Below are 72,089 nucleotides of genomic sequence, written 5' to 3'. Positions count from 1 at the left end.
GATAATACAAGAAATGAAATTTAATATCTAGAATAAGGAAGGGCATTTAGAAGAGTCCCAAATCTTAAGGCTGTGATTCTCTTTTTCCTGTGAAATAACATTGCTGAATTTTTCCTGACATTTTAAAAGCCCCAGGTTTACTTTAAGATTTGAGTGATGACTGGGTAAGACTCATATGTGATCTGTCATTTGCAGTCTTTTAATTACTGTGGAAGATAGCTTAGATACTTAGAAGAGAATTCTTACACAAACAGGGTGGATAACTGAAGATAAGCCAAATTTGGCATCAACTGAAAAACCATAGATGCCTAACATTATTTAAATCACTTTTTAGATGGAGTGCACTGAAAACATTTACATGAAACATTAAAAAAGCCAACATTTGAAAGCCAGAGAATTTGCTTTTGATCCCTTCACTGGAGTAGTTTTTGATACTTGAGATTATAAGGAGTTTATGAAAAATATTCTTTATCTACATTTGAATATTAATGAAGGCAGATGGTATTTTAGAAAAGAAAAAAATGCTACCCTGAGTGTTTCAAAGCATTGATTTTGTCTAGAAGTGTCTTTGCTTTATTTGTTTGTTTGTTTAAGGCCAAATACTCTTATATTTTGTGATTGCAATTTTAATCCAAAAATGCATGTTTAAGATTTCTGCAAAACTCAGTCATTTTTTTTGCAACTGAAGTATCAAATGCAATTCAAACAATTTTTTAAATTTCCACTGAAAATTAGAATCTCTGGAAGATTCTGTGGTTACAGAGATGGTTAAGACAGAATCCCTGGCTTCACCAATTTAATAACTGTCTTTGTAACTAGGAAGCTACTACAGCATCTTTTCAATTCTATCTTTTGTGGTCTAACTTATTGTTAGATATCTGATCAAGATATTGCTAAAAGCACATTCTTCTGAGTCACCCCCGAAACCTTCCCTTTCTTATCATAGATTTTTGAAGGCTGGATGAAAATTTATTGACTTTTAATAACAACAAAAAAGCAATGACAACAGTGTCGATCTATGGAACATAGGAAGTGTGCTGAGGAACTTAAGACACAGAAATCGTCTTATCCTAGCAATTATCCTATGCAGAGGTTCTCTATGTACGCCCATTTTACAGAGGAAGAAACTGAGGCACAATAGGTTAACTAACAAATAGCAAAGTAGGGGTTTTTGCCAAGAGCCATCTGATTCCAAAGACCTGATATATAGCATATCATTCAGTTTCTTGCCAAGGCTGGTCATACTTCATGGTTAAAAGGACAATTTTTGGATTTAATTATGATTAGTTCAAATTCCTAACTAATGCTTGATATCTGGGCGACTCTAACAAAGCATCCGAGCTCTCTAAGCCTTGTTTCCTCCTCTATAAAATGAGTACACTAGTATCTTGTTCAAGAATGCTATGAAAAGTAAAAGAAACGATTTGTGTATAAGATTTGGCACAGTAGTTTGCACAATTTTAAGCACTGCATATGTAGCAACAGTAATAACTATGATTTTAATCATGATGTTATAGACACCCAAAATGAATCACAGAAAAAGGAACTTACAGTTAGGTAGCCGAACTTGAACCTAGGTCTCTTGAAAGCCAGGTGAGATTCATCTCTCAAGGCAGTTATAATTTCCATGGGGTCCACAGCAAAAAATCCTATGTCTGTAAACACATATAAAACTATTTCTCTGTCAGGCAGTTTCAGATACTCATGTTCTCAACGCTGATATCTGACACCTGTATAAATGTCAACACATGACTATGGTGATAGTCGAGGAATCCATTTGCTCAGGTGAAGTCTATTCAATCAGCCAGGCCCCTATTCACATGTGATCACTCTGCCAGCACGAGACACCTATGACTCTCCTGTCCCAATTATGAGTCCATATTCCTGTCATATTTCAATACAAATCGTCTCCTGCCTGCCTTCATATTTTGAACAGTTCAGAGAAAAAACCTGTACCGTTCTGGTGAGGGCCATAGAGTTTATCATTATTATGGGAGGTGTCTAAGCCCCAGGTGAAACCAATGCTGAAACAGTGCTTGCTTTGGAAGCAAAGGTCTTAAAGACAAAGTGTGTCACATCATCATCATCATCATCATTAGAGTAACTAAATAGCTGTGACTGGCGTAACAGGAGATGGTGTTCAAAATGGTCAGATATCCATTCTCTCAACTGCTTGAACAAGGAGGAAACTACGGCTCAGACACTTTAAGCAACTTACCTGAGATCACACAGTAAGAGGGCTGAACCTCAAATACCTGACTGGGACTTTTTCTAATTTACTGTGTTTTCTTTCTAGTGAAGTCCTTCCTTCTTTAAATGCACAACTTATCAGAAAAGGCAAGAGCTCCTACCCACGAGCAAGGGTTATCTTGACAAGACATCGTTTTACCGCCCCAAAGAGAATCTGGTGCAACAACTGACAGAAACAAGATCTCCTGTTTTGAAGTTTGTGATAAAACATCTTCCGTGGCCTTTGCACAAAATTATTTAATGTGACATTTGTAGTGAATTGAAATCTTATTCAGAGATGTGGCTGTATAGAGTGTAACATCCTGTATTTCTGAAGTTCAATGTAATATCTATTTTGAGACTCCTTACCCCTTTTCTGTGATTATGGCTTAGGTGTCTGTGTTGCGTGAAGAAGCAGGGCATGAAGATGAGGGAGGGGTTGGTTTGGTTCTCAGTGTCATCAGACCAAGTGGGAAACCACTGAGACATTTCTGTCCTTGGTGATTTGGTCTCACTGGCAGCTCAAAGGCATCGCCATTTCCTGTTCTCATGGCCACTTTAGGCTCAGCTGCTCTCCCTCCCACATGTTTCTGGTCATTTCAGGTACAAGAAAATCATCAAATAATTTCCCTACTTAGGCGATGGTGAATTCTATAAGTATGTCTAAGGTCTGATCTACCAAATAGCCCCAAAACATATTTTCTCTGGTTCTGTTCCTCAGCCTTAGCTATGGCATACAGGCCTTTTTGTTCTCACACTCCACGCATGTTTTTGAATATTAACTGCCTCTTTGGAACCTGTGGAGGAGTTTAGGCTCCTTTCTCAGGGACCGACAATCACATCTTCTCTTGGCTCCCTGTCTGACAATCCCTTTCCACCATGACCTCCACCACTTACCTCAAGCCTGGAAAATGCTTTTCAAACAGAGAGTATGTAAGAAATGGACTGCTCTTCACATACTTTCCTAAGCAGTTTACTTAGGATGACCTTGCTTTACAACTCAGAGCTAAAAAGAACCTCCTTTTCCCTCTACCGTTGGTTGTCAAACCCTTTCGTCAAAGCAGTAAATGCAGAATGGCTTTCTACTCCCTCCTTGGGATTGCAGTCGGGGAGGCCAGGGGTGTTACTCAGTGTTCCCAAAGGGCTACTTTCTCCTGGATATGTACCGAGGGTGGAAAGCTGTATATGAGAGAGAAGGAGGTACCTCCAAATGAAAAGTGAAATGCAGGCCATCAATTAAAAAGGGGTGAGGGTGAGCATATTACTAAAAACCAATCTAATAAGAATTTTTAAAAAATGCAATGTACCTTTAATTTTTTCCCTTCATGAACTGGGAGTGGTGATGCTGTAGGTATCTTTTCTGTAGTTAGACAAATTTAGGTTAAATCCTAGTTTCACAATATACCAGCTGGATAACCCTGGGAAACCTTCCTATCTTCCAAAAACAGAGTTTCTGTAGTAAACAGACTATATAGATTGTGAATAGGGGACAATGTATATGAATAGCCTATTTTACTAAAGAAATAGTATCTTGTAGAAAATAGGTATGGATTTGTTTCTTATATATGTCCATATCTTACAAGCTTAGGTGACATAATATGGGAAATTACCTCGTAAATTATGAAACTCTGAGCATTTGGAGAGGCAGCAGACATCACAGAAATGTTAAGGAACCCGGTTCATCCGAATGCCGAGCAGAGAACCAAATGCCGAGATGCCCAGGTTCACAGCCGAGAGTTTGCCCATAAAGCAGCCAAGTCAGGACAGAGGAAAACAATTCTCAGGTCTGCCTCCAGCTGAGGGGATTAGGATATGCATACGCAGGGCAGTCTTAGGTGAGATGGTAAGACGACTGGAGGAAAAATGGCAAGGGAATCTACGTTCCGCGCAGGCGGAGCACCTCGGTTCCCTGCTTTTGCATATTCAAAATAGAGGCACTTAGCGTCATCTGGGGGTGGAGCTTTCTGGCCCTGAGACGTCATTGGGCTGTTTACCAAGCACCTGTGCAGGCCCAGTTTTAGAGGGCGTGGTTTCAACCAGCCTGCTGCAAGTTCACACTGGGTAGGAGCTGATGTCAAATTCCTGAAAGACAGTGGGCCCCTTGAAGCTGGCAAGGTATGCAATTACAGAGACAAAGAGGAGTTCCTATTGTGGCTCGGTGGAAACGAACCTGGCGAGTACCCATGAGGATGCAGGTTCAGTCCCTGGCTTTGCTCAGCGGATTAAGAATCCAGCCTTGCCACAAGCTTCTGCGTAGGCCAGATGTGGCTTGGATCCAGTATTGCTGTGACTGTGCCATAAGCCGGCAGCTGTAGCTCAGATTCGACTCCTGGCCTGGGAATTCCATATGGCCTTAAAAAAGAAAAAAAGAAAAAAAAAAAAAAAAAAAAAAAGAGAGAGAGAAGGAAGGAGGGAAGAAAAAGGAAACAAAGTGTTTAAATCAAGATTACAAGCAAAAGGGTTTTAACAAGCTGTTTCCTAACCTGTTGTGCTGTGAGACAAGTTCAAGGATTTCTATTAGTTATTAGCCTCTGTTAACTCTGTGTGGCACCATTTCAGAAATATTACTGGACTTGGAATCAGAGGAGCCTTGTTTGAATGCTATGTTCATCACATACTAGTTGGAAGTTCACCTACTAGTTGGGTGACCTTGACATAACCTCTTTCAATTTGTTTCATTATCTATCAAAGCTCATGGAAGGATATTTTTAAGAATGAAGAAAGTGATACATAGAAATGATTGTGTAGCCTTTCTGGAGGTAAACATCTAATACATTTAGGAAGTATAATTATTTTTAAAGTAAATTCCCTTTTGAGTTGTCTTTAAATTCCATGTCATCCATGTGCTTCTTTTTGTCTCTTTCTCCTAAATTAAAATTTCTCAGAAAAGAGAGACAGGAGCTTCCAGAACACATCCTCTAAAGTTGTAACCAGTGAGTCCTTAATTCATTCCATTCCGTAGAGATAGCTGGCAGTTGTAGAGAGACAGTAGTTGGGGAGCAGTTGCTTCAAGCCCTTGTTCTTGGCACTGAGTTGCCTAGTAAGGCTGCATAGCTGGGAGTTACATTAAGTGACAGGATCCTGGCCTACGTCCTTTCCCCTTGTCAGATTCATTCTTTTTTTTTTTTTTTCCAACAAAAAGTGCACTCAAACAAGCATTCCCAGTACTTGGCACACATGTGAACCCTTCAGAACAAGAATTTGCCTTCATCCCCTGAAATTTCCAAATCACTAAGGGCATTTCATTATTTCTTGTTAAAAATTTCTGGAGTTCCCGTCGTGGCGCAGTGGTTAACGAATCCAACTAGGAACCATGAGGTTGCGGGTTCGGCCCCTGGCCTTGCTCAGTGGGTTAAGGATCTGGCGTTGCCGTGAGCTGTGGTGTAGGTTGCAGACGCGGCTTGGATTCCGCGTTGCTGTGGCTCTGGCGTAGGCTGGTGGCTACAGCTCCGATTCGACCTCTAGCCTGGGAACCTCCATATGCCGTGGGAGCGGCTCAAGAAATAGCAAAAAGACAAAAAAAAAAAAAAAAAATTTCTCCCCTCTGCTGCAATACTGGACAGGGATTAAATTTGGTTTTGGAGTTCTGTTTTCAAATATAAATGAAAATGCCACTTGCTGTCAATTTTGATAAGTCATTTATATGTAAAATCTCCCTCTCTCTCTCTTTAAGGTATGGCAGCTGTTTGGAGACTTGATGAATCATTTAACAGGGAAAACCAAGTAGAATGAATACATATTCCTTTCTTTCCAATCTTCAAATATGTGTGTAATTATTTTCCTTAAACTGTTCATTTGTGTTGTCTTTCATCAGTAATTTCAGTTAATGTTTATTAATACCAACAAAATAAACATGATTAACATTTAGAAAAATATTTAGGATGTTTTTCACAAGGCAACCATTTTGCAGATGTGGAAATAGAATTTGTGGGTGTTTTCATTTATTATTTTTTGATTACCAAATAAATGTGGAAATGAATGAGAAGTTAAAGGGACTTCACTATAGAAATTTGTATTCTAACTCAGTATTTCTCAGAATTTGGCATGCCTCAGAATTACCTAAAAGGCTTAAAAAAAAAAAAAAAACCCTCATAGATTCCTGGGCCCCATGTCAATTTCTGATTCAGTAGGTTTGGGATGGGATCATAGAATTTACATTTCTGGAAAGTTCCCAGGTGATGCTGCTTTTGTTATTCAGGGGAATCAATCTCACACCGAAAACTGCTCTAAATCATTCTGATGAGAATATTAAAGTAATATGACCAAGGAAAAGGAAGGACGGCAATATATCAACATTTAGCTCTGAATGACTTTGTTTTCACAATAGTAGGAATTTTTGTTCCTGAAAAAAACTAAATATAGGACCATCATATGATCCAGCAATCCCACTCCTGGGTATCTATCCAGAGAAAACCATAATTCCAAAAGATACATGGACCCCAATGTTCATTACAGTGCTATCTACAATAGCTAAGACATGGAAGCAACCTAATTGTCCCTCAACAGAGGAATGGATAAAATGTGATACATATATACAGTGGAATATTATTCAGCTATAAAAAAGAATAAAATAATGCCATTTGCAGCAACATGGATAGAACTGGAGATTATCATACAGAATGAAGTTAAGTCAGACAAAGACAAATATATGATATTACATGTGGAATCATAAAAATAATACAAAATAATTCATTTATAAAACAGAAACTCACAGATTTCAAAAGCAATCTTAAGGTTACCATAGGTGAAACCACTGTGGGGAGGGAAGAATTGTGAGGATGGGAATAATATATACAATGACTGTATAAAACAAATGATTAATGAGAACCTACTGTATAGCACAGGAAAATCTATTCAATGAGAAAATAGACAAAAAAAATGTATTATATGGGAAAATAGCCAATTACCAAGGACGTAGTATATAGTACAGGAAAATCAACTCAATAATTTGTAATAACCCATATGAGAAACAAGAATGGAAATATTTATACATATGACTGATTTATTTTGCTGTACACCTGAAATTAATACAACATTGCTAAAGTCAACTATACTCCAGTAATTTCATATTTAAATTAAATTTAAAAAATAAAATTAGGAGTTCCCTTCATGGTTCAGTGGTTAATGATCCTGACTAGGATCCATGAGGATGAGGGTTTGATCCCTGGTCTCACTCAGTGAGTTAAGTATGTGGTGTTACCATGAGCTATGGTATGGGTCCCAGAAAGGGCTTGGATCCAGCATTGCTGTGGCAGTGGCATAGGCTGGCAGCTGCAGCTCCAATTGGACCCCTAGGCTGGGAACTTCTGTATGCCATGGGTGTGGCCCTAAAAAAGCAAAAATAAATAAATAAATAATTAATTAAAGGGAAAAGAAAGGTATTTTTGTCCAGTTTTGGAGGTATGAAAATCAAGGCTCAGATGTGTTAAGCTACCTAGGAAGGGCTGAAGCTGGAATTCTAAGGGAGGCCAATGGAATTCTAAAATTGATTTAGAAAGTTCAAACACTTTTTAGGGAAATGTATTTAATGTACTGGGAAGAAGTCGTTCTGATGATAAATGGCTACTGATCCTCAGCCCCAGGTCCAGGAAGACGATAGGAAGCAGAGGAGATTATGGTGACCTTTTGAGCAAATCTCTGGATCAGACAGTATAAACTGTTACCAGGAGGGTTATTATAGACTGAATTGTGCTCCCCCCTCAAATTTATATACTGAAGTCCTAACCCCTAGTCCCTCCAAATGTCACTGCATTTGGATACAGAGTCTTTAAGGAGGTCTTAAGATGAAATGATGTGAGCCTGATCCAATACAATGGGTGTCCTAATGAGAAGAGAGACTAGAACACATAGAGAGAGAGAGATGACCACGGGAGGACACAGTGAGAAGGTGGCCATCTGTCTCTAAGGAGAGAGGCCTGAGAGGAAACCAAACCTTTCCGCACCTTGATCTTAGACTTCTAGTCTAGACTGTGAGAAAATCAACTTCTGTGTTTTAAGCCGTCCAGTCTGTGGATTCTTGTTATGGTTGGTCTAGCGAACTAATGGAAGACAAGCTAACTACATCTTGAGATTGTTTCAGAGAAGCCAGAGATCTGGAATGTATGTAAAATCTTCAGATTTTTCAATCTTGGCAATGAAATCAAATCAATTTGAGACTCTACAAGACAAAACTCTGCAGGTATAATAAAACAGGGTGAATTTCCATTGTCTGTATGGAGGTTCTAGCACATTGTTTAACAAATGTTAGTACTCCTTTCCTCTCAGTCAACAGCAAAACTTTGTGGCATTGTTTTAAATACATACATACATATATATAATAAATATATACATACATATATATTATAAATATATACATATGTATTATAAATACACACATACATATATATATTATAAATACACACACATATATATTATAAATATATACATACATATATATCATAAATATATACATACATATATATCGTAAATACACGCATACACACATATCGTAAATACATGTAAATACACGCATACACACATATCGTAAATACATGTAAATACACGCATACACACATATCGTAAACACATGTAAATACACGCATACACACATACCGTAAATACATGCATACACACATATCGTAAATACATGTAAATACATGCATACACACATATCGTAAATACATGTAAATACACACATATCGTAAATATGTAAATATATACATACATATCGTAAATATATGTAAATACATATATACATACATACATATTGTAAATATATGTAAATACATACATACATACATACATATATACATATAAATATATGTAAATATATATATATATATACACACACATATATCAGAGGGCTCCCCCTGGAGGTTTGGGAATATAAACCACTTACACTTGCTTTGTTATCTTCGTTTTTGATCCTTTGAACTTGAAGCTGATAGTAGAATACACTCTTGAGAAAGTTGAGTTTGAGAAATGTGGAAAGAGAGCCAATTTCTGCAGACTTCTGAGAAACAAAGAAAAGCCAAAAGGAAAGTGAAATTTTTCACAGGTAGAGAAATTCTTTTTATTTCCCCAATACATTATTTTTTGCTCTAATGTGCACCATGGTGACCCGGTTACACATACAGGTATACATATATATTCTTTTTTTCCTCACATTATCATGCTCCATCACAAGTGACTAGACATAGTTCCCAGTGCTACACAGCAGGATCTCATTGCTAATCCATTCCAAATGCAATAAATAGTCTGCATCTATTAAGCCCAAGCTCCCCAACCACCCAACTCCCTCCCCCTCCCCCTTGGCAACTACAAGTCTATTCTCCAAGTCCATGATTTTCTTTTCTGTGAAAAGGTTCATTTGTGCCATATAATAGATTCCATATATAAGTGATAATCATATGGTATTTGTCTTTCTCTTTCAGACTTATTTCACTCAGTATGAAAGTTTCTAGTTCCATCCAGGTTGCTGCAAATGGCATTCTTTTGTTCTTTTTATGGATGAGTAGTATTCCATTATGTATATTATACCACTTCTTCCTAATCAAATCATCTGTCAATGGACATTTGGGTTGTTTCCATGTCTTGGCTATTGTGACTCTTGCTGCAATGAACATGTGTCCTTTTCAAGGAATATTTTGTCCAGATATATGCCCAAGAGTGGGATTGTTCAGTCATATGGTAGCTCTATGTATAGTTTTCTGAGATACCTCCATAATGTTCTCCGTAACGGTTGCACCACCTTACATTTGCACCAACAGTGTAGGAGGGTTCCCTTTTCTCCACACCCCCTCCAGCATTTGTTATTTGTGGACTTATTAACGACGACCATTCGGACCAGTATGAGGTGGTATCTCGTGGTAGTTTTGATTTATGTTTCTCTAATAATTGGGGATGTGGACCATTTTTTCATGTGCTTGTTGGCCATCTGTATATCTTCTTTGGAAAAATGTCTGCTCAGGTCTTTTGCCTATTTTTCCATTGGGTTATTGGCTTTTTTGCTGTTGAGTTATGTAAGTTGTCTGTATATTTTAGAGATTAAGCCCTTGTCAGTTGCATCATTTGAAACTATTTTCTCCCATCCTGTAAATTGTCTTTTTGTTTTTTGTTTCCTTTGCTGTGCAAAAGCTCATCAGTTTGATTAGGTCTCTCTGGTTTCTTTTTGCTTTTCTTTCTGTTGCTTTGGCAGGCTGACTTGAGAAAACACTTGTAAAGCTGATGTCAGAAAATGTTTTGCGTATGTTCTCTTCCAAGAGTTTGATGGTGTCTTGTCTTACATTTAAGTCTTTAAGCCATTTTGAGTTTATTTTGTGCATGGTATGAGGGTGTGTTCTGATTTCATTGATTTGCATGCAGCTGTCCAGGTTTCCCAGCAACACCTGCTGAAAAGACTGTCTTTTTCCCATTTTGCGTTCTTGCCTCCTTTGTCAAAGATAAATTGACCATAGGTGTTTGGGCTTATTTCTGGGTTCTCTATTCTGTTCCATTGGTCTGTCTGTCTGTTTTGGTACAAGTACCACACTGTCTTGGTGACTGTGTCTTTGTAATATTGCCTGTGGTCTGGGAGAGTGATGCCTCCTGCTTGGTTTTTGTTCCTCAGAATTGATTTGGCAATTCTGGGACTTTTGTGGCTCCATATGAATTTTTGGATTGTTTGTTCTAGTTCTGTGAAAAATGTCTTGGGTAAGTTGATAGAGATTGCATTAAATCTGCAGATTGATTTGGGTAGTATGGCCATTTTTCTAGTATTAATTTTTCCAACCCAGGACCATGGAGTATCTTTCCATTTCTTTACATCTTCTTTAACTTCCTTGATTAATGTTTTATAGTTTTCAGCATATAAGTCTTTTACCTCCTCGTCAGGTGTATTCCCAGGTATTTGATTTTTTGGGGTGCAGTTTTAAAAGGTATTGCATTTTTGTATTCCTTTTTTAATATTTAATTGTTCACATACAGAAATGTGACTGATTTCTGAATGTTAATCTTATATCCTGCTACTTTGCTGATCAGTTCTAGTAGTTTTTGGGTTGAGTCCTTGGGGTTTTCTATATCATGTCATCAGCATACAGTGAGAGTTTTACCTCTTCTCTTCCTATTTGGAGTCCTCATTTCTTTTTTTCCCTTTTTCTTTTTTCCTTTGTTTTTAGGGTCGCAGGTGCAGCATATGGAAGTTCCTGGGCTAGAATTCTCTTCCTATTTGGATGCCTTTTATTTCTTTGGTTTGTCTGATTGCTGTGGCTAAGACTTCCAATAACTATGTTCATTAATAGTGGTGAGACCAGGCATCCTTGTCATGTTTCAGATTTTAGTGCAAAGGCTTTCAACTTTTCCCCATTGAGTATTATATTTGCTGTGGGTTTGTCATAACTGACTTTTATTTTGTTAAGATATGTTCCCTCTAAACACTTTGGTAAGAGTTTTGATCATGAATGGATGTTGGATTTTGGCAAATGCTTTTTCTGAATCTATTGAGATGATCATGTGGTTTTTTACTTTTCTTTTGTTAACGTGATATATGCTGTTAATTGATTTGCATATGTGGAACCATCCTTGTGCACCTGGGATGAATCATGGTGTATGGTCATGGTGTATGATCTTTTTGATGTGTTGTTGGATTCCGTTGGCTAAAATTTTGTTGAGAATTATTGCATCTACATTTATCAAAGAAATTGGCCTATAGTTTTCTTTTTTGTTGGTATCTTTGTCTGTATTTGGAATCAGTATGGTGGTGGGGTCATAAAATATCTTTGGGAGTGTTCCTTCTTATTCAAACTTTTGGAAAAAGATTAAGGAGGATGGATATAAGTTCTTCTTTGTATGTTTGGTAGAATTTGCATGTGAAGCTATCTGGTCCTGGACTTTTATTTGTAGGGATTCTTTTTATGACATATTCAATTTTATTTCTAGTGATCAGTCTGTTGATCTATTTCTTCTTGATTCAGTTTTGGTAGGCTGTAAGTCTCTAGAAAGTTGTCCATTTCTTCTAGGTTGTCAAATTTGTTAGCATGCAATTGTTCATAGTATTCTCTCATGGTTTTTGTATTTCTGTAGTATCTGTTGTGACTTCTCCTTTTTCATTTCTTATTTTGTTTATTTGGGTTTTTTCTCTCCTCTTGGTGAATCTAGCCAGAGGTTTGTCAATTTTACCTTTTCAAAGAACCAGCTCTTGGTTTTATTGATTTTTTTATTGTTTTTTTTTAATCTCTATTTTATTGATTTCCTCTTTGATCTTTATGATTTCCTTCCTTATGCCAACTTTAGGTTTTGTTTGTTCTTCTCTTACTAATTCATTTAGGTGGTGCATTGTCAATTTGAGATTTTTCTTCTTTTTTGAGGAAGGCCTGTATTGCTATGAATTTACCTCTGAGCACTGCTTTTGTGGCATCCCACAGATTTTGATTGCTTATGTCTTCATTATCATTTATCTTGAGGTTTTTTTGATTTCCTTCGTGATTTCTTTTTTGACGCACTGGTTTTTTAGCAGCATGTTGCTTAGTCTCCATGCAGTCAGTTTTTTCTCATGTCTTTTCCTATGGTTGATTTCTAGTTTCATGCCATTGTGGTCAGATAAGATACTTGAAATAATTTCTATACTCTTAAATTTGTTTAGGCTAGCTTTGTGCCCCAGTATGTGATCAATTCTTGAGAATGTTCCATGTGCACTTGAGAAGAATGTATATTATGATTTTTTGGGATGTAATGTCCTTAAAATGTCGATGAAGTCTAACTTTTCTAGTGTGTCATTTAGTATCTCTATTGGCTTACTGATTTTCTGTCTTGAGGATCTGTCCATTGATGTGAGGGGGGTATTAAAGTCTCCTACTATGATTGTATTCCCATCAATTTCTCCTTTTATGTCTGTTAGTATTTGTTGGAGGTATCTGGCTGCTCCTATATTAGGGGCATTTATATTGATGATTGTAGTACCCTGTTCTTTAATGTATCCTTAAACGATTAAATAGTGTCCTTCTGTGTCTTTCTTTATGGTCTTTGTTTTAAGGTCTATTTTGATAGGAGGATTGCAACTCCTGCTTTCCTGTCTTGTCCATTGGCATGAAATATCTTTTCCCATCCCCTCACTTTCAATCTATATGCATCCCTTGCCCTAAGGTGACTTTCTTGCAGACAGCAGATTGAAGGTTTTTACTTTATTATCCAATCTGCCACTCTCTTTTTGTTGGAGGATCCCACAGCCTATCCATTCCAAATGCAATTCAGTCCATTGATATTTAAGGCTATTGTATCATGGTGCTGCAATGAACACTGGAGTACATGTGTCTTTTTGAGTCATGGTTTTCTCTGGATAGATGCCCAGGAGTGGGATTGCTCAATAAAATGTAGGGGTATGTTTTTAGATAATATAGTCATAGTAGGGTTTCCAAAGGAGGTGATTTTTTGAGAAAGGATGACTAAATCAAGGGAAAGAGGCATATGAAGATTGGCCTAGTAAGGAATTTTAAAGTAGTTGGAAGGACAATGCAAAATCTTGGAGGAAAGTTTGAGCCTGCTATGTTGAAAGAACAAGAAGGCCAAAGGTCTAAAGTAGCAGGAGATGAAATTAAAGACATACACAGGACCCGGAAGATATAGGAATTTTCAAACATATATATAATTTTTGGAACAGGATGGGAAGACTTTGCAGAGTTTTGAGAAGAGTGGCATGAACTATCATAAATTTTAAATGTTCACTCCTCTTGCTTTGAGGATAATTGACCATAGTGGGGAAACATAAAGACAGGAAGGCCAGTTCAGAAACTTTCATCCAAATATTAGTGATAATGGGAGACTTTAGTATAGTGGGAAAAATAGATTCAGGTTATATTTAGGTTAAAGCTGGCAGTATTTTCAGATTGATTACTGTATGAGTATAATTAAGAAATGAGAAAATTAAAAATATTATCAAGGTTTTGGCCTGCAGAGCTGAGTACATGGTAGTACCCTTTACTAAGATGAGAAAGATTGAGCGTAGAAAAAAATGGGCTGGCAATCCAGAGACCTGCTTTGGATATGATATATTTGGTAAATATACTACATTTGCAAGGGGCTGGAGAGTGTGCAGACTGAAGCTTGAGAGAGAGTACACAGCAGGAGCTAAATGTTCAGTGTTTGAATGATATTTAAAACCATGAAATTAGGGGAGTTCCCTTGTGGTTCAGTGGGTTAAAGATCTGGCATGATCACTGCTATTGCTCAAGTTGGATACCTAGCCCAGGAACTTATGCACGCCATGGGTACACCCAAAAAGGAAAAAAAAAAGAAATTAAAAACAAACAAACATGAAATTAATTAAGCTCACCTCAGGGAGTTTTGATGATGAAGGATAGATGAATTCTAAGATTCAATCCTGGAATAGCTAACATTTATCATTCATGAAAAGGAAGTAAATCTAGCTAAGGATAATGAGAAGAAATTGTGCATAAGGTAGAAAGAAACTCAGGAGAATTCTGTGTTCCAGAAGCCAGCTGAATAAAATGTTTCAGGAAGGACATTCATTGTGTAAAATTCTATTGAGAGGTCAACAAAGACTAAGAGTTATTATTTGACTTTGGCAAAATGGTGTTCTCTTCTGATAAAGGTAATTTCAGTGAAATTTTGGGGACGATAACCTGAAATGAGGGGGTTCAGAAGAAAAAATAAGGCAAAGAGAAGAAGGCAATTAGTATAGACTACACTTTCTAGAAATTTTGCTATAAAAGGAAGAAGAGAAATGATCAGACAATTACCAATACTCCTTGGAACAACACTACTAGGCATTTTGTTTTATTTTTGATGGAACTTATTATGGTAAGCTTGCATTCTGAAGGACACAATGCAGTGGAAAATCCTATGATGACATAAGAAAGTGGATATTAATTTCAGAAGCAAAATGTTTGCATAGGTGACAATGTATGATTCAGTAAAGAAGTGTAAATATCTTTGATAAGAATGTACAGTTCATTAATTGTAACAGGAAGGAAGACAATGGTCTTAGCACAAATGCAGAATCACTGATAGATTTGGTGGTGGGCGAATAAAATAGTTCACTTATTCTTGGTTCTATTTTCTCAGGGCAGTACAAGATATCAGGCAGCCATGAGAAGAAAAGGAGAAGGTGAATGGACTAGCAGGATTCCCGAGAAGTACTGATATCTCACTTGAAGCTTATGGCCATAAATTCCAAGTCTAGAGGGCATAGGTGTGTGTTGTTCTCCAATATTGTTTTGTAAGAGCAAAAGAATAGGTAGAAAGTTAAGATTTTGCCAGATGAAGAAAGAGAAGGGAAGGAAGAAAGGGACATGAAGTGTGTGTGTAAAGGAACAATTTTCACAATGGACCATAGAATATAAACTGTTGAATGAGAGAATTAAAGACCTGATGGAGTTCATGGAAAGTAAAATAAGTAGTAAAGTCAGTGAAAGAGAGAAAAAGATAGGATTGGGCATGAATTCTCCATCGGGTGCCCACGAGCCAGTGAGACTAGACTCAGCACAGAAGACAAGAAACAAACAGGAGAGGAAGAACAATTTATAGGTCACTAATTCAGAGCCACAATGGCATCCTGTGAAAGACCATCCCAACTTTATAATGTGTGGAAAGGACTACAAGGAAACATGGGAAATTGAACATAATTAACAGAGACAAGATTTCAGAGTAGGGCTCAAGATCACCTCCTCTCACATAAACACCAAAATCATAACTAATTGTTGAATAACCATGGACAAAATAGACCATAAGCTATCAAAAAAAGATATCCTATATCCAAAGACAAAGAAGAAGTCACATCAAGATGGTAGGAGGGGTGCTTTCATGATATAAGCAAACCCATAACTGCCTGGTGGGTGACCCAAAGACTGGAAAATAACTACAGTGCAGAGGTTTTCACACAGGAGTGAGAGTTTTGAGCTCCACATCAGGTTCCCATGCCTGGGGTCTGGCAATGGCAAGAGGAGGCCCTGGAGCATTTGGCATTGAAGGCCAATAAAGCTTAAGTGCAGGAGCTCCACAGGACTTGGGGAGACAGAGACTTCAATCTAGGTGGGCACACAGGGTTTCATGTGCACTGGATCACAGGACAAAACAGGGACTCTATAAGACTCTGGATCAAGCCCACCAGGAGGTCTTGGAGAGTCTCCTGGGATAGCGGGGGTGGCCACAGTTCACTGTGAGGGCAGAACATTGGAAGTGGTGGTCCTGGGAATAATCATCAGTTGACCTCCCCTGGGGCTGCCATTTTGGAAAAATTTGGCCCCACCCATCAGGGCTGAGAAGCCCCAGGCCAGATGACAAACAGGATGGGAACACAGCTCCACACATCAGCAAACAGCCTGCCCCCTAATCACACCCAGAGACAAAGCCCCACCCACCAGAGGGATAAGAATCAGCTCCACCTACCAGTGGGCAGGCACCAGTCCCTCCCATCAGGAAGCCTATAACAAGCCCCTGTATCAATCAACTTCACCCACAAAGAGGTAGACACCAGAAGAAAGTGAGGCTACAACACTCTATCCTGCAGAAAGGAGACCACACAAAAAGCTCTACAAAATGAAAAGTCAGAGAAACATGAGTCAGATGAAGGAAAAAGACAAAACCCCAGAAGAATAGCTAAGTGAAGTGGAGACAGGAAACCTGTCTGAAAAAGACTTTAGAATAATGCTAGTAAAGATGTTCCAAGATTTCGGAAAAAAAATAGAGGCAAAGATCAATGAATTAGAAGAAATGTTTAATAAAAGAATAGAAGATTTAAAGATTCAACATGCAGAGATGATCAACACAATAGCTGAAATAAAAAAAATTCACTAGAAGGAAACAATAGCATAATACAGGAGGCAGAAGAACAAAAAAGTGAGGTGGAAGACAGACTAGTTGGAAATCACTGATGTGGAATGGAATAAAGAAAAAAGAATGAAAAGGATTGAGGACAGTCTAAAAGAACTCTGGGACAACTTTAAATGCACCAACATTTGCATTATGGGGGTGCCAGAGGTGAAGAGAGAGATAAAGGGCCAGAGAAAATATTTGAAGAGACAATAGTTGAAAACTTCTCTAATATGGGAAAGGAATCACTCACTCAAATCCAGGATGCACAACAAATACCATATAGAATAAACCCAAGGAGGTACACACCAAGACACATATTAATCAAACTGACCAACATTAAAGTCAAAGAGCGAACACTGAAAGCAGCTATGGGAAAGCAACAAATAACATACAAGGGAACCCCAATAAGGTTATCAGCTGATTTTTCAGCAGGAACTCTGAAGGCCAGAAGGGAGTGGCACAATATACTTAATGTGATGAAAGAACCTGCAACCAAGAATACTCTATCCAGCAAGGCTTTCTTTCAGATTTGAAGAAGAAATCAAAACCTTCACAGACAAGCACAAGCTAAAAGAATTCAGCACCACCAATCCAGCTTTACAACAAATACTAAAGGAACTTCTCTAGGCAGAAAGAAAAGGACACAACTAGAAAGAAGAAAATTACAAATAAGGAGGCTCATCAGTAAAGGCAAACATTAGTAAAGGTAGGAAATAATCCATACACAAATATGCCACCAAAACCACAATTGTGAGAAGAGGAGGATACAAATACAGGACCCTGCAAATGCATTTGCAATTAAGAGACCAGCAACCTAAAGCAATCCCGTGTGTATATAGACTCCTGTATCAAAACCTCATGGTTACCACAAACCAAAAATCTACAATAGATGCAATTCAAACACAACACTAAAGATAGTCATCAAACCACAAGAGAAGAGAACAAAAGGGAAGAAAAGAGGCCAACAGAAAAAGGGCCAGAGAAAATCAACCAAAACAAATCCAAAACAATTAACAAAAGGGCAATAAGAACATACATATCAATAATTACCCCAAATATAAATGGACTAAATGCTCCAACCAAAAACATCGACTGGCTGAATGGATACAAAAAGAAAACCCATATGTATGCTGTATAAAGAAGACAGAATATTACTCAGCCATAAAAAGGAATAAAATCATGCCATTCACAGCAACATGGATGTGACCTAGAGATTATTACACTGAGTGAAATTAGACAGTGAAAAACAAACATTATATGATATCACTTATATGTGGAATCTAAAAAAAAAGATACAAATGAACTTATTGCAGAACAGAAACAGACTCATAGACTTTGTAAACAAACTTGTGGTTACCAAAGGAGACAGGTGGAGTGGGGGGAGGGGTGAACTGGGGATTTGAGATTGGCACCTGCTGTACAACACAGGGAACTCTACCCAATCAATATTCTGTGATAATCTATATGGGAAAAGAATCTGAAAAAGAATGGGTGTGTTTATATGTACAACTGAATCACTTCGTTGTATAGCAGAAGTTATCACAACTTGTAAATCAACTATACTTCAATAAAATTTTTTTAAAATGAGAAAAAAGAGAAAAAGATGGGATTGAATAATTACTAGAGTGTAGGCACCAGAATAAATTATTTGGGCATGTTATATTGTAGATTTTGAGGTTTGAAAACAAGAGTTTATATGTTGCACAGCTATAGATAATACATTTATTGAAAAAAGCAGCTAAGGTTATAGAGAGCTTGAATTGGGACAATCAAAAGCTAAGACAAAGGAGTTCCCATTGTGGCACAGTGGAAACAAATCCAACTAGTAACCATGAAGTTGCAGGTTTGATCCAGGGCCTTGCTCAGTGAGTTAGGGATCTGGGGTTGCCATAAACTGTGGTATAGGTTGCAGACATGGCTTGGATCTGGCATTGCTGTGACTGTGGCTATGGCCAGCAGCTGTAGCTTCAATTTGACCCCTAGCCTGAGAACCTCCATATGCTGCAGGAGCAGCCCTAAAAAGCAGAAAAAAGCCCCACAAAAACCTGAGACACAAAATTGCTGGATGGATCATCTCTATGGATGTTCACGTGAGAGTAACCAAGTATTGAAACCTTCAGTAATTAATGAATATTCAAGAGGTCTACAGATGACTTCATATAATAGGACTACTAGATGGTATAATCTGATGGTATATGATTGAGAAGAGCTATATTTACCCCAAGAAGAAGAAAGAAACACTTTCTTAATATAGAACTGTGAAACAAGGATATTTACCCCAAATCTATGTCTGGTGGTAAAAAGAGTTCAGTAGCATCATCATCAACATGGGTGGTAGTGAAAGAGTTGGTACTGATAATAATACACCCACATACACACTTCAGTTTCCCTAGTTGTTAAGTAAGGTTGTCCAAAGTCTCTTTCAGATCAAAATGTACTAGGCTTTCAAGAATCCATGATTCAATCTAAAGATGAAGCACATACACTTAGAACTGGACATTGAGATGGGTGCATGGATAACCAGGAAATAAAGAGCTTTCTCTATTTCCTATAAAGACTCTACCTAGGACAGCATGGGAACTCAGTAGTATATTTGGAAAGAATGCAGAATACAGAAAATCAGGAAGGAGGAAGCAAAGGTTGCATATTAGGCACTTATCCCTTCTCTTCATGTCACTGGTTCACCACAGCTCCAGGAATACCTGTCCCAGTTACACTGAGTTAGGATGGGTGAAGTCAGAGCAGGGAGCTCTCATATCAGGCAGTGAGACGGAGTCTCATACAGGGAGGGAAATGAAATCCCCTTGGTCTTAAAATGTCCACATGTCTATAGTGGCTGTGCTTATTTTCTGCTAATTCCTTAGGGAAATGGACAGTTGAAGGCAATTGTGTTCCTGGCTCAGAGTGACATTGAACTTTCTATTTAGCCATAGCCACTCTCAAAGTTTGCTGCAAAAAAAAAGTTATTTTAGACTATTTTCATAAAGCTTTGTCTCCCTGGAGTAAGCTGCTGCATTCTGGGGAAAACCACTGCTCCATTCCACTGTGCATTGTCCTGGAATATATTTATCAATCAACTTTCATCCCAGAGGAACCCACAGCCATGCTTCATGGGTATGGCACTTAGCATTTCCAAGGTACTTGTCACCTTGAAGGCACTCTGCAAACATCAACTAATTAGTCTTTAGAACAGCACTGTGGGAAAGTGTGTTTATCCACACTTTAAGAAGGGACAGTTGAAGTGAAAAAGCAATACCAATGCATCCACTTACATGGCTAGGAGGGCGTGGCAAGCAGGATCTGGAACTTGCAAGAGAATGCTCCCTGAATATTTGCTAAATGTGATTACAAATTAAGAGTGTCACCAGTTAAACAGTGGTGTCATTCCTTGAATCCCTTGGTGAAAATGACTGTATTTAAAGAAATAGCATATGAGTTCATATGAATAAGGAAAGAGGACTGATTTAATACTAACAGGTAAATAGCTCTATAGGTATAGCTATATAAGGGTGAGACACATTAATTTGTGCTAATGGTTTACCAAGTTTCAAACTCTCTTTCTTACATCGAACATGAAAAATAAAACAACATTCCTGGCCATACTATTTCATGTTATCCATGGCAGTAGCAGCAGCATGTAACATAAACATGGCCAGGGAAAATGGCTTTTGGATAATTGTTTTTAATGCATTTCCCTGCACCAGTAGTAATAAATACCTGACTATTAGAAATACACAAGGAGTCCCAGATACTGATACCTCCATAAATCAGTGGTGTTGCCATGGGAAGATTCAATTTCCCAGTACCATCCTTTGCAGTGAAGCAGATTGGGGCTGAATAACAGTTAACTGGAGCTCTGGTTTTTATTCTCTGCTACCCTGCACTGAGATTTTTTTGTTTGAATAAATTCCCTATTTTCTAGCTCTGAAATTCAAGTTGGTGTTTCCAAGAATCCCTATAGACCAAAGCTCAATCGCAGATATGGTGATCGGCCTATTCATGGTGGGATGCACACACAAAACAGGCATTTGGCACATTCACTAATAAGCATTTATCAAACAATTATTTAGTTTCTCCTTTAGCCAGGCTTGGTGCAAGACACAGAGACAGGCACATTCCCATATTCTAGAAAATTAGATAGATATTGATCCAAGAGTCACACGAGTACATCTAGAGCTCTGTAAGACATAGGACATAAAGAGAAATAATTTGAGGAGAACATACAAAAGGTGAACCTGATTCAGTCTGGGGGTGGGAGATGAAATTTTCTCCTAAGAAAATAACTTTTAGGCTGAAATGTAAAAGATGGTAGATTTTATCAATCTGAGAAGGGAAAAAGAACATTTCATACAGATATGATGCAGTAGTGAACATAATGTATTTTGTAGCTAGCAGTGGTTCCATGTGGGTTGAGACTAGGAGTGGGATATGGGGCTAAAGATGCAGCAAGGGGCCAAACTCAGAAAAGTTTGGGGGCTCTGTTCAGGTTTTAGATCAGAGTAATAGGAACCCATTCAGATATTTTAAACAGTAGAGGTGAATGTGTGTGGATGAGATGTGATAAACACTGTGGACAAAAAGAAAAATCTAGTTTTTGTTTTGATTTGGGGTTTGAAGAAGAAAAAATTTGTGGTTCATCAGGCAAGAGGTTGTGATGTTTAGTTCTATGTGTCAACTTGAGTGGACCATAGGATTCTCAGATAGCTGGTTAAACATTTTTTCTTGTTATATTTGTGAGATGTTTCTAGAACAGATTATCATTTGAACTGGTGGACTAAGTAAACCAGATGGCCCTCTGCAATGTGTATAGGCATCTTCCAATCTATTGAAGGCCTAAATACAGCAAAAAGGTAGAGGAAGGCTGAACTGGCTCTTTACATGACCACTTGCTTGAGCTGAGACATTGTCTTTCCCTGTCCTTAGAGCTTCTGGTTCTCAGACCTTCAGACCTGGACTGGAATATATCCCAGCTCTCTAGCTCTCAGGCCTTAAACTACACAGTTGGCTTTCCCAGGTTCCCAGCTGCCATCACCAAACCGGGAGATTTCTTAACCTCCATATTTATGTGAGCCAATACTTTATAATTTTGAGAGCCAATACTTATACTTTTTCTTTCTTTCCTTCTATTATCTATCTATTTATTTATCTATCTATCTATCTATCTATCTATCTATCTATCTATCATCAGTCAATTTATCTGCCTAGCAACATAACAATATCCATTTTTTTTTTAGTTTATCTGGAGAATCTAATACAGAGGGTATTGCAAAAATTCAAGGAAGAGATGACAGAAATCTGTCCTAAAGAGGTGGTGGAAGTGATGGAGAGAAGATAACACAGTCAAGAGTTATTGATGTGAGTGGGACCAGCTGTACTTTAGGAAAAGCTTAGGGAGAGTTAAGTGCCAAGAATGACTCCTAGGCTTCTGACTTGTCAAATTCATGTAAGTTGGAAACATTCACTGAAAAGATTTATATAGAGAACCGTGTAAGAAGATCAAGATTGGGGTGAGGGAAGCACTCATAATTTCTTTTTTTGACATGTGAAATGTAAGTTGTCTTTCAAATACCAAGCAGAGATGTTGAATACGCAGTAGAGTTTACTGATTTGGAGTTAAGAATACAGATCAGGATTATATGCATATACATAAATGTCATTAGCATATGCTTCTGGTAGTTGAAGCCTTAGGAAGAGAATACCTTACTTACTCAACAGAGAATACTGCTCAGCCTATAGATGGTTTTGCCATTTTTCTACCATACAGAACAGAGTAGGGGGTGTCACTTGAAAGACTTAGTTTGGCCAATCTGAGATTTATGTATCTGGGGACACCCATGTTGATCTAGCCAATAAGGTGGGCTAGAAAGGTGGGTTTGGCAATATATTAATTTCCTAGGGATGTCATAGCAAATCATCACAGATGAGGTGGCTTAACAAAACAGAAACTTATTCTCTCATAGTTTTGCAGGCTAGCAGTCTTAAATCAGGTTGTCAACAGGTACACTCCTTTTGGAGGCTCTGAGGGATGATTTGCTTCAAACCTCTTTCCTTGATTTTGGTGACTGCTGGCATCCCTTGTCATTCCTTGGTTTGTGGATATATCACTTCGGTCTCTGCCTACATCTTCACATTGCTTTCCCTGTGCTTCTGTGTCCTCTCTACTCTTTCAAGGACATGAGTTCTTATATATAGGGTCTTCCCTAAATTTAGGGTATTATCTCCAGATCTATAACTTAGTTACACTGCAAAGCCCTTATTTCCACATCCACAGGTACTCAGGTTTGGGACTTAGATAAATCTTTTTTTTAGGAGGGATACAGTTCAGCCAACTCTAGTGGAATATCAACATATAGATGGCAGGGTGTGCAGGATTGACATTATTTAGGGAGTGAGTATAGATTATTCAGCGACAGAGTGAAGAATGTAAGCTTGAGGGGAAATTGCAAAGCTAAAGACTGATGCAAAGTGATCATAACAATGTGGCATCACAAAAATCAAAGGAACAGAATACTTTAGGCAGAAAAGTGAAGAAAAAAATAGCAAGTATAGCAGAAAGGTTGAAAAGCATCTGTTAACACAGTCAATAACATGATGGTTGACTTTATATCAGAAGTTTTCAGTGGGGTGATGATATAAACTCCTTACAAACCTGCAGTGTAGATAATCTTATCTAAAATTTCAGACAGCAGCATAAAAGATGCTAATTTGTTAGCAGCATAATCAGATGCTAACACTGATAAGTGTTACAGCAAGAATATGAATTATCTGTCTTATGAAAGATCAGAGGTATAGGACAGTAGAAAGAGCAGGGCTGGAGTCACCTACTTTCTCACTGTGTGACCTTGGAGATATCAACTCAATTCCTTGAGCCTTAGTTTTTACCACTGAAGAAATGGGTTAATAGTCATATGTACTTCCCAGTATGATTGTAGGGAAGAACACAGAAAATGGACATTTAAAGTATATTTAAAAACTATAATGGCCTATGCAAATGCTTGCTATCATTTTCCCCATAAAAGTAGAGACCAATTAGTAGATCATATTTAGAAATTACAGATAAAATGTCTCAGCACATAGCAATATCTGCAGCAGTATTCTATAAATAAGCCCAAGTATAAGACAGAGTTACTTCTCCCATTGTGTTGTACTGGCTATTGATAAATATTTCCAACAGATTTTTAAATAAGAATTTAGGAAAACTTTATAAAAATATCATATATATATATTTTAAGATAACTACGGTTTCATAAGTCAAGTTTTGGGAACCTGGTTAAAAAATGTACTTGGTTTCCTTCTTGTCAAATGTCTTTTCGTCATTATAATATGATGACACAAATGACAATGACTCACATAACTAAGAAATAGAATCCAAGCTGTTGGTGGCATCTTTTGAAGAAGTGGTCTGGGAGGAAATTGTCTAAATACACAGAAAATATTTTTGGAGTAACTAAGAGATTATGAAAACAACTGAAATTACTTTTTTATTTCCTATTGTATATTAAAATGCTCATTTTTGCATTATCTACTAAAAAAACTAAAATACATAATATTTAAAAAATTATCATAAACCCAAGAATATATTCCTCATCTTTTTGTAGCAATTAAAACCAAGAAACCATATGTTTTCATTTTATTTAAAAAGTTTTCTACTTATAAAGACAATAAATAAATGTGCAGCATAAGGTCTAGTTAAGTGAAATGCCAGAGGATTACAAAATGACACAGTCTCTGCAACACACAATAATTTTGCACATGGGCAGAGACTGAACCATAACATCTCAAAAAAAAAAAAGTCCTAAGGTTATAAAATTTTTGTATATTTCAAACTTTCTTTTTTTTAAATTGTTGTAAGGTATTGTAAGGTGTTATCTTTTTGAATAAAATAAAGAAATCACTCTTTTATATCAGAGTCTGAGAAACTGACTGAACTGGAACATTACACTGGGTTTCTGTATACAGTTCAATTGACTCATGCTCCTTTCAAATCTCCTGTATTTGTCTGATATCCCCAGCTCTATCTTCCTTTTCTTTCAGGAGTAACTTTCTTTCCGTGAAGAACATTGATGTCCAAAGATTGGTACTATTTCAACTTTCTGCCACCTAAGCTACACCTAACCCTATCTTCACACATTTTTCTTCCTTATTCCCTATGAAATACAAAAACTGTCCGAAGTTTCAGGAACTCAACTCAGATTTGCTCAAAGTAAAATACACTGGATTATTTATCTGAATGTCTGTGGATTGGGCTGCCTTTCATCCCAGGCTGATACAACAGGGCTCATTTCTTATGTCTACTTTGTGTTGGCCTTGTTCTCAGACAGATTTGCTGTGTTATGTATGTGTAGGCACCTGTGTCAAGTTCTTCGTGTTCATCATTTTCTCAGATGAGGTGTTCACACTTCAAAGGTCTAAGGACTGCATGTCTCAAATGGAAACTGTCCACAAATGGAGAGATGTTATGCTGATACAGAAGAAATGAGAAGTTCCACAGGTGTCTGGGTAAGTGTGCTTCTTCTTCAATAACCACTCAGTATGAAATGGATGGGAAACCCCATAAGTATGGCATAAAATCATGTTGAGTTCTTAGAGACAAACAACCTGGGGTATTTTTCATAAAATCTGGAAGCAAATTTTCATGGTTTCCCAGCTTTGTTAAAGAAGGCTTTCCGATTTGTCAAATGTAGAAATTCAGGGCTACCATTTCTTCCCCTCTCTTTCCCTTCTTTCATTCATCCCTTCTACCTTCCCGTATCAATTAGTATTGATCTAACCTATTATTTTCAATAGCTATATAATGTTTTATAATATCAGTTATATATAATTTACTCAGTTTATGTATGCATAATCTTAGTTTATTTTGCTACCATAAAACACTAAAATAAGAAATTTTATTTATATATAAATCCTGATATATCAGTGTTCTTATTTTCATAGATTAGATTTCCCAAATAAAGCTTCTTGGAAATATTGTTTGTGCAGGATATTTTTTCACAAAAGAATATATATATAGTTATAAAACTTCAACAAAATATTGGTATTTCTTAAACTCCAAAGGACTTGATTTCCAAGGCTGGTCCAAAGAGATGATTATTCAGAGACAATGAAGTGGTTTCATTAGAGTGTTTTTAGCAAAAGTTTCAAACTGGCTCTTTGCTTATTGTCAGGCAAAGGCCATTAGCTCTCTTCCTTCAGATGCTCTGTTTCAGCATCTGGCCAATTTTTCACTTTGGACAATAAAAATGAATGCTTGTGATTTATTTTTACAACTTAGTGTCTTTCTCAGGATAAATTTATTTTAAAGAGGGACTCATTGAACCATTCACCCAATTGATGTGAGATTGCCTTGTAGTCATATCAGAAAGTTCTGTACTCTCACGTGTACTCTTTAGAAGACAAACAGTTCAGACCATCCAGTTCCTGACTTCTGTGTCTATTCCCGATGCCCTCATCTCTTTCGAATACTTCATTTTCTCCCATAATATGAATGATGGCAATCCACCTTTTGAACACTTTGTGTCTCATCTCATTTCATCTTCTGACAACAATCCTCAACATAGGCAGTCTAACACCTCCCGGTTTAAGTGTAGAAGATTAACATAGTGATGTAGTTTGCTGAGGCTCAGCATTTGTAGGTTGTGGAGCCTGGATTGAACTCATGAAATATGGACTACAGCCTATACCCTCAATTTCTAAGAACTGCTGAGACAACAATGTTGACTTTCAGTAGGAAACAAAAATTAGCATCATTCAGAGAGGCTAGAGAAAGGTTTGTACCGTTTGCTATGAAGAAGGGCAACAGGGACTTCTGAGTTTAGAAAAACAATCCAGGTCTCTTTGGTGAGAGGGTGTTGAGATGGATGTGGAGAAAGATAATTGATTAGATATCAGCATCCATCAGTTTGTCAAATATACAGTTACAAATCCCCATTTCTAGGGCTACCAGTATAGAACTTTATATTAGTTTGGATTTACGGCAGTAAAATGTTTATAACTTTGAGTCAACCCCCTACCGTCCAAACTCAATAGGATCATTAAAGGGTAAGCAGGTGCTAAACAAACCTTGATCTAGAAGGAAGTTAAATAGGCATTTCCTGTTCCTATCGCTTTGATCTTGAAATACCTGGATTGCCTTACTCTGGTCCTGATGGAACAAATGCCCTTCCACTCAGATTAAGGCTTATCTCTGGTTATTAAAAGGCACAGTACCTCTTGGCTCTATTCTAACCTTGATTTCCAAATTTGAAGCCTGTCTGGACATTTAAGCCTTAGCCATACTCTCTTGTGCTATTTGGGCTTTCAACTACTACATGATCAAGTATTTCTAGTTACTGCCAACAACCTAGTCTTAGGTGAGGACTGTGGAAAGATTGCTGATGTGCACAATCCAGTCCTCTTAAGTCTCTTGGTTAAGCCTCATTTTTCAGTATCATTACTCCAAGCACAGTTTCTGGATTGATGAACACATCTACATTCTGAGAGAGTGGCACACCCCAACTCCACAGGGGCAGGAGCACCTGTTCTCAGGACCTTTTTGGACTTTGCCCTACAGATCTCTTCATCTGGCAGTTCATTCGTATTCTTCATTGTGTTCTAGAATTCATGCTAAGAATTTAATAAGCACTATCACATTTGATGTCCAAGAAAACTCTGTGAGGTCAGTTCACTCATTATAACCACTTTGAAGATGAGAAAACTAAGGCTCAGAGATGTTAAGCGGCATTTCTAAGGTCTCACAGTTGGGGAACAGTAGAGGCAAACTTTGACTGACTCCAGTACTTTTAACCTTGACATTTACTCAGGACACAGAATATATATACATATTTTCTATATTTCTATGCAAAAAAATATATAGGTCATTCTAAAAATTGTATTTCATTCTCAAATTTTCATCTCATAATTTAGTGGAGCTTATGAACCCAAAATAGGTATTGTTAAGAAAAAGTATTAGGGAAAAAATATTCCCAACTCTGCAGTCCCTGTCTTGGTGCCCAGGCATCCCTTACCCAGCCACAAAGAAGAATGCTAAAGAGATATAGAAAACCCTATTAATTGTCTAATAAAATTTTATCTAGGGAAATAACTATAGTAAATAGATAACATTTAACATCTACACAATAACAAAGAGATTTACTTACAGTTGTTTGAAAGTGAACACTTGTAGACATAATATAAGACCCCAAGAAGACCAAGAAATCAAAATGAAAAGATCACGTTTACAAAAAATTTTTTTCGGTTACACCCACAGCATATGGAGGGGCCTGTGCCAGGGATCAAATCCAAACCGCAGCTGTGACCTATGCCACAGCTGCAGCAGTGCCAAATCTTTAACCTGCTACACCACAGCAGGAACTCCAAGATCACATTTTTTTTTCTTTTTTCCTTTTGTTTTTATAGCTGTACTTGCAGCATATGGAAGTTCCCTGCCTAGGGGTCAAGTCAGAGCTGTAGCTACAGCCCATGCCACAGCCATAGCAATACTGGATCCAAGCAGCATCTGTGACCTACACCACAGCTTGAGGCCATGCCAGACCCAGAGCCCACTGAACGAAGCCAGGGATTGAGACTGCATCTTCAGACACTATGTTGGGTCCTTAACCCGCTGAGCCACAACAGGAACTCCCAAGATCACATTTTTAAAAATAAAACTAGGATGCCAAAGCTAGTCTGCATGCTTTGATGACTTCTTAGGCCTTTAAGGCTTGGATATTAACTGAGGAACCCTCTTAGCATAACTACCTGGAGGGTTATCATTTCATAAAGTGTTATTAAATTGTCTAAATTTTGATATATTCACTGTTCTCAAAGTTTGAGATCAAATGAAACTGAGTATTGTGAAAAAGAAAAACAATCTTTAATAAGTTCCAATTACCTCTTTGGACAAAAATTGCTGCAGAAGGGGGGGTACAATTTCTTTATTCCCACTTTGTATTAATACTGCAGGTGGATCAGTTAAAAAGAGCCAATTGCATGATACTTAACATTTTTAAGAAGCCAAGGATTTCAGACTTTATTTCAGCTGAGGAGAATGCACCTGCAATAAGAAAGTCACATGTGCTGGCACATGGAGTGTGGGTCAGGCACTTTGGAGGCAAATGTCCAAACCAGCAGGTGTGTTGCACATTTTCTATTTAGCACATTTTATAAAGATGACCTCTCGTGAACTATCTTCAGTCTAATGCTCTTACTCACTGCCTCCTCCTGATTTTGATATGTGTTTGAGTACAATATCTGAGTTGTGTGATGAGACCCATTCAATTTCTTTACCTGCCTTACATGTGTATTACAATGGATAAAGTAATACCATCAACAATGGCATTTTAATCTCTCTTGTCCAGTCTGGATTAACATGTGCTCTTATCTTTCATAATGCACTAGCTGTAAGCTTTTAGCATTCGACTGTTTCAATATTGGAAAGCAGGGCACATATTCTCTTATGACCAATAAGTTTAGCAATACGCAGAATTCCAGCGATCTCACAGAATCATTTAAATCATTACATTCATGTTCCCATGTTGCTTATCTCAATCAAGATTAGGAAAGAAAATAGCTCACCGAAAAACTTCCTAATTCAGTCACCATCAGACAACTCTTCTCTGAAGCTGTCAAACCCTATGAAAATAATGTTCCTTTTTTTTGCTATAGCTACCTCAGACACCCCTCACCTTACATTTCTTCCTGAATTCAGTAACTATGAGGTTATTCATATGCATTTTTAAGCAAAAGGCCAGAGAGTGAAAACTGGGGGAATCTACACAGGTCTAGATATTGGGACAGAGTTGGTAAAAGCATAGCTATAGAAACCGAGAGTTAACATTAGGAATTTTCATATAAATGTAACAGAGAAATTTTATATCACTTGAATCTGAAGGTTTTAAAATAATTATTTTAAACTTCTTTTGAGGGTCTTTTTTCATAATTCATTTTATTGTATTTGATAAGCTACTGGTCTCAGAGGAGGTGGGAGAAAAGTGGGTCCTCACCGCAGACAGTGGGAAAGCACTACCAAGAATACTGAGTGTTTCTTAATCAACTTTGTATTCCCTCACTGCACCCTGAAATACATATAATAAAATATATTTTTAAGAACCATGTGCCACTCTCCCTTGATATTTTTCATATGGTGTATAATTTTTACTTTATCTCCTATATATCCTGTGATGGTTAATTTTATATACCAAATTGACTGGACCACAGTGTGCCCAGATTAAGCATTATTTCTGCATGTGTCTTTAGAGGTGTTTTTCAAGAGAACATTATCATTTAAACTGGTGCACTCACTGAAATAACTCACCCTCTCCCAACATGGGTGGGCATCACCCAATCCAGAGAGGGCCTGAATAGAGCAAAACGTGGAAGAAGGGAGGATTCCCTCCCTCCCCGCCTTCGTGCTTGATCTAAGACATCAAGCTATTCTTGCCCTTGGATTGAGATTTATAACATTGCCTCTCTCTAAAGCCGATTGTGGGACTTCTCGGCTTTGACTTTTACATAAACCAAAGCATTATAATAAATCTGCTTGTGTAAATAAATATATATAATCAATTCTGTTAATTTTATTAATTATCAACATATGAATAATTAATACTATATTATTAATTCTGCTTCTTTGGAAAACCCTAACTAATACATACCCCAAGACTAAAAGGAAGTGAGATGGTTAGAAAACAAGGTACAATTCACATTCACGCCTTGTCATTCCCATATCCTCACCTCTTGCTGGTTAAATGAGCTCTACAGAGTACTAGTACGGGAATTACCTGAGCACAGGTAAGAAATGCAGAGTCTTAAGTCCCACTCCAGATCTACTGTATCTGAATCAGCATTTTTCAAGATCATTAGGTGATTTGCATGCACACTAAACTTTTTGAGATGCACTGTCTCAGACTGCAGTGGGGACTGTCAAAAAGTGGGACATGTCAGAGTCTCTAAGAATGGAAAAATTGAAAAACATTTTAAAAAGTTAAAAATCATTAAAAAGTTTATTGCAACATAACAGTGTATTTCGTTAGGGCTTCACTTCACAAAGAAAATGGCCAGTGTGCACCTAAATCCTTAATTTCAATTCATTTTGATTCTAAATTTATTCTCAGTAGCCTTTGGCTACTTGTGTGGCAGAAGTCCTTGAAGAGAGTGAGAGGAAGTCTTTGTGCTTGTCTGGAATTCATATTGGAAAGGATTCAAATATAAATTACCCTGGGGCACTTTCAATTTAATATAGGCAAATTTAGTTATTCTATATTAACCCTAATCTAAGGTAGGAAGGAATTGGGCCAGAGATCTAACTGGTCAGACTTAGTATTAGATGGTTAAAAAAAAAAAGAAGAAGAGAAAAAGAAAAACAGGGACTAAAACCAGTGGGATGAGCTTTTGCTTGAAGAGCTCCTAATTCTAGGTATCAGCCACAAAATGTCCTAGAGTGGAAGAAAAGTTCACTCTTTAACTGATTCATGCACTAGGCGTTTTTCACTCCAACAGAACTCTGAGCTCCCGAGGGATCATGCTACATACGTTCCTAAAAACCACTGACTCTTATATAACACCTATTGCAGGTCACTTCTTCCTCTAGGTTAATTCACTTCCTTGAATATGTTTCTGCTGTTGCAATTTTCACGTTTCCCAGAGAGGCAACATGAAATGGGAAAAAGAATATAGAGTTTGTTCTAGAAACAGACAACCTTGGGTTAAATTACTGGCTCTGAGACTTACAAACTGTGAGTCATTGAGCAATCTGACTAATCTCTATGAACCTCTGTGGTTACAATAAACACCAAATTTGCTAGGTTGTAAGAATGGCAACTAACACAACAAGATGTTTGGTAAATGTTTATGCAGTAACTATGCAATCTATAATAACTATGCAGTATATATATATATATATATATATATATATATATAATGATTATGTTTGTTGGCCACATTGGGCTTTGAACTCCACAAATTCTTTATCTCTAAATTCCTGTTACACAGTACTTGGATTGATTGCAGAATGGAAGTCAGATGAATAAAATAATGAATGAATGAATGAATGAGTGAATGAATAGAGTGGAAGGGCTAAACATTAATGGAATTACTCTGAAAGAATATAATGCCTTCACCATTCCGGATTAATCCTGGAGGCTATCTATTCTCACGTACATTGTTACCTTACACTTGTTCTTGATTTTAATGCATTTTGTACAGTTCCAGTTTAAACGTTTATGTCTCTCACTTGGGAAGCCTTTTCTACCCAGGTCAGACCATCTTTTTTTTTCCTTCCTATAAATCTGAAAAATCCATATATCTCAAATACTGATTGTACATAACTCATAAGAATTCAACAACTGTGCAAAATATTGTGTTCTGGGAGTTCCCTGAGGTAAGCTCATTGCAACCTTAAAAATAAACTGCAACGCAAACAGATTTGCCTTGAGCAATTAGAGATGATGTTCATGAGTTAGGTATGCCTTCCACCTTAGGAAATAGCAACCCATTCTTGAGAGAGAAATACCCTAAGATTATTAAGCCCAATTCTTGCAGGTTATTTTAAACATTGACTCTCAAGCCTAGAAAAAAAATCTTGGAAAGACAGATTGGAAGGAGCATCAGGGTTTGAGTAGACTGTAGCTGTTTGGAAATTAAGAAGCTCATATAAACTGTAATAGAAAGGAAAAAAAATCCATAAACAGAAATCCTGAATATGGGTAGAAGGTAAAGAATGGGTGTAGAGGAAAGCATTGGTAAAGAAGAAAGTCTTTTTGTAGCAAAATCCTTAGGAATGACAGACACATATTGACTAAGCAGAGTAAAAGGTGTACTATACAACAAACAGGTGAAAAGAGACTAATTTATGATGGGAAATAAGTAGTAGAAAAGGGGCTGTTCTTTGCTATCTAAGCAGGTAGCAGTGTATCTGTTTTTGGTTAGGGTTAGTGTTAGGGCTAGGGCTAGGGCTAGGGTTAGGGCTAGGGCTAGGGCCTCAATTTGATCCAGCTAATTTCTCACCTTTTTTGGCCATTCTTTTCAAATGTTTGTGAGTGAAATAATAACTGGCTGTAATTTACCTTTTTGCCATTGAGAAAGAAGAAATTTTCCTTTACAATTCTAGGTTCTTCAGGCAGTTATAAGAATTAATATGGCATGAGCCAGATTTACAGGAGAAAATCAAACAGAAGTTTAATCATGTCTATGTGTGGGAGAGACCTAGGAAAATTGATTAATTTGCCAACATGGCCTAAGCCCTCATATTTTTTTTTTTTTTTTTGTCTTTTCAGGGCTGTACCTGCAGCATATGGAGGTTCCCAGGCTAGAGGTTGAATTGGAGCTGTAGCTGCTGGCCTACACCACAGCCACAGCAACACAGGATCTGAGGCATGTCTGGGACCTACACCACAGCTCATGGCAATGCCAGATCCTTAACCCACTGAGCAAGGCCAGGGATCAAACCTGCATCCTCATGGATGCTAGTCAGATTCATTTCCGCTGAGCCATCATGGGAACTCCCAAAGCCCTCATCTTAAATACTATCTTCAGCTAAAGACAAAAGAGTATGTTGGGGTAGTAGTTGGGACTTCAAAGGGGAGAAGGCAATGGACATGGAGATGGAAAAACAGATGTTTAGTAAACAAATGTTTGTTGTGCTATGCAGAGACAATGGGCTACAGGGAGGAATTTTGACAGACTTTGCTAGATTCCTCCTTGTCTACACACCTAGCTCATGAAACTATAGTTTCTAATGGATGGTAATAACTCCCTTCTTAGGACAGGGTCACTAAGTACATTTTTTTTTAGGCAGTTTGAGGGAAGGTCAAAGGCTAATCCTGTGTCTTTGAGGACTTAAAAATAATCAGCCTTAATAAATCCTCATGCCAAAAAGACTCAGTTGGAGGTGATAAATTTTGCTCCCCTGTGATACCACAACTCTTATCCTTCACCACACAATCTCCTCCCAGGCTGATACTGTACTTGAGCCAATTTCAAGTAATTGCATTTCTTTAAATGACCATATTCTTTTATTTTCCCTTGATGTTAAACATTGTGATAATTAAATGAGGCAATTAACTCATTAGTCCCCTGTCTTTTGAAAGGCACAAGGGTCGGCAAACTTTGCTATTAAGGGCCTCATGGTAAACATTTTAGTGTATGATAAGAGTCACAGGTCTCTATTGCAACCACTGAACTCTGCCATCACCCTGTCAAAGCAACCATCAGCATTATGTAAACAAATGATTATGGCTGTATTCCAGTAAAGCATGGTTTACAAAAATAGCCAGCAAGCTGGATATTACCCAGGTGCCATGGTTTATTGACTTAGTATGGTGTCTCGTACATAGTAAGTGCTCAATATATGTAAAATCTTTATGAATTACCAGCTCCCTCTTTAGAACGGTAATCTCGTCTCCCCTCCAATTCCCTTATTTCTCTGGGAAACTCCTACTCATTTTTCTCATATGAATCTTTTCATCTTCATCTCCAGGCAGGTTTTCCACTATTATTTTTATTATTGTAATCCAAAATAGAATCCTATTAATTGATGTTTCCCATGTGCCAGGTACAGTACTTACTGCTTTAAAACTGTTACTCAGTCTTCACAAAGCACCGGGCAGTTATTATGACCATTTTTTCCACAGATATGGAAGTTATAATGGAGAAAGATTAAGTAAATGTACCCAAAGGCACATACCTTGTAAAGGCTCCTTTCTTTGTTCACTCACTCCCAAATAAAATGCATGTACCTAATAATTACAATTGTATGATCATTAAAGTAAATTTCTCTCTTTGTCCCCTTGTCTGTGTTGTTGGATAATCTAAAGGTAAATTTCTTGGTTTGTGCACATGAATTTTGACATTTGTTTCAAGATTTTCCCATTTCCCAATTTCTCCCCATTTAAGGACAAAAGCTCCTGAAATGCGCAGCTAAATATTTAAATTAAATTGAGGATTTCCAAGGACTAGCAATAGAAAATACAAAGAATGCTTATGAGATGAAGGAAATGAAACAATCTAGCAGGCATCAAAAGTAGATATGCATACAATAAAATGAATAAAATGTGGGAGAGGCAATATTTTAAAAAGAGAGAGGAAAATTAGGCGAAAAGTTTTCAAGAATTCATATAAGTACTAGAGTTCTCTCATGGCTCAGTGGGTTAAGGATCAGGCCGTTGTCAACTTCAGTGGCTCTGATTAGTGCTATGGCGCAGGTTTTACCCCTGGCCTGGGAAATTCTGCATGCTCTGGGTGCAGCCAAAAAAGAAAAAAGAAAAAGAATTCATAAAGTCCTATATCTTCCAATGCAAGAATTATAATGAAATCTAAAGTCAGAAAAATAAAAACAATCTACAAAAGATTTATTCTAAGAAGAGTTCAAAACCAAAAGACAAACTCCTATAAGAAGAAAGAAAAAGACCAATTATATATAGAGCAAAACCTATTAAGCTGAAACACATTCAGCAAATGAAAAAGTTAAAACCAGAAAGGAAAATAATATTTTCCAATTGCTGAGCGAAAATAACTCTCGACCTAGTATTGTAACTTCCAGCTAATATACGTTTGGGGATAGAAGAAAAAGAAAACGATCTGAGAAGTTAGGTATTGACTGTACAAAACTATAGCAACAGTTTGAACAAAAATAGTATGTATGAAAGGAATAAGAAGATTGAAATTTAGATTTTCAAATTCCTCATATTATTTGCAAGTTCACCAAATTGAATAAATTTAAATTTTGTTAAATCAAATATCCATTCTCTCACTCTACTGATTAAAGAAATAAATAAAATGATAAATAAAGATAAATATGTGTAACTTTCAGATGTATAAAACAGGAAAAATGTAGTTAAAATTTTCATTTCACTATAAGGTAGAAAGCAGGAAAAAATAAAATAAATATAAAATAATACATGAATTTTATACTGTAAAATATAAAGAAAAAGAAAAGCTCAAACTTAACACAGAATTAGATATACAATATGAATAAATTCAAATATATCAACAATCACAATACAAATTAATCAGTATATTATATTGTACACTAATTAAAATTAAACTAATCTATTAAAAGATGGCTAGTCTCAGATTAGATTTTTAAATCTAGATATATAGTTATTATATGCATACTTAGAACATAAAGATAAAGGAATACGAGAATTTTTATAAGATTGGCAACATAGGAAGCAGGTAATTAATAGGTAAAATAAATATAAGATGACTATATAAATGTTAGATAAAATAAACTTTAAGAAAAAAATCTTGTTGGAATATAAAAGGGTTAATTTGAAATTTAAAATTCACATCTCATAAGCAGCCACTGATTCAACATCCCAATGTATAGGGCAAAAGCCTGCAAAAATTACAAGGCAAATATAAATTTTTCATCAGCTTCAAAAAACTTAACACTTTTCTAAGAAGAAATAACTGAACTAATAGATATATACTGGGCCCCTACATTCAACAGTTTACTTTTTAAGCAAACATTTAATATTATAGTCCATAAACAATTATTATTTTGTATACGATGTCCTCCTATCATAATATAACTAATTTAGATACCATTATCAAAATTAAGATGAGAAAAAAGTAAACCAAGATGTTAAAGTCATATGTTATTAAATAATATAATATTTAAAATGAGATTATAATAGAAATTATAAGAAACAATAAATGAATTGCTTCATTTCGAATATGTGATATGTGATTAAACCACTAAATGCAGAGGTATTTTATGGCAATTAATGCTTAAGTATATTTTTAAAAAGCTAAAAATTATTGAGATAAATATTTAACATCAGAGTCCAGAAAAAAAAAAAGAAAATTAAAAAAGAAACTGGAGATACAAAATCAAAGATGCAAAAAAAGAGTAATAACAAAGTTAATGTTGATTATTTGAAAGACTGGTAAAATAAATCTCTTTTAACAATGATCAAAAAAATATGATGCAGTTTATAATAATAAAATTGAAAACGTGGCAAAATTATAGACACAGTTGTGATTTTTTTAAAAAAATTACAAAGGACTATGACCCCTTTATGCCAATATATTTTGTGACTTGGATGAATTCTACAATAACTAAAAAAACCATAATTTTTCAAAATGTGTTTTTTTTTTTTTTGTCTTTTTGCGATTTCTTTGGGCCGCTCCCGTGGCATATGGAGGTTCCCAGGCTAGGTGTCGAATGGGAGCTGTAGCCGCCAGCCAACGCCAGAGCCACAGCAACGCGGGATCCGAGCTGCGTCTGCAACCTACACCACAGCTCATGGCAACGCCGGATCGTTAACCCACTGAGCAAGGGCGGGGACCGAACCGGCAACCTCATGGTTCCTAGTCGGATTCGTTAACCACTGCGCCACGACGGGAACTCCCAAAATGTGTTTTTTTAAAGCTTATATAAATCTACAAATCTAAAATATATTTAATCAGTAGGGAGGACAAATAAGCAATCTCAATATAAAATATTTTATGTTGCGTTCTAGCAAATATTTGAAGAAAAAGTATTTTCAACATTATATGAAGTTTTCCACAAAATTGAAAAAGAAGCAATATTCTCAAAATTATTTCATGATACTAAATAACTTTCATTCTAACACACGAAAAGAATAATATGATAAAAAATTATAGGTCAACATTAATTAATAATATAGGTGTAAAAATCATAAACAAATACTGCCCAACCAACTCCAATTAAGCATTAAAATTATATGGATAAGAATTATGCTGAATTATCAAACCATAAAATTGACCAGGTCTAAAGGAGAGCCCACTTCCTCTACACCACATGCTCATATATTAATCCCTTAAAATAAAGTCATATAAACCTTCACAGCAAAAAAATACATATATATATACAGATATCTATATATAAATATATATATATATTTTATGTATCTTTTTTTTATCATATATATATTTTTTATCTTTTTAGGGCCGCACCCATGGCATGTGGAGGTTCCCAGGCTAGGGGCTGAATCGGAGGCGTAGCCACTGGCCTACACCACAGTCACAGCAATGCAGGATCCGAGCCACATTTGTGACCTACACCACAGCTCACCGCAACGCTGGATCCTTAACCCACTGAGCGAGGCGAGGGATCAAACCTGCGTCCTCATGGATGCTAGTCAGGTTCATTTCCACTGAGCCATGATGGGAACTTCTATACTTATATTTAGATGTATATAAACAATCTGGTTTTGAATTAGATATTATATTTACCTTTTATCAAAATAGTTGAAAAACGTCCAATCATTTGGTCATATCAATAAGGAAAAACAGCCAACATCCATTTATGTGTAAAAGAAAATAAATCTTAGTAGATATATAATGCCAGAGAACTTTTATAATAATCCAATATCACCACAAGATACAACGTCTCTGGATGAAAAATTTGAAGCATTGCCTTTCAATGCTGGAATCAGTCAAGGATGCTATTGTCACTGTTTTTAGTCACTGTGGTGCTGAAAGTCTTATCCAGGGTTGTAAACATTGAAGCTATAAGAAATAAAAACTGAAGAAACAGACTATATAATAATGTACTTATATAAAAAGAGCATCAATAAGCATAAAACATAGTAAAATTTTCACCAAGGTTTTCTGATATAAAATACATATTCCAAAAACAATAGTGTATAGACTGGGGAGTTCCAATTCTGCTACAACAGTGTAAGTCCACTACTGCCCAATTCTCCCACTATATATAACTAAAAATTCTGAACAAAGTACAAAACCAAAAATAATGACAGCAACTACGTAGGACTTTGAAAATAAACACCAGCCAAGTATATTGCAAAGGTGACTGGGACTTCAGGAAGCAATGGACACACAACTGACATGATCTGAACTCTCTTTTTTTCTGTCTCCGGGTTTTGCCCTAAAAATGAATCCCAATCCAGAGTGGTGCAGTGGCCTGGCATTCTAATAGTCTGATTTCTGACTATTTTGAGGCAATAAAACCCATGCAGATACAACACTTTGTCTAACCCCTGAGCTACACCAGCACAGGATAGATCTAAACCAGTATAAAAAGGCCTTAGAAGTGAGATTCAAACCATCACCCACAGAAAGCAAGACATAACTTGCAGTCTAAATCTAACCGTGTTGGAAAAAAATCCATACTCCAAAAATTAGTAATAGAACCCAGAATCTACATAATACAACCTTCACAATGTCCAGGGTATAATCAGAAATTCATTAGCAGGCAAAGAACCAAGGATCTTATTGTCTAAGGCCAACAAATGCTAACTCCAAAATAAAGTGGATATAGTAACAAGAAGATGAAAACTTTAAACAGTTATTTTAATTATGCCTCATTAAGTAAATAAAAACTTCATCCATCTTAAGTGAATAGAATTATCTGAATAGTGCTGTATTTATCAAAGAAATTGAAGTTGCTAACAAAAATCCTTCCCCCTTATGGTTCCCCTGTGAATTCAAAATCCAACATTCATAAAAAAATTATGCTGATCTTAAATAATTTTTTTCAAAAAATTGAGAGGTGATTATTACTATGCCCATCATAACTGTAATATCAAAACATGTCAAAGATATTTTAAAAATTATAAACCCATGTTCTTCATGAATTTAGATCCTCGAATTCTCTAAAATATTGATATTGAACCTATGACTATATAGGATAATACATCATGACCAAATAGGATTTATTCCAGGAATGTAAGACTACTTCAATATTTAAAAATCAATCTTTGCAATGAATAATATTAGTAAAGTAGAAAAAATGTATTACCATGTCAACAAATCTATAGAAATCATTAGCAAAATTCGAAAAACATTATGAGAAAAGCATGCAGCAGACCAGTACTGTCAGGGAAATCCCTCAAACTGATAATGAATATGTTAAAAAAAAAAAAGCTACAGCCAAGATAATACTTAATGATGAAAGACTAAATTGTTTGCCCCTGAAATTGGGAATAAGGTAAGGATACCTGCTTTCACCACTTAAGAAATCGTAAGATTGGGAAAAAAATAAGTAAAAACTGTCCCAGCTTATAGCTTATATGACATAACTGCTTCCATAGAACATCCCAGGAAACCTACAAAACTATAAGAACTAATAAGTGAATTAACAAGGTAGCAAGATGAAAAAGTTAAATATCGAAAAAGCAATAATATTCTTATTGGAGAGGTGTAACATGAAGGTGAATTAGAAAACCTAACAAAATCCCAATCCCAATTCCACCAAGAATTTTTATAGGAATTGCTAAACTGATTTTAAGATTTGTAAAGAATCCAGAATATAAAGAATTCATAATAAAAAAGACCAAAGATGGAGGACTGAACTCCACTTGGTTTCAAGTCTTACTCTAAAGAAGCTGTAGTAATTAAGACATTTGTTATTAACACAAAGATAGATTTATAAATTAATGTCTCAAAGAAGAGAACCCAGAAATAGACTTACACATATTAATTCAATTTATTTTCAACAAAGATACTAAAACAATGGAAGGGAGAAAGAGGTACTTTTTTGTTTGTTTTAGAATCCTTCCTGAAGCACTGTATTTTCTCCAGGTTATTTTTTACTTCAGCATCACAGTAAAAATTATTTTTAATTGTCTCCTCTATTAACACACCCTGCATCTTTGTGTTTTACAAACATACATATACTTTTTTCTTGAGATTTTGCAGGTCGTTAACTGTTCACCAAGAAAATTGTGATATACCCATACAATGAAAAATCATGAATAAATAAAAATAAAGTACTATAAACAAAACAACATAGGTGAATATCAGATATTTTGCTGGAATAAAAAAAGCTAGTGACAGGAGATTCCATTTATATCAAGTTAAAAACCAGGAAAAACAAATTTATCCTAATCCAAAACTGTTATCAGTGGTTTTGTGTCATAAAGTAGCATGGAGACGATTGACTGGAATGGGCTGAAAGAAAAGTTTCTGGGAGATGGAAATTCTCTTTATCTTGACTAGAGTGGTGTTATACAGGTATTTGCATTTCAAAAGTCATTGACTTATGTACTTAAATTGTGTAAACTTTATTGTATGTAGATTAAATCTCAATAAAGTTGATTAAAAATAGTTTCCAAATGTTTTGCTCTGATGTACAGATTTTTTTTGCATTTTGCTTATAAAAATGTATTAGTAATATGCACTTAGATTAACGTGTACAATTTTGAACAGTTTTGAATATATATAATATGTATATGTATATTATATATATTCAATTGCTTTAATGAATATATATTCTTTACACATTATATAGAGAAAATGTGGATAGATAAATAGATTCTCATAAAACTGTTACCACAAATACGGATGATGATCATTTCCAATACACCATGGTAGTAACATCATGAGTCTGTCCTAAATTCTCATCTTTTTTGTTCTTTTTTGGCCTACACTGGTGTATCTCAATGATAAATACCTTTTCTCTTTTCTCCTTACATATCCGGAACAGACCTTATGCTGACTCTAACTTATGCTTTGCTTGGGTCAGCCTTGTCCATCTAGCTCTGAATAATTACATGTTTAAGTTCCAGAGTCACAGAAACCTTAGAGGATGTTGGACATCTGCTTTGAAACAATGAAGCTTGAGATGTGAAAGCTCCTCCTAAACGTCCTCATCCCCTTTCAACTCTGAAATTTTATATCCCAAGGACTCCCTCACTCAGGAAGGGGGAAATTGATAGGATTGTTGTCAAGGTCTATTCCAGGGATCTCTTCACGATCTCTTCCTGATGTTAATTGAGTTTCCGCTTAACTCAGCATTTGTCCTAATTGATATTTCTTCTATAGCATTTGCATCATCTCTGCTTTTCTTTATTTTCCTCCATCCTAGAAACCTTTCAAGAGAAGCCTTTCAGAGAATGAGGAACAAGACAGGCTAATACTTCCAGAGATGGGAAGTAGCAATGGGTAAATTAGAATTTAGATTCTATTTCTTCCAGACCCTATGCTCATTTCACCTCATCTGGCTTCAATCCCAGCCTCTTGTTTTATTTCCCTTCTGCTGTTTCTTTCCTTGAGTTGCATTTCTGGTGCCAGGTAGGAACAACAGCTGAGCACTGTGGAGGCGTAAGATGTGGGGAGCTGGATAAGGCTGCTAATGATGTACTCTGGCAAAGCAGTTCCATACCAGCCTCAGTGATGGATGGCATCGCTGGAGAAAAACCCCACAAAAGTGCTCAACTTTTCTCATGAATCTGCAGTTTCTTTGGAAAAAGTGAAATTTTATCAAATGGTACAGTAAGACATCTGTTTCCTCCACCAATGACTTCCAGACAGGGCAACATAATACTGAAGAGGGCCCAAGACCAATTCTTTATTGAGCCTATATGAGTTGAGTTCCGATGCAGTTTTTAGTCTTTGGAATATGGATTAAATAATTATTGTTATTTTTTAAAAGTGTAGGTACACGCCAATATAATTTGGAGAGGATGTGAAAAGGTCATTTTGTCAACAAATATTGAAAAATGTTTACAACAAATGTCATGAATTTGCTCTGCAATAAAGAGCCTATTATGTACCAGGCACTTTGCTAGGCTCCACTGTCATTATTTATATGTGGGTGACAGAATTGCAGCTAAATTTGTATGCATGCCTTTCTGAGTTATGGGAAATATTTCCTACTAGACATCCCATTTCTTAAGAGGAGAATGGCATACAATTCTAAGCTATCATTAAGAACTGTTGCTGAAGCCAGCTGGACATCTGCAAGATGACTTACACATGACAAGCCCATCAATGACATTTTGCAGTGTTGGAGTAATGTCCTGGGAGAGTTACTGATTGTCATGTACAGAGATAGTCAGTCAACTTAGTGCTGATATTGACAGAAGCATAAGGAAAAGTATCGCATTTGTTTTTCTAAAATAAAGTTTATATAGAAAAGACACTGTCAAATCTAAATGACAAATAAATAGTAACTCTACATCATTTTGCCTATTGACGTTGAGTTCCTTATTTAACTTAGACTCATTAGAATCTTTTAGAACATCTAATGTATTTCAACAACTCTCAAACAAGTCATAGGAATATGAAACCAGAAGCCTAACTTGTTTTGTGGTCAAGCTCAACCATATCATTTGATGTACTTACAATTCTTTCACTGTAAGGATACCTGCTACACAAAATCCATTATGGCAGGAACGTGGCAGGGCATAAAGCTCATGTGAATGATTTCAGGGCTTGAGATCATCTATTCCAACCCATAATTTTTTTATAAGAGACAACTGAGGCCCAGGGAAATTATTTATGGACTTAAGTCTTGATAAAAACAGATGTTCCTTGTTTCTCAATAGGTGAGATCGATAAAAATCGAGTCCTTGTTTTTTTGTGCTTTTCCTTTCCTCTCTTTTTCTCCCTTCCTCCTGTATCTCTCTCTCTCTCATAACTCTCTCCTCCCTTTTTGTCTTTGCTATCTTGCACATTCTGTTCCATAAATAATTTCTTGGTTGATATTTGAGTAGAACACAGTACAGAAATGACACCGGGAAAACAAAATATCTATGCAAAATATCCCGGTTTTTGTTATCTGGAGTAATAAAAACGTTACGGAAAGAAAGAGATTTTCTATCATCTATGACTATCACTCAAGACTGCATTTTGACAATCTTCAGAATTTAATAGCTTGCAACCTATTATTGTGTCAATTAATATAACTTGCACTATAAGATGCAGAAGAGAAAAGCAGGGAGAAACTGAATTTTTTGTATTCTTCCTTTAAAGCAGAAAAACAGACATAGAATAAGGCATGAAAAAACTTGCTAAGGGATATTATGCAACTGAGATTGGCCTATATGATCATTCAATGTTACTAATGACACATAAGCAGACTGTTTCAGAATATTTTTACAAAGCAGAGGATTTAATTTTTAGGGCATAAATTTTAGAAAAAAGAAAGCCAGATCATTTGGTTCTTGAATTCACTGCCCTGCTAATATATACCACCACCAGCACCCCCACCACCACTCCTACCACCACCACCACCACCCCCACCACCACCCCATGCCTGTGCCCCACCCCTGCTCTTTCTGTCTCTGCTTTATGTCTGTGTCTCTCACTATCTCTCTCTCTCATTCTTCCCTTTTCTTCTTCCTTCCTTTCATTCATCCTTCCCTCCTCTCTCACTCTCTTGTTCTTGCTCTTACTCTTCTTCTATTCTCTCTCGTAGCAGGAGATTTGAAGCCCTCACTGCATCATTCTGTACTTAATACAAAAGCTGAGTATTACATAATTTTGTTTAATGCATTGGTATTTTATCAACTTTTCATAAACAGCAAGATCCCCAGAGATGCCAAGATTAAAGAGTCCGTCTAGAACATGTAGAAGCCAGTCTTTCAAGAAAAGAATTGAGTCCCAATCTGGGGAATGACCAATATTCCTATTCATATTTGGCTGTTTCTATCTCAGAGTGAATAGCAGTCCAAGAATGTGAGATGATATTCGCATATGACTAGTCTTTCTATGCTAAAATTTGTTCTTCCAGAAAGATCTGAGATTCATTCACACTCTAATAAATAACGAAAGAACAGTTAAAGTGCTAGGAAAGGGATTATAGACATTAAAGGTGGATCAATCAATTTGCTGGTCCAGGTACCAAGTTAAGAGGTTAACTTGGAGTGATACAAATCAAATATATCAAGAAGGCAATCTCCTATCCTTAAAACACATAACATTGGTTGGCCCTGAAGGGAGAGAACTAAGGAAGAAAAAGAAGAGGAAAGAGAAAAAGACAAAGAAATGGGAAAGGTGATTAAATATAGCATAGGGACACAGTACAAATAGAAACCCAAATCCTCACTTAATGTGTGGCTACAATGCTAGATTTTATGTAAAGGAGATACATTGCACCATCTATCATCTCACTGCAATGTATCCTTCTCAGTCAAAACAACCCTTTCTAACCCCCTTAGACATTTTCATGTATTCCTTAGTTTGCTATTCTCCTGGTTTTTTCTCTTTGTCATAATGTTTGAGGCATATTTTTTTGTTTAAGAAAAAGAGGAAGGATCTTTGAACTGTACCTTGAGGTTTTCATAGGAAAAGCAAGGGAGAAATTTAATGGCTATGCTAAATAAATATTGCTGGAGTGAGCGGCTTGAGGTTGTGCCCTCAAACTTTAACTGAGTAAGACTTTTCTCAAGATAAATCAAGCATCAGTGCAGTTCTGTCCTAAATGAAGTAGAAGACTTTATTCATACTTGAGTGTTATAGATATTTCCTTTACCTTTCTGAGCTTCCCTTTTTAAAAGAATATTAAATTTCTGATTCATTATTTTTTTTAACATTTCTGAGACTAGCCTTTCAGATCATCTAATCCTCAATACAAACAAACTTTTAAAAAAATCTTTTACCGGAAGATTCAGTAGTGTTTTGGAAAGTGACACCCTTTAGGATGAGACAAGTTTCAGTTGTCAGCTATGTTCCTTATTAATCATATGAATTTAGGTATATTATTAAGTTCCTCAGACAAAAGTTTCTCATCCATAATATGAGATATTAAATTAGCTCATCTCATAGTGTTGACATGGAGACTAACAAAGCAGGGCTCCAACACACCAGTTATTTAAACTCTCACCTGGCTGTCTAGTGCAGCCTGATTTATAATGCAGATGTGAATTTGTTGTATTAAACCTGAATAGTGATCTTCAGCTCTGACTTAATGGGAGCTGAACATCATAACTCCAAGTGGGCAAGAGGAGATCTTCCACTAGATAATCTGCTTCCATATAGCCCCAGGGATCAGCTCTTTGGTAAGACTGGAAGTCACCAATCAACCACCAACATTTATACTCTTAGTGTTTCTGCTATGTCAGAGAAGGTTTGGGTTTCTTGACTTCAAACCACCTGCCCTATTTTCCCATCTCCGTGTATTCTCCCTCAGAACCTGAGACTGTGTTGGATTGGAGACTCAGACTGGACGTTAATTTAAAATGAAAACTTCTCATACTCAGGACTCGAACTCAATAACTAATAGCCACTTATCCCTGCCCCTACTTTGTCTAATTATATGGCTTGCATGAGTTGTGTTTAGGCTCCATGACATTGCGTGTTTAAAGAAAAAAATTGCCTTTTAGTATTTAAAGACCTCCACCAGGGCTCTTTATTTGAAGCAGTCATAGGGAAGGCCTTGTCCTTATTGATACCCCAGGTAAGCTAGTGGTGTAGTGCTCCTTCAAACTTCCATTCTATTAATACTTTTAACACTTATTTAGAAGGAAGGATAAATGCTTTGTGGAGTAAAAACAGAGGGTGGCAAAAGAGGATGAGTTCTTATAGCTTTCTGGCTCTCTCTTCTTATACCTAGAAATTCAGCTCAGGTTCCAAAGTTGCAAACTCACCCTCTAATCAAAAACACTATAACTAACTCTATCTAGACTCCTCAGTTGAAAATGTAAGTCTTTTTTCTCAGTCTAAAACTAATGGTATTACCAACAACCTTTCCAAAAAATCAGCTTACTGACGTAGTACCTCCAACCCTTTGAGAGGTCTATCTTGTTATATTTCCTGTGTGTGTGCACATGTGTGTGTGTGTGTGTGTGTGACCCTGTGCGTGTGTGTGACCCTGTGTGTATATTTGAACCACTGTCTCTTTGGGTATTCTTCTGGTGCACTACTATGATATTTTGCCTCCAGAAAGCTTTAGAATGTTCTATTACACATATATTAATTAAATTATCCACAATCCCATGCTAAACTCAAAAATAAATTTATACCCTTTCTAATTCCCATCTCAAATTAAGCTCAGCCCCATTCTCTTAAAGGCCTTCAGAAGTTCTACAATAAGATTAGTTGATAAAAGAAGATACTCATCATAAAATGCCTATAACATAGAGATGCCCCAAAGTAGAAATTAAATTTCTTCCTCAAATTAAATTACTGAGAATAAATAAATTCAAGATTAAATCCCTTTGCTGTTGTAAATTCAAGTCTGGAGGAAATTACCTTGCACTTATGTGCTAAGCACAAAAATACTTCAACATTCTTAAATTGTCTAAAGAAATTAAAATCCTTGCCTTTCTCCCCCTGTTTCTCTTAGCTAGATAATTTCCTCATGCCTGGCTATAGTTGATGTTGGGCCATCCTTGTTCTTTTCAATGTGTTCCACTGGAATAAATAAATAAATATATATATATATATATATCAGTTTGCCAGGGCTGTCATAACAAAATAGTATAAAATGAATGGTTTAAATGACAGAAATTTATTTTGTCACAATTTTAGAGGCTGGAAGTTCAAGATGAGGGTGTTGGCAGGTTTGGTTTCTTCTGAGGCTGTTTTCCTTGCCACTGTGTCCTCACAGCACCATTCCTTTGTGCACAAGTGGGTCTCTCTCTCTGTGTCCAAATGTCCTTTTCTTATGACACCAGCTGTACTGGATTAGAGCCCACGTTAATGACCTCACCTTAACTTAATCACCTCTCTACCACCTTATCTCCAAGTGCATACACTCTGAAGTAGAGGGCTTTAGGACTTCAACATGTCACTTTTGAGGGAACACCATTCAACCCATAACCATGTAATCCTTCAGGATCTCAGAAGTATAATTAATTCCACATCAGTTCTCTCAAGAGTCCAATGTGGTCCCAGGACAAATGTGTTCATGAGAACACTGTTCCAACTCCCAGGAAGTTTTTTTTTTTTTTTTTTTTTTTTTTTTTTTTTGCCTTTTCAGGGCTGCACCCACAGCATATGGAGGTTCCCAGACTAGGGGTCTAATCGAAGCTGTTGTCACCTGCCTACGCCACAGCCACAGCAACACCAGATCCAAGCCATATCTGCAACCTACACCACAGCTCACGGCAATGCTGGATCCTTAACTCACCGAGCAAGGCCAGGGATCGAACCACAGCCTCATGATTCCTAGTCAGATTCGTTTCTGCTGCACCATGACGGGAACTCCTGTTTCGTTTATTTTAACGTCAATCCCCAGTACCTAAAGTAGTTTATCCAGGAAACTTTATTGCTGAAATTAGGCATTTGATATCACCAAACTCTACTGCAGGGACTCCGCAGTGCCCGAGAGGTGGCATGCAGAGAAACCATTCCTTCTATTAGTTTTGCCAGAATGCCAATCAAATGAGGTCTCCCTGGAGACCATCACCTCTGAGTTTATGATTAAATTGGTAGAAACCTCCATCTGTATATTATTTCCATGTATTTTACCATTTGCCTGGAGGAAAATTGCAGTATGCATCTCTTCAAGCAGAGTGACCTTCAAGAAATCTTCACTTTATTAACACTTAAAATTTGCAAAAGTAGCAGCCACTTACTCATGTGTCATTTATTTTCACCCAGAGTATTGAAAATCTCTTGGTTCTCATTTTTTTGTTTGGTCCCCATATCTCTGGTATCTTCCTGATGAACAGAGGGAATCTCTACCTGGTCAAACCATTTGCAGATGCTCTAGTGAATAGGCATTTTATGCCTGTGCCAGCCATTTTTGCCTCTTGCTATAACTGCTAAAGCCGAAGTAATGTTTCCTAGGGATTTCCCAAGCTGCTGTTGATGCTTTGGAAGCTAGAGGCACCCTGAGCACCAACATTTCTGTTTACACTCCTCAGACACTGTCATTCCACTCTTGAATGTCCCATATACTGAGCAGTATTTGCTTTGGCTACACTTTTTTTGTAAGTAGTGGTAAATGCCTCCAGTATTGCACTTTCAGAAAGTTCACCCACTTGACTTCCTAAAAGTCCAAACTGTTTATTAAATTTCATATTTTTTTATCTTTATTTTATATCTGGCTAGGGCTGTTTGCTAGAAGTGAGTGTCTCATTTTTATTACTTTCCTTTGCTTTCTGGCTCTGATATTTGGTTTTTAACATACATCTTTATGATCTGCCTTACGGTAAGATTTAGTAAAATTTCAGAAGTAAATGCTATGAAATTAATGAGTTCTGAGTCTGTCAGAAAAGCATCTATACTCACCTTAGTGAACTGGATCAGCCTACCCAGTGAGTAGTCTTCCATCAGAGAGCCAATAACCCAGACCTATAGTTGATTAAAACATTCTTCAAATTTAAAGAAGAGAGATAATTTTATCAACACAGGAACAAACCAAGCTGATTGCCTATTTCCCCTGAACAGAACAGACAATTCTAGTGCATAAAGGGAATGTGAACATGGTTTCAAGAGACATAGAGTTCAAAACAGGTTGTGCATTGGATGGAAGGTCATTTATAAAGACATTCTCAGTTGTATAAGAGTCCAGAAACTTCTGCTTATAGGCACTTCTGGAAACATTTATTTAAGAGCTACTTGAGACAATCAGAGAAGATGAAACAAGAACTTGTGAGTTGTGTGGTAAGACATCAAAGGACTCTGATGTCTGCTATGCCAAATCAACATATACATTTTAGACAAATGAAAACCCCCCAAATTTTTCATAAGCATACCAAAGGAAAAGAAAACAAAACCTCATCACCTGAGGCTTTAATTCTAAAATACACGAATAGACTCTAGGATGTATAATAAAAAAGTGCCACAATTATTATATTACTCCTCATATAAAAATACAGGATAAGGTATGATTAAGTATGATTTTTAAAAAGTAAATACAAGTATTAGTAAAAACTCTAAACAGGATATAAAACTATAAGAGAAGGAAATAATCAACCCATGAAGTCAAACTTGGAAAATAAAAGAAATAATTTACATATATATAAAATATGTTTCTGTAATAACCTATATGGGGAAAGAATCTGAAATAGAATGGGTATATGTATAACTGAATCATTTTGTTGTACACTTGAAACTAACACAGGAGTTCCTGTCACGGCTCGGTGGTAACAAATCCGACCTCACTCAATGGGTTAAGGATTCAGTGTTGCTATGAATTGTGGTGTAGGTCATCACAGATGTGGCTTGGATCCTGTGTTGCTGTGGCTGTGGTGTAGGCAAGCAGCAGTAGCTCCAATTCGACCCCTAGCTTGGGAACTTCCATATGCCTCAGTGCCGCCCTAAAAAGCAAAAAAAGGAAAAAGAAAGAAAGAAACTAACACGACATTGATTGTAAATCAACTATACTCTAATAAAACAACAAAAATATATGAGTGTAACTTTACCAGCTATAATGGAGTCATAGATTAATAAAACTACTTTTAAATAAAATACTTTTTTCAATTAGTAAAATATAAATCATACAGATGCTATTTATAAGATCTAAAACAAAGTAAGATGGAAAATTTAACAAGAAAAATTGTGGACAGATTTTTAAAGGAAAAGCAAATAGACATGATAAAAGCAATATTAATACCATATAATGCGAATTTTCAGAAAGAACAGCATTACATAAAAATAAATTATAATGTAACATCAAGAATCACAACTTGTCTAGTAATATAGTATCAACATAAATAAAGAAAAAAGTTACACATACAGAAAATTATTGTAAGATCCTGGGAAACTTCTACTGAATCAAAAAATATTGTTAAAATGACATAAAGCTTGAATCATTTAATATATAAGTTAAGAGATTTGGGCTTAGAAGTAGACAAAAATACATTTAAATCCCACCTTTAAGATTTTTAGGTGTCAATTTTAATAGAAACACCTTAGATGGCTTAGTTTGTCTCTCGAAGGCTTGGTAGCCTCACGTATATAACATAGACAAGAAAAACAAAAAGCTTTCTGGGTTATTGTGACATTAAACAATGTAATGCAGAAGGAAAAATGTTTGGTACACTGCTTGATCCATAGAAGAAGTGCAATATATTTTAATTATTATTCTTGCTACTCTTATTTCATATTGGCCATTTATCCTACAACCAATTTAAACTTTGACAAATGGACCATATGATAGTATAACAACCAAAGCCACCAAAGCTGGGAATTCCCTTCATGGTTCAGCAGTTCATGAATCTGACTAGGATCCAGGGGGATGCAGGTTTGATTCCTGGCCTTGCTCTGTGGGTTAAGGATCCGGGGTTGACATGAGCTGGTGTGTAGGTCATAGACATGGCTTGGTTCAGCAGTTAATGAACCTGACTAGGATCCAGGAGGATGCAGGTTTGATCCCTGGCCTTGCTCAGTGGATCAAGGATCTGGAGTTGGCATGAGCTGAGGTGTAGGTCACAGATGTGGCTCGGATCTTGTGTTGCTGTGGCTGTGGTGTAGGACGGCGGCTGTAGCTTCAATTTGATTCCTAGTCTGGGAACTTCCACATGCCTCAGGTGTGGCCCTAAACAGCAAAAAAAAAAAAAAAGCAAAGCAATGGGACACATGGGACAGAGTAATACTATGTCTTCCTTCCCTGCATTAGAGGGTCTGCTGAAAACAGTAGCTTCTCCAAATGATTCCATTGTGAATTTATGGTGTCATGTTTCTGGTCCTGTGCCTCAGTGATGCAATAACATAAACTAACCTCAGATTCCCTGAAATTTTTCATAAACAGTGCAAGACCTTTATCTTTTCGAAATATGAACAACACTATTTCAAAAAGATTTGTGCACCCCTATGTTCACTGCAGTGTTGTTTACAACAGCCAAGACATGGAAGCAACCTATGTGCCCATCAATAGATGAATGGCTAAAAGAAAGTGATATATATATATATAATGGAATATTGTTCAATCATTAAAATGAAGGAAATCTTGATATTTGCAACAAGGATGGACCTTGAGGACATTATGCTAAGTGAAATACATCAGAGAAAGACAAATCTCTATGATCTCACTTACATGTAGAATCTTAAAAGACAAACAAGCAAACAAGCAAGAAAAGTCATAGCTACAGAGAACAGATGGCTGGTTGCCAGAGTGGTGGGGTAGGGGTTGAGCGAAACGGGGTGAAGTGGTCAAAAGGTACAAACTTCCAGTTACAAGTAAATAAGTCCCTGGGAAGTAATGTACAGCATGCTGACTATAGTTAATACTACATTGTATACTTGAAAGTTGCTAAGAAAGTAGATCTTAAAAGGTCTCATCCTATGAAAAAAATTTGCAATTATGTGTGGTGATGGATGTTGACCAGACTTATTGTGATCATTTTGCAATATATATAGACATCAAATGCTTATGCTCTCATCTAAAACTAAGGTTATATGTCAATTATATCTCAATAAAAATAAAATAAAATAGGAAGTCTCACCATAAAAAGACTGAACCCTAAAACTGAAATCCCAAGTAATGTGACACAGTTCAGAACTTCTCAAGCCAGTCCTTGTAACCTAGGGACAGTGGTGGAGTCAGGACTTCAAGATATTTTCATATACAGAGCTAAGATAGTTCTGAATCCCAGGAGATAATAAAATAAATATAATTCATAAAAATAAAATAAAGTAAAATAATCCAAGGAGATAATAAAATAAACATAATCTTATTTGCTGAAAAACATTGCTGCATTCTTGATCGGTTAAAAATAATGTATAAAGGCCTGTGAAATGAAAGTGTATTGATGAGCATAGGTGGTCTGTGATAATCTAATGCTCAGATAAATCATTATCTCCAATCACATGCTTCCATTCTCCTTTTGTCATCCAAGGACATTGCTATTTTCATGAATAGACTTTGGAGTTAAGAAAATTGCTATTCTTTGTAGTCAGAATATCATCAATTTCCAATTGTCAGTAACCAATGAAAATTGAGCTGTAAGTGGTATGTTTCAAAGAGGTCTGGTTTTGGAATCAGAAGTATTGGACTTAATGCTTCCTGACATGTATCTTATACTAGGCACTTAGTGTTGGATAAATTATTTAATTTTAGACTGCATACATTTCTCCATCTATAAGAGGATATATTTAACATCTGGTATGAGAATGAAGCCACCAGGTATGTTTGTTGAAAGCCATAAGGATTATTTAATGGGTGATTCCACAGTCCAGCTGTGCAATGCTTAAGGCCACTAGGTCACTCCACTGCCCATCATAGCACAAGGAAGCAATTAATTCAACAGAAAAACACTAGTGAAAGCAACTTGTTTTCAAGATGGCGGGTGAGCCATCAGAGGGTAGGCTAACTGGACCTAAAAATTTGAAAATATGCTTCAAAACAGTACGAATTTCTTGTCTTTGTTTAATCAGAAAATACTGCTTTCTAATCCATACCTAATCACCTTGATCTTATTTATTCGGCTTAATCTTTTCCCCAAGCTAAGAGAATGCTCACTGTTCAAAGAGTCATAGGGGTTTCATAATTATTGCAAAACAACGTAAAAAAAAAAAATCCTGGATCAGGAAATTAGAAGATACTGGTTTCAGAGCAGCCTGTATTCATACTAACCACTTTCCCTTACTCGTTTGGACAATAAAATAATCACCAGGTCCCAAAAAGTATAAATTCCTCTTGCTGCCTCTGGTCACCCTGTAAAATGCCAGCTTCATTGTACTGCTGTTTAACAAGAAGAACTTTTTAGAAGAATCAGTTTAGCTTCATTATTCAAAAAGGCCAAATTGCTATCTGAATAAGCCATTGATTAAGTGTTGCTTCTGGTCTTTGCCATGAGCCATACAACTGTTTACAAAAGCTAATCACTATTAATTATAACCCACATGCAAAATAATAATAATAGCTAACTTTTCTTGAGTGTTTTCTCGTACCAGAGGCTGTTCTCATCAATTTACATATATTAACTAATTAAACTTATAACCAGCCTAACTGGATAGGAATTATTATTATTATTATGATAAACCTCATTTTAGAGGTGAGACAAGGTAGGCACAGAGAATTGATGCAACTTGCTTGCATTTTTTTTCACTAGTAAATATAACATCCTGGATTCAACCCAAACAGTCTGTCTCCTAAGCCCAGTTTCCTACTGATTGTACAACACAGCAAAATATAATTGTTACCTCCTCATTTTTCCCATGTGCCTTCTGCAATAGTAGGCCCATGTCATACATTATACCTTAGAAATGCCAAATCACATAATTCAGATAGTGCCCTCAAAAATTTTTCTGCAAAAAAAACTATCAAAAATTATAGGCAGTACATAGATAGCTTAGTTTATGAGTAGATGTAATCTATAAATATGAAAATTATAAAATTGATTTAAAATGTTTATTGCAATTTTAGTGAAGTGTTCTTATTATAATGTTCACTGTGAAATGATCCAAACATCTGAATACAAAAAGTTTAGGACAAAAAAATCTAGAAACTACAAAACATTAAACTATTAAGAAGCAAATTTAGGAGCTCCCTTGTGAAACAGTGGGTTAAGGATCTGGCATTGTCATTGCAGCAGCTCCAGTTGCTGCTGTGGCACAGGTTTGATCCCTGGCCCAGGAACTTCTACATGCCACAGGCAGAGCCAAAAAATATGAAGCAAATTTACAGTTTAGCTGTTGTAGCTGAATGAAAGAGTAAACACAAAGCTATATCCAATACAGATGATAATTTCCACTTTGTTTATTTAATTTGAAAATTTTACATAACTATATTTAATAATTGTTTTAAAGGTAATATATGATATATTCATTTTTTTCATATTTAGAAAAAAGCCAAGTGTCTTTCTGGAAAGAATTGACTGGGTTGTCCCTCATCTTTCTTTTATGCTTCAAATACATTTTCTTTTCCCTACTCCATTCTAATGAGCCTATTCTATATCCATCTTGTCAAATCCCTGTTCTCTATCTTGCAAAGGAACAGAGAAGCTAAACTGACATCTTAATTCCTAGTAATGAAAAGGGGATCTATATACCGGCCTTTTTATATATAATATAATCATAATGTTTGTAAAGTCTAAAGAAAGAGAGCGACAACAGGAATGGTCCTAAAATGATGAGTCCAATTAAACAAACAGAACAAACCAAGCAAAAACAGCTAAAAGTTTAAAAAGCAAAAGAAGAGCTTTTTAAGTTATTCTTTCCTCTCTACTTCTGTTCATTTTCAATTTTTCAAACAGAAGGAGGGAAGGGGAAAAAAAAAAAGAATACCCAAGAAACAAACATTCCAGAGTCAGGGGAGATGATGGGTAATGTGTTTTCTTTTCTTTTTCCTCCCCCCCCACTTTTTTTTTTTTTGCTTTTTAGGGCACATAGAGGTTCCCAGGCTAGGGGTCCAATCAGAGCTACAGCTGCCGGTCTACACCAGAGCCACAGCAACACCAGATCCGAGCTGCATCTGTGACCTACACCACAGCTCACAGTAATACCGTATCCTTAACCCACCTAAGTCCAGGGACCAAATCAGCATCCTCATGGATACTAGTCAACTTCTTAACACACTGAGCCACAAGGGGAACTCCTTAGTCTTCTTAACATGCTTCTACTTTCTCACTTATTTTGTTCATTCTTCCTTTTTATAGGTTTTTTTTTTTTTTTTCCCATCGTCCCCAGGCACCTGGGTTTTGATGGAGAGGCAACTCAGTGACTCCCATGAATCCAATATTACCTGTTACCTATACAATTAGAGCCCACGTCATAATTACTGTCATGTATATAATCAGTATTCTTGAACATCCTTGATTCCTCAAGCCCTGTCTCTGAGTGATAAGGCAGGAATGTGTTTGTCTTACATTTAATGAGATAGACAATGGATGTAAGTTTAGCACAATCAGATCGTATCTCATCCTAACATAATTAGTCAATTAACAAACTAATATTACTGATTATTTAACATAACGCCCAAACGTGACACAGGCCTGCTGCCCAAGGCTAACTGGATAGAATACACTTCCTGATGATGTAGTAACCATAATTTTAAATTTTGCCTGAAATAAAGTAATTTATTACAAATGAAAATTCATGTCACAAGTGTAAGTTTTGGCTTAAATAACAGTTTCTACTTCTAAAAGAAAAAATGGATGGCTATTGTAATAGTGTATCACAAATATGGGAAGAGTGTAGGTTGTGAACCTGCCTTACATACAAATACTGCTCTGAACTGCAGAGGTGTCCTTTTGATGTAACTGGGCAGAATAGTATCCTGAGCATTGGGGGTACTGAACTTAGCACAGGGTTGGTAACTAACTTATGAGAACCAGTCCCTGGGAATTGTATCACACGGGAGAGGAAGTTCTATGGATACAATAAAATTTAGACTCTAAGAAAACCTCATCCTTGCACCAAAATAAGCACAAGGGATCTTCCCAAACCATTTTTTCTGTCTTTAAACAGAATGTCTGAGACTCCATGGCTTCCATACATTTCCAAATCATTAGAATGATGTTCATCTTTACCACCTATAAAATTGATTCGAGAGGTAATTTTTCCTACTTAAACAGCTGTTGGTCCTTGAAGCAGTATTGCAGAGTGGGTCAGAGTATAGAAACTAGAGTTTGACTACCTGCTTTCAAATTCTGCCCATTATCTGTTCGTTCCTATAAATGTAAACTTCTTTTTATGACAGTTTTATCATCTCTAAAAGGATAGTGATAGTAATACTACATACCTCCTAATTTTTGTGAGAATTAAGTTAGTTGATACATAGAAAGTGCTAAAAACAGAAGTAAACCCTAAATATAGTTTTAGCTATTACTACATGTGGTTTGTCCACCCAACTGGGGACAGAGTTAAATATTGAGTAGAAGGTAGTAGATGAAGGGTAAAAGAATGGAGAGAAAAAAACATTAACCTATTTTTCAAAAGGTCAGAATAAGTCGTTCTTTAATCACTGACCTGATTTTGGTTTCTTGATACCGCAGTTCTTGAAAAAATACTCCCAAAGACAGCAAGATGAAAGACCCCAGGCCATCAAGAACAGACTGGGGCATCTGGAGTGAAAAGGGAGAACAGCTGGGTATTTGCATTGATTGTGATACGTTTGTTTGCAACATAGCAACATAAGGTATTTGACTTTAGGCTCGTATTTTAAGCCCCATTTTATGTATTTATTTAAACTGACAAGCAGACTGTAGAGCAAGTTCACCTTTTTGCTTTCTTTCACGTGAGTTTCCTAAGCCATACTATAACGTCATACTCTAAAAGTGCTCTCCTATTTTTGAAATAAAGATTTCAAGATAGATGGCAATTCTTGCCACAGATGTTATCAACATAAATGAGAGAGAATAAAATTGGTTTTATGTTTTCCCTTGAAGATGGTAAAAATAAAATAAAGATGAGTTGCATGAAGACCACATCAATAAACAACATTTCTAGGCAGCCTTCTCACTGTGTGATCTTAATTGAATTATTTAATCTTTCTACAATTTGGTTTCCCAGTCATAAAATGGGGATCATAACAGTCCTAGTTTATAGAATGTTTGAAACATTTAAACGATATATACAAAGTTTGTAGAACAGTGCTTGCATATAATAACTTCCCATCACGGTTTGCCCATCTATTGTCATCATCAGCAATTGATGTCTGATGGAATGGGCCCTATTAAATTGTTTCCTGGGAGGAATCTCATAAATATAATAAATTTTCTGAACATAACTAATAAGAAACTAGTTCTTAGAAACAAAATGGAAAGCAAGTGCATAGTTATCATCTACGTTTCTAGGAAGACATATACACGTGTACAGATGTCTGCTCCTTCCATTCCCCACTCCAGGGAATCTACACTATGGTCACAAGAGCCACATTATTTTATGAATGATGAAATTCATCCACTGCCTCTTTTTGAGAAAATGCTCAATTGTGAATGCGGTTGAGCACTTTGTAACATTCCATGAACTTGTCTGGTGTCCCATTCTCTTTTTGTAATAATTTTTATTAGGATAGAGTTGATTTATAATGTTAGTTTCAGGTGTACAGCAAAGAACTTCAGTTATATGTGTGTGTGTAATTATATATTAATGTATAATTAACACACTATTTAGATTATTTTCCATTATAGATTATTATAAGATATTGAGTCTAGTTCCCTGTGCTATATAGTAGGTCCTTTTTGGTTATCTATTTTATGTGTATCAATGTGTATATATTAATCCCAAACTCTACACTCTTGATCCTAAAACCAAGTCTAATTACTCCCAGACCAAACCATGTGTTCTGGATGCATTCTGAAACATAGCAATAGACAGAGTGGCCTATTCTGGCCGTCTTTCTGGAAAACTACCAAGCGGTGCTAACAATAAAGATACTTATTTTGAAAAACTCAATATTTGCTCTTACTTTCAAGGCTGGAAGTAACTTGAAAGACTGGAAGGATAAAAGAAGGAAGCTAAAATGTGCTTTGAACATCTATGTTCTGGGCTCTCCTTCAGTGCTTCATGTATTCAGCTCATATGACATGGCTTTAGCAGCTTTTTTTTTTTTTTTTTTTTTTTTTTTTTGTCTTTTTGTTTTGTTGTTATTTCTTGGGCCGCTCCCGCGGCATATGGAGGTTCCCAGGCTAGGGTTGAATCGGAGCTGTAGCCACCGGCCTACGCCAGAGCCACAGCAACGCGGGTCCGAGCCGCGTCTGCAACCTACACCACAGCTCACGGCAACGCCGGATCGTTAACCCACTGAGCAAGGGCAGGGACGCAACCCGCAACCTCATGGTTCCTAGTCGGATTCGTTAACCACTGCGCCACGACGGGAACTCCTAGCAGCTTTAAATTAGTTTAACATATAGGTACTTTACCAAGTAAAGACCATGACTGAATCACGAGTCAGGATACCTGGAGCAGAAATATCCCATACTTGGAAATATAATAGCAATGAAAATCATTTGGGATCTCATAGGCCCACAAAGAGGTCATTTTCTTTTCTTCCTCTGGAGCTAAAGGAGAAAACATCGCTTTTTCATGATAAAATAAAATGGAATTTATACAGCATTATTTATCTTATAGTCCCAGTTAGTGGAGAGTATCTTGAAGCAGAGAAGTATGGGCTCTGCCTTTTTGGAAGACTACATTTTCTGTTCAAACCTTTTCCTTTTAGACATCATTTTGCATGAGAATTAACTTGCTCTGCTTCACCTTTTAAACTCTGAGATCCTGGAAGCCAAAGACCAGGTTTGGCTGTTTGTTTTACTCCCTTTCTCTAGTAATTAGCACAGGTCCTTAATTTTAACAAATCAATCAATCAATGTATAAGAAAAAGAATGTGTGTGTGTGTGTGTGTGTGTGTGTGTGTGTGTGACTAAGTCACTATGCCATACAGTGGAAATTGACACAACACTGTAAATCAACTATACTCTAATAAAATAAAATGAAGAATGAAGAATATAAAAAATTAAGCCAAATATAAATTTTTAAAAATCTACTTCAAAAAGTTCTGAAATCTTCTCTAAACTGTCCAACTCATAGTATGATCTTTTGTTAGTATTTCCTAAGGATCATATATGACATATATGCAACTAAAATCTTCCAGAACAGTCCAGATTTTGAATATTTTATATTCTGCTATCACAAATGTCAGAAAATATGCCTCAGGTTCTGGCTTGAGAAATATCAACACAGTGGATAAACATCATACAACTGGTACAGAAAACTCTGTAACTTCAAGACCTGCTGCTCACCGCTTTCAGTAACACGACACAAAGCCAAAAGTGCAACTTCTGGAATCTAAGGGTCCTAGGTTCAAATCCTTGTTCTATTCTTTACCAAAGGTTTTTCCAAGGGCTTCTCCATGATTCTTCTTGCCTTTGGAAAGAACCGTTCAATCAAACCCTTACATGAAAACCAAATATATATGATTGATAAAGGCAGAATTTTTCTCCTGAGGGCAGGATGAAACGCCAGACATGAGCCCACTTGGTTTTCCCTCTATAGCATGCCTAACGCACTGCTTTGTGTCCCACGGAGCCCACAAAGGCAAAGCTCTGTGGAACAAAGTTTGAAAACCCCTCATTTTTCTTTTGGAATTTCAGCTTCATCATCTCCAAATCGGGAATGAAAACACTTACCTGAAAAGTGTGTTCATCATGCAAAGTTTTCACAGCCACAGCATGGATTTAATCTTTCGTCTGCGAATGATGTTTTATTCTCAGAAGCTTTATCTAGCTGGGGAGAATGGATTTATGAACAGTATAAGTTTCAGACTCAACCAGTCCTGGGTCCTCCATTTTCTCCAAATTTTCCTTGTAAATTGAACAGTATTTTCTTTAGCTTGTTTCTCTCTTCCTAAAGCCTGACATAAAGAGCTAAAAATTCAAGGGAAAGGGACTCCATTTTTGATAAAAAGTGGACCACGAGGTGTAAGAAATGAGTGAAATGGAAGGGAACCATCTTGGCAAACCATCTACCACAGCCAGACCCAAGATAACCTTAGGCTTGATTCATTGGCATAAAACATGAATCACCAGTTCTGCAGCCTCCAATAGCAGTTTTAAATATTTCCAGCCTTTGCTCACAGTTTCCTCACCTGCCTCATCTTGCCAACCAGTCTCAAAGCCAATGAAAATCATATTTTCAGTTTTTGTTACATATCATACAAGTTCTATTACTAATTTCTCTATCGATACTTATTGGTACATGAAAGACCACCCCAGAAGCAAAAGGTAAAACAACAGCTATTATATTTGCTTATGATTTATTGGGTTATCAGGTTGGGTTGTGTTCAGCCAGGTGGTTTTTTGGGGCTGGTTTCACGGGGTGCTTTATGAGCTTGTACTTACATGCTGATTCGGTTGCAACCATATGATAAACAGTGGCTACTTGCATGTGCCTGGTCTTTGTCAAGCAGTCAGTTAGTGTTTCTCTGTTCTCTTCATCTCCAGGTGGCTAAGTCAGAATATTGCCATCTTGGTCTTAGTGTGCCCAGTCCCACAAAATAGGTAAAGCCCCAGTGTGATGATAACCTGTCAAACCTCTGCAGATGCAGCATTTGCTAGTATAGCACGGGCCAAATTCCAGCACAGATCCAAAGGTTGGAGGAATACATTTATTCTTTGATGGGAAGTGTGTCAAAGCCAAATTGCAAAGGTGTGTGCATACAAGGATGAGGAGAATTATTGAAGCCTTCTTTGAAAACAGTCTGCCACAGAATTATTATAATTAATTGTGAGCTGTTTTTAAAAATCTACTTTTGTACTGATAATCAAGTAATGAAGCTTAGGAAAGTCTTGTTTATTAAAATGAATAATAATGGATTCAAAGTTTTTCCAAAATTATCTCTCTTTCACTTGAATTTAGATATAATTTCTTAGAGGTGAGAAAGGAATGTGGAATTGCATCTTGTGTCTTGAGAATTATTCATTATCCTTGGATTTTTTGGGCTGAAGGATAAAATATTCTTGGAAGGATATTGGCAGCTCATAGTTTGAGAGACTGGAGAATTTTATATGTGTATAAAGAGAGAGAGAGAGAGAGAGAGGCAAAAAAACAAACAGTGGTCTCTTAGTAGGCGCAATATGGCCTCTACTAGGACATAATAAACCTCAAACATTCCGAGTATTTTTGCTTCTCTACTTCAGTTTTAATTTCATAGAGCAATCACCTGAAATAGCCTACCTTTGATTACATACTGTTTTTACCTGGGTAAGGGTCAGGCAACTGGACATGGTCTTTATGAACTAGACCCAGTAGGAACTAGATATTTCTTCAAAAGTTGTTTAGGATCTCATGGGAGGAAGAACTAGATATTGGAAGCCAATAAACAGCAAACGTTCCACTTACTCTGTCTGATGAAGGCTGGAATGTTTGGGGTAGAGGTATCTGACAAGTCAGTTGCAAAGGGGCAGGTAAAAGTTTGATAATTGCTGCTTTAAATTATTGAAAAACCTATGATAAATCAATTTCAGGGAGATGAGAAACTCCCTAATTTTCCTTCTGGATAAACATTGACAACTTTAAGTCTTGGCATGGAGGGTGTGACTGGATGTAGTAGAATGAGTGGAAACCCCCTCTTTTTTTTAAATCTATGTCTTTTATTTTTAATTTAATTTTTATTTTATATTGGAGTATAGTTGATTTACAATGTTGTGTTAATTTCAGGTGTACAGCAAAGAGATTCAGTTATACATATACCTTTATACATCTTTTTCAGATTCTTTTCCCATATGGGTTATCACAGAATATTGAGTATAGTTCTATATGCTATGCAATAGGTCCTTATTGATTATCTTTTTTGGGGGGTGTGGGGGGGCTGCACCCATGGCACATGGAATTTCCCAGGCTAGGGGTTGAAGTGTAGCCATGGTGGCCTACACACAGCCACAGCAATGCTGGATTAGAGCAGCATCTGCCACCTACACTGCTTCTCATGGCAACACGGTATCCTTAACCCACTGAGTGAGGCCAGGGATCAAACCCCCGTCTTCATGGATACTAGTTGGATTTGTTACCACTGAGCCACAATGGGAACTTGTTCTTTTTTTTTTTTTTTTTTTTTTTTTTTTTTTTTAATGGCTACATATGTGGCATATGGAAGTTCCTGGGTCAAGGACTGAACCCAAGCCATAGCTGTGAACTACCCTGCAGCTGTGGCAGCTCTGGATCCTTTAATCCACTGTGCTGGGCTGGGGATAAAACCTATGCCTCTGCAGCAACCTGAGCCACTGCAGTTGGATTCTTAAAACTACTGTGCCACAGTGGAAACTCATGCTTATCTATTTTACCTGTAGTATTGTGTATATGTTAGTCCCCAAATCCCAATCCATTCCTCTCCCCAACATTTCTCCTTTGGTAACCATGCTTGTTTTCAAAGTCTGGGAATCTGTTTCTGTTTTGTAAATAAGTTCATTTGTATTGTTAGTATTTTTTAGATTCCACATATGTGACATAAATATTTGTTTTTTCTCTGTCTGTATTCCTTAACTTAGTAGACAATCTCTAGGTCCATCCATGCTGCTGCAAATGGCATTATTTTTTCTTTTTTATGGTTCAGTAATATTCCATTGTATATTCATCCCTCTGTTGATAGACAGCTCATGCAGCTCAATATCAAAAAAACAAACAACCCAATAAAAAAAATGGACAAAGGCCTATATAGACATTTTTCCAAAGACATACAGATGGCCAAAAAGCACATGAAAAAATGTTCAACATAGCTAATTATTAGAGAAATGCACATCAAAACTGCAATGAAGTATCACCTCACACTTGTCAGTATGGCCTTCATTAAACAAGTCTGCAAATAACAAAAGCTGTAGAGGGTATGGAGAAAAAGGAACCCTCCTACAGTGTTGCTGGGAATACAAATTAGCACAACCAGTATGGAAGTTCCTTAAAAATCTAAAAACAGAACTACCATATGATCCAGTAATCCCACTCCTGGGCATATACCTGCAAAAAAAATCATAATTCGAAAAGATACATGGACCCCAATGTTCACTGCAACACTATTTACAATAATCAAGACAGGGAAGCAAATTAATGTACGTCAACAGTGAAAACCCTTTCTTTATTGTAAGTCCTCTGGACCATTTTCTATCCTGTTGGGATGCCTGTTATTCAGGAAAGGGAAAGAGGCAAAGCATCACAGTACCTGATGAATCAGCACACCGTCTCTTGGACTCTCATCCCCACGTGCCTGTGTTAACCGCCCTCTCAGCAAACCCTGCAGGGCTGGGTCATAACTCCACCTCCAGCTGTGGCTGTCTGTGGTGTAGTGGTTTGGAATCTGATGACTCAAAGCCATCATCCCAGGTAGCAGCTGGCTGTCTTTAGATTTCTCTCAGTCTCCTAATGTTCCATTAACCTCTCACAGCTGGCCTCCCTATGCACAGTCAGCAGTTTGGCTAATCTCTCCCTGATCTCTCCCCTTCTTGCAGGAGGTTCATCATTAATACATCCTCGCTCTGCTCCCCACTCTTCTCTGCCTACCAGCACTCTTTATTAGTGCCTGCTGTGCCAGAGGCAATTCATCCTGCTGTTTGCTCAGCACTAGCTTTGTTGGGTTTCAGCACTGTCGGACCCTAAGGCAATGTATGTCCAGGCCCATTAGACACTGGGTTGGAACCAATGTTAGGGGATCTACTTGTGTATCAAAGTGAGCTCTAGGAGAGTTGAGCCCTCATTCCCTCATTGACCCGCTAGTATGTCCTTGTTCAGACTCCAATACATGTAAGCTGATGCTCCCTTGCATAACTGTAGCTCAAATTAATTACAATAATAAAAAAATCATAGCAACAATGGTTAATACAATAATATAATGGTCAGTTTCATGTAAAGGGTGTTTACACCACTGAATCTGTGCCAAATGTTACACTCCCTGATTAAATTCTAACATCTCCGTGAGTTAGGTAACATTGGTGAGGATATACCAGGTCACAGAAAGTTTAATAATGCTGCCCAAGGCCATCTAACTGGCAAGAAAAAAAAGCTTGTACTTAATCCTGGCTTTCCTATTTTCTTCAAAGCTTGAGCTGTTAACCATTATGCATACTAATAAAATAGCTACCAGTCATGTTGCCTGGGATTTTACCTGAATCAATATTTCAAAACCAAATGTCATCTAATATTCAAATCATTAGGAAGGTTGATATAAATTAATTTGGTCTATTTAAATATATAGTGTGTTATGTTTGTATGGGTTTAAAAATAAGACATAAAAAAGAAACATCAAGAGAATTTCTAAGTATAGTGTTTCAGGTAACCAAGGATTTCCAAGTATAGTGCCTCAGGCAACCTCCCTCTCCACTATTTTCAAAGGTCATCAAAGTGGCAGGGTTTAAGAAACGCAGATGTTTTGTGATTATTTGATTAATAATTGTTTTCCTCAGTTGGAATAAATTGGAATGGAACCTGCAAGAAAACTGAGGTCATGTCTACTTGCCTGTCCCAGTGCTTAGTATAGCCCCTGGCATGTTGTAGATATTTACAGTTGCTTAATAAAGAAAAGAGGAAAAGAAAGAAAAAAGAATGATGGAAGGGAGGAGGCATCTGCAGTGTTGAGTACCCATACCAATCAACAGTCAGTGCAGACAGTTCACATCCAAGCTGATGGATCCCCAAGCCTCTCTGAGAGCATCCTTTGACATAGTGTTTGTCCTCCAAACTGGACAGTTTGGAAGGATGCAGAGTTAAATTCCCAAGAAGGACTCTTATTGAGGACCTGAAACCCAATTTCTTAACCCCTCAGTGGATGAGTCTGAGTAGAAGGAAGAAGAAAGGCAATGGAAGAAGTACAATGGAAGAAAGAAGAAAAATAATGAAAGATTATGAATGAAGTAGAAGAAGATCCACGGGAGGAATGGAAAGAAGGAAGAAGGGAGGGAGGGAAGGAGAGAAGGGGAAAATAATGGAAGGAGAAAAGAAAGAAAAAGAGAAAAACAAAGGAGAGGAAAAGAAAGCTAGAGGGGAGGATAGAAGAAAAATAAGTGGAAAGAATGGAAGGAGAAAGTGAAAAAAGAAAGAATGAGAAGACCACAAGAAAATAAGGATGAAAAGACTGGGTGGGGGGGGCAAGAAAGAAAGACAAAAGGACTTTAGATATTTATAAAAAGAAAAAAAAGGTAGTAATTTTGAGCACAAGAAATAAGGATTTAGAGATGCCGATGGCAGGGAGACAAAGAGGATATTGTAAAAATATTTTCATAAGCAAATAAAATATTGTCATGCTTCTCTTCTACAAAGCAAAAGAATATAATTTCCTCACATCTAGTTGTGATGCCCAGCTTAGTACAGAAGAGCATGTCCTGGACCATAGCAAGAAGGTCTTGTTTATCTCTCCAAGGACTGCTTTGCCTGTCTTCCAGTACACATGCCAAGTTTCCCTTATATGTGTACATGCCTAGGATTCTTTGGTTGCTCCCCAAGATGCATGAGGGATGAGGACTACTGGTTGAAGGAGCTGAAGGTTAAGCAGATGCCACCTTGACCATCTCAGGGCATTTCAAGAGGCTCAGGATAAGTGTATGGTGCATTAGGTGAACTTATAAGAGAGAGCTTAACAAGTCAGGAAACAAATTTACTGAAAAAGACAAATGCCCGTCATTGGCATGACATTTCCATTATGCTTTAATACATTCTTATTTATGAGTGAGAAATCTTCTTCTGTTTATAGCCCAGCCATTGGCCAAATTATTCACTATGTTTTTTTCCAACATTTTCTATTTAAATTTTTTTTCTTTCCTCAATACCTAAAAGATTGCCCCAATCTCAAAGACAGAAAGGAGGATCAAGATCCTGCAGTTTAGCATCAGCTCTGCTACTAACTAGTGACATGGCCTGATGAATTACTTCACTCCACTCTGTGTTGCTACAGAGCAGTTTGGAGATATTAATCTATATTCAAAGCGAGATTTGTAGAACACCTTTTTGGGCCTCCAAGAACTGGGGAGATGGGGAAGGAGCCAGTCCCTCTGACCATCTTCATCTAAAGCATCCTGAGGATTGATTTCTCCATGTTGAGATTGGAATAAGCTTGCATTCAAAGAATTCAATTTAATTAATTACAAAGTAATATTAAAAATCTTTGAAGTCCTTCTCAAGTCTTATTCTAGCAATACATTCTAATTCTATCAAGAAGCAAATAAACCAAAATAAACATCCTGTAAGAAGAATTTAAAGTAAAAAATGGCCTTCTCTTTAAATGGAAGTGGACAGAATTATTTCAAAGTAAAATGTAAGAGTACATTAAATCATGGAGACATTTGCAGACGCACTGGACAAATGTGTTTCTGTGGGTCTGATTACTCTTAAAATCCTTTGCCAACTTCCCCAGCAGACTCAAAGGAGTGCCACTGAACTTTCCGAGAAGCGCGCAAAGGTATGTTATTAGAAAGGTGGTTTAGGGGATGTGCTGCCTTCCAATTTCTCTGCGCTAATCAAAATGTCAGAGGAGCACACATGCTGAGAAGATTTCGTTTCCTTTCCACATGCATTAGCCCTCAGCCTGTGGATTTAGGTGGCTATCACAGAGACTGAAAGAAAGTAGAAAAAGACATTAAAATATCTCTTGCCTTAAGTTCCCTTTGTGTTTCATCCAGGCCAGACGGGAAGTCAAAAATGCTTCTTTCCAGGGTTGGCAGTTTCCAAGAGATCAAGCAGTGTGTGGGTCAAGGAGAAAGTGGCTTCTCAAGCTCCGACGGTTTTCTTGATCCATCTATTAAAGAAGCAGGAAAAGGTGAAAGGTATCAAGGAGATGAAATGCCAGGGTGTGTGAGGGTTCCTTGCTAACTTGGTAGCTCCAAATTGGGGTGCCTGGGTAGGAGCAGCAATTATGTGAAAAAGGAAGTATTCCTGGATTTTTTTGTCTTTTGCCTTTTCTAGAGCCGCTCCTGCGGCATATGGAAAAGTTCCCAGGCTAGGGTCTGATCGGAGCTGTAGCCGCTGGTCTACACCAGAGCCACAGCAATGCGGGATCCAGCCTCGTCTGTAACCTACACCATGGCTCATGGAAACACTGGATCCTTAACCCACTGAGCAAGGCCAGGGATTGAACCCACAACCTCATGGTTCCTAGTTGGATTCGTTAACCACTGCGCCATGACAGGAGCTCCTCCTGGATATTTCTGAACTCCATCAAACACTTCACCATTTCTATGACCCCGAGGGAGAGAGGACTGTGTTTTGTTTGTTCTGGGTTTACAGTCACAGCCCCTTCCATCAGGCTTCAATTCCTATCTGCATATAAGACATTATTCTGGGACTCCCAAGGCTATCCCAGATCTTCTGAGGTAGATGGAAAACTTCATCCCCAAAGAGAGAAAACTGTCTATTTGTAAAGAGACTCTTCTTATCAAGAGAATTCTATAAAATGTGAATTCTTTAAAACTAAATATATTGATTCTCTTCTATAGAAAGAAAATGAGAAACTTTGTAGAAAATAATGATCAATTAAAAATGCTGGCTCTCTCTCTCACTAGCTGGGTGACCATAGGCAAGTTACTTCATCGAAGTCTGTTTTCTTATTTGTAAAATACATATGATAAAACTGAAAGCATAAGGCTGTAAACTTGTAAAGAGCTTTAACACGTTACCGACTACACAGTTTATTTAATTTTGTTAACAAAAGTCAAAGTACTCTATATAATAGTATGGAATTAAACTATGGGATGTAATGAGAAGACACAAATATAAATATTGCTGAGTTTCTCAGTTACAGATCAGTCCTTTTATTTTATTTTAGGTAATAACTTATTTAAAGTGTTTTCCAGTCCTCATGGTCACTAGAGTCATAGTTTCCATTTATTGCCAGCATGTAGTTATAAACATTATACGAAATTTGAATAACAGCTTTAACTTTTTTTTTTTTTTAAATACTAGGGAGCCACTGAAGGTATTTTAGCATGGGACTGGTTAATTCCTTGAATAGATATCTATTATTATGTGCTGACGCTATGGTAGCCGCTCTCCTAGAAAATAGACAAAGGTCATGGAGTTTACATTCTCCTGGTGATAAAGTGAGGAGGGATATTCTACAATAAATGATAGTCTAGCAAAAGACTTCAGGGATTTCATAAAGTGAAAAGAAAGCTTCAGAAGGGGAGGTACTTAGAAGATTATTCCACTGATAAAAGTAAGAGAGAATAATTTGTTATACTACAGTATTGGCAGTAAAAAGTCCAGGAGGAAATGCATGGAGGAGGGAACAGATGGATGGAAAGGTAATTGGAAGGAAAGAGAAAGGAGAAATGTTGATTGGGTGGGAGAGTAAAGCATTCTGTTTCAAAGCATTGACAAGGTGTTCTGTTACAGGTATCTCCTGAGCAGTCATAAATTGGGAGACTGTGGCTCAAGAGAGACTTCAGTATGTTAAGCTCAATTTGAAACAGCACAGTTCTGAAGTTTACAATACTCTTAAAGCCAGAGTAGAATGAAAACCTAGAAAAGAAATTCAATATTGCAGCACTACTTACAACAGCCAAGACAGAAGAAACCTAAATGTCTATCGGCAGAAAATGGATAAAGAAGATGGCTGACATATGTACAATGGAATATTACCCAGCCATAAAAAGAATGAAATGATGCCGTTTGAAGAAACATGGATGGACCTAGAGATTATCGTACTTAGTGAAGTGAGCCAGATAAAAAAAGACAAACATGGAGTACCCGTCGTGGCGGAGTGGTTAACTAATCCGACTAGGAACCATGAGGTTGCGGGTTCGGTCCCTGCCCTTGCTCAGTGGGTTAAGGATCTGGCGTTGCCGTGAGCTGTGGTGTAGGTTGCAGTCCAGGCTGGGGTCCAATCGGATTCGTTAACCACTGCGCCATGACAGGAGCTCCTCCTGGATATTTCTGAACTCCATCAAACACTTCACCATTTCTATGACCCCGAGGGAGAGAGGACTGTGTTTTGTTTGTTCTGGGTTTATAGTCACAGCCCCTTCCATCAGAGGGACAGCTCCGATTGGACCCCTAGCCTGAGAATCTCCACATGCCACAGGAGCGGCCCAAGAAATAGCAAACACACACACACACACACACACACACAAAAGACAAACATCATATGATGTCACTTATATGTGGAATCCAAAAAAAAAAAGATACAAATGAACTTATTTACAGAACAGTAACAAACTTAACAGACTTCAAAAACGAATTTATGGCTAACAAAGGGGACACATTGGAGGGGGCTAGATTGGGGGTTTGGGATTGGCATATACACTACTGTATGTGGAAAGGATTGTCAATGGGGTCCTGCTGTATGGCACATGGAACTACCCAATATTCTGTAATAACTTATATGGGAAAAGAATCTGAAAAAAAAAGGGTAATTGCATATGTATAATTGAATCACTTTGTTGTACAGCAAAAATTACTCCAACATTGTAAATCAATTGTAATTCAATAAAACTTTAAAAAAGAAAAAAATATAAATTATTTTATAAAATTCATCACCCTAAAGAAGGGAGATGAGTTTACCCAGGAGGAGTCTTCGGAAAATCAGCATGTTCGAAAGAAACATCTACATTGAAAACGGCTTAAAATTCCAAATATATCTTTTCAGTTGTTTTATCAAAAGGAAAATAAGTCACAAGCCATGACAAGAATTAGATATTCCTCTGAATGTGCCACGGAAAGTTATTTACTCCGACAGTAGTTCAATACCTTATTGCTTAAGAAATGATTGTTTCTTCTCTGTGGAAATGCTTTTCCATTCCTGAAAGAAATCCAAGGGACTGACTCAGTTTCCCTCAAGTAATACTCAGTGAGGTCTGAGTTTACCAAACAAGAGTCAGTGCTCACCTTGAGAAGGGCAGTGTGCTGATCTGCACTGATACACATTATTCATGCATTCTGTTTTAAATCAAGTCACCAAATATGCTGTTAGGGCTTTTGAAATGGAGAAATGTAAAAGGAAGAATGAGGTCCGTGCATTATTTAAATATCAAACACTACAAACAATACTATGGAGGTACTAGATACAAACAAATACAAAATGTCAAATGTAAGGAGTACAATTCAAAAGAAACAACACATAATTGATGTATGCAATATAAATGCAATATATATGCATACACACACACACACACACACACACACACACACACACACACACACATCTCCAATTAAGGTAAACATTAAAACTGCCAAGTAAATTACCCAGTGTTTTTTAAAAAGGTAGAAGTCACATCATGATTTAATGTTGAGGAAAGACCCCACAAAAGAAGTATTACTTTATCTTCCATCATGAAATGTGTGTATAATTTGCACAAGCTTATAGAATAAAACAACAACAACAGCCCCCCCACCCACTGACACAAAAAACCCCCAAAGCATCCTTGTTTATTGGTGACAGCTTGTGGTAAATGGATTTGACCTTGGATATAGAGCAAAGACATAAGCATTTTGGATGGCTGGCTAAGGTTTATAAGTTTTACCACGTATGCATCCCAGAGACACAGAAAGTATTTGAGCAAGAAGAGAAGTAGAGTTTAAGGAAGAATAATATAGTGAAAGTGCAGAGAGTAAGTTGGAGAGGGGAATAAATGGAGTTAAGCAGCTATAAACTTTCTTTCAGAAGGCTTGGCTTGAGACACAATACAAACAATATTCTGATATTTCAAGATTTAAAATTGCGACTGGCAAAATTTTTGTTTGTTTTTGGTTTTAGGGCCACACCTGCAGCATATGGAGGTTCCCAGGCTAGGGGGTGAATTGGATCTGTAGCCACCAGCCTATAACACAGGCACAGCAATGCAGAATCCGAGCCAATCCGAGCCAAGCCGTGTCTATGACCTACATCACAATGTTGCGGTAATTTCTACTATACAACAAAGTGATTCAGTTACACATGTACACACATCCACTCTCTTTCAGATTCTTTTCCCACCTACATTAGCACAGAATATTGGGTAGAGTTCTCTGTTCTATACAGTAGGTCCCTGCTGGCCAATCATTCCAGATACCTCAGAGTGCATATGCCAATCCCAAACCCCAGTCCACCCCCCACAACCTGTCCCTTTTGGTAACCATAAATTTCTTTTCAAAGTTTGTGAGTCTGTTTCTGTGCTGCAGATAAGTTCATTTGTAAGATTCCACATATAAGTGATATCATATGATGTTTGTCTTTCACTATCTGACTAATTTCACTTAGTATGATCATCTCTAAAAATCTACCCATGTTGCTTTAAATGGCATTCTTTCATTCTTTCAATGGCTGAGTAACGTTACATTTCTGTATGTACCATATCTTCTTTACTTATTCCTCTGTTGATGGACATTTAGGTTGCATCCATGTCTTGGCTATTGTAAAGAGTGCTGCAGTAAACACTGGGGTGCATGTATCTTTTTATTTTTATTTATTTATTTTTTTTAGCTTTTTTTTTTTTATTTTCCCACTGTACAGCAAGGGGTCAGTTATCTTACATGTATACATTACAATTACATTTTCCCCACCTTTCTTCTGTTGCAACATGAGTATCTAGACATAGTTCTCAATGCTATTCAGCAGGATCTCCTTGTAAATCTATTCTAAGTTGTGTCTGATAAGATAATATAGTATTATTAATGACAGTCACCAAATTATATCAGATCTTTAGAACTTATTCTTCTTATAACAGAAAGTTTGCATCCTTTAATCAAACTTGCCCTGTTTCCCTCACCCCTCATAGCCATCACTTTTTTACTCTGTTTTTTTTTTTTTTTAGATTCCATATATGAGTGATATCATGAAGTACATGTAGTATTTATCTTTGGCTTATTTCACTTAGCATAATGCCCTCCAAATTAATACATGCTATTGCCAATGGCAGGATTTCCATATTTTACATGGCTGAATAATATTCCATGGTGTGTGTAGTACATTAATAATTTATTATATATTAATCCATGTATAATATACATATGTATAATTTTTCTTATCCATCCCTTAACGGACGTTTAGGTTGGTTCCATATCTTGTCTATTGCGACTAATGCTATGATGAACTTGAGAAATACGGATATCTTTTTCAGATGATAATTTCATTTCCTTTGAATATTAACTCCAAAGTGGTGTGCTAA

This window comes from Sus scrofa, chromosome 2, assembly GCF_000003025.6.
Source record: "Sus scrofa isolate TJ Tabasco breed Duroc chromosome 2, Sscrofa11.1, whole genome shotgun sequence".
NCBI lineage: Eukaryota > Metazoa > Chordata > Mammalia > Artiodactyla > Suidae > Sus > Sus scrofa.
Note: the sequence above shows the minus strand (reverse complement) of the source record.